The following is a 61,493-nucleotide window of genomic DNA, read 5'->3' as shown; positions in this document are numbered from 1 at the left end:
AAAACTGTTGCAGCTTTAAAAATCGCAGCATGTCAATTATATCTACAGAAACGCCGGTGGCTTTCCCATAGATATAATTGTAACAAAGTCCGCAAAGGAAAACTCTGTGAACTTTCTGTTCAAAGTGCTGCGGGAAGAACCGCAATGCGTTCACATCGCGGTAGTTCCTGCAGCACTTTAGCGGGGCCCTAGCCTTAAGAACACTATATTGCCACCGATAGTAGGAAGTGGCAGTGCCTAATGCATAATGATCTATAAACAGTACATTGTTACTCTATCCCTGACTGACCTGTGCACACATTCTAAATGAAAATGTATTGCACAGTTAGAACAAAACATCCAATGTTAAAATAAAATAGAAGTACCTTTGCAAATAATTTAGTTCACCCTGTATTCACTTTTAGCTACACAGGGGCGTATTCATCAATACAATTTTTACTGTGTTTGGGAGCCTTCACACGGAGTAAATGCTCCGCTCATTCTGTACGTATAACTCGTTCAGAGTGAGCAGCGTTAAAACAGATCCCATTGATTTTTACCCATTGCTTTCAATGTGATACGCGCGTATGCCGGCACCCATAGAAATCAAGGGGATCTGTTTTAACGCCGCTCACTCTGAACGAGTTTTACGTTCAGATTGAGCAGAGCATTTACTCCATGTGAAGGCTCCCTCAGGGTGCATTCACACTACGGATACGCTGACTGATTCTGAACATTAAAACACGGTCAGAATCAGCGCATATAAAGCTGTGACGTCCACTAATCTTGAACATGGGAGTCCATGTGTGCCCCATGTGTATGGACTCATGAGATGACAGATTCTAGAAAACCTCAAAATAGCAGCAAGCCTTTTAAGTAATAATCCAGTAAATTACTATTTAAAAAGCCGGCTGTCATTGATCTACATATACAGCAATCCTTACCATGACTACAGGAGTGATATTTTGTGAGCCACCCATAATTTCAAAGCAATTGCTGAGCAAAAACTGGAGCAAGTATAGAATCTGTCCAACAATTCATTTGAGCTGCCAGCGCTTGCAATTGCCCCCCCCCCCCTTCCATAGGCAGCATGCAATAGAAGTGAATGGATTTTCCTATACACTGCAATTTATTAGTGTTGCAGTGAATAGTATGAGCGATTAGACACCCTAGGGTCCAAGGTCCCTAGGGGGTCTGAAAATAAAAGTAAAGAAAAAGTTTTAAAAAGTATTTAAAAAACAAACAAACAAAAACGTTGAAATGATCCCACCTTCCCTATAGCACATATAAAAATAAACAAAAATAAACACACACTTTAGGGATCCCATCTCAAAAATGTCCAAACTATTAAAATATAAAAATATTCGTCCCATACAATGAACAGCGAAGTGGGGAAAAAAATCTAAGTGGCCAAATGGCTGTTTTTCAACTGATAAAAAGTAATAAAAAGTGATCAAACCATCAGACTTTCCCCAAAATGGTATCAATAAAAAGACGCCTAATCCAGCTACATACACATAAATATATAAAAAAAAAGTTACAGGTGTCACAATATAACAGCTTAATTTTTGTTTTGTTTTTTTAAAAAAAGGTATCAACACATTACAAATCCTACAAATATTATAAATGTGAAAGTTTCTGTGTTTGGATGCTTGTTCCTCATTCATACAAAAACAGCTGAACGGATTTGAATGAAATTTGGCACATAGTTTGTAACCTCGATTAACACACAGGCTACTTTTTATCCCGGTAAATGACATGGCTTCACGACTATTATGAATTTATGTTCACATACTATGTTACACTGCTTTTGCAGGAGCTTATCTCAGGTTCTGATAAAGCCAGGTCTGTTATCTCTCTATGTAAACACTCTGCTAACCCTCAGTCCATTCTGTACATACATTTGCATATTATCTGATCTGCTCCAGGCAACTTGCTGACACTCAATGGTAAAACACGTTTCATCCAAATTGTCAGTTTGCTACTTTTAAACATGCTGGAAAAAAAGAAAATCTAATTTGTTGCAAAATTCTAAAACGACGACGGCTATGAACATAGCCAGAAGTCAACAGAGTTCACCTCAAGCGGAGCTGACGGAGATCATCGGCACCAATAACATGCCCATTATATGGTGTCCCAGCTAGCTGCTGAGATGCCGGAAAAGTCACGGGCACAGCGCGAGGAACGAGTTCAGCGGCAGGCCAGCTTACCAGCTGCCGAAATGCCAGAGCAGGTAAATCATTGAAGGCAGCAATTTGCTGAATATAGGCGGATCATCACCGCCAACAACACGCAGATGAAGTCGCGGGCAGAGGCCTACTAATATTCTAAATGTGAAAGTTTGGATGTTTGTTATTCAATCACGCAAAAACGGAACCCCAATTAAAATATAGGCTACTTTTTATCCCGGTAAATGACGTCACTACATGACCATTAAACATGAATTTATACACACACTACGTTTGAGGACCTTTGATGACATCATCATAGGCCCTTCAGCCATCTCATAGGATCATGCTATGTGGTGGGTGGAGCTACATGTTAATTTGGGGGCGGAACTAAACAGGAGGGAGCCAGACAGTGTAAAAGCTGAAGAAAATGGAGTCTCATAGAAGCTCAGGAGAGTATAGAACATACAGGCTATATCTGGACAAGAGGAGTATATCGGCTGTAAAGTTTCAGTAAGTAGGACAGGGAATCTGTTGTTCTGCCTCGGATGGGGGAGGGGGGAGAAGTGTTGCACATTTCAGCAACATTCGTTCAGCAGTGTCTAACACAGAAGCAACTCACACACTCACATAACCAAACCCCTGTAATCAAAATTTCTGGATGCCGAAGCAGGTGGATCACCGCCAACCACATTTGGCTAAATATATGCGGCTCATCACCAACAACAACCCGCAGACGAAGTTGCGGGCAGAAGCTAGTACTATATAAATTTGGTATTGTCATGATTGTAGTGACCCGCAGAATACAGGTAACGTCATTTTTACCACATAGTAAAAGCCGTAAATATTAAACCCATAAACTGGTGCAAATGCATTTTTTTTTCCAATTCCACCTCAGATTTTATTTTCCATCTTCCCACTACATTGCACAGGATATTGAAAGGTGCCATTACAAAGTACAATTTGTTTTGCAAACAATAAGCCATAAACAATATGACAAACAATAAGCCAAAAAAAAATATACCGTATTTTTCGGACTATAAGACGCACCTAGGTTTTAGAGGAGGAAAATAGGGAAAAAAAATTTTGAAGCAAAAACTGGTAAAATATTTAATATATGGGAGTTGTAGTTTTGCAACAGCTGCAAGGCCACATTGACAGGTGACCCTGCAGCTGTACGGAGATGCATAGAGTGTTTTTTTTTGCGGGGCCAGAAGTACTTTTTAGTTTACCATTTTGGGGAATATCTATTTCTTAGATCACCTTTTATTGAAAAAAAAAACGGTGGTTTATGATATATGATTTTCTACTTTTATATATATATTCTAGGGACAAGAGGTGATTTAGAACTTTTATTTATTTCATATTTTTATTATATATTTTTAAAGCTTTTTTTTTTATTTTTTTTACTATTTTATCCCCCCCCGGGGCTTGAACCTGCGGTCACTTGATTGCAAGTCCCATAGACGGCAATACAACTGTATTGCCGTCTATGGGACATTCTGTCTATTAGTATTACGGCTGGTCATAGAGACCAGCCGCAATACTAATATATAGCAGTGACAGGCCTGGGAGCCTCATTAGGCTCCCGGCTGTCACCCGAACAGGTCGGCTCCTGCGATATCGTCGCGCAGGAGCCGGCCTGCAACTTTACAGGTACAGGGCCGGTGGAGACCGGCCCCGGGGGAGAAGGCCACCGATACTGACCCGGCATCCGCTGTACTAGAGAGGCGGATGCCGGGGAGGGATAGACGCCGGGGCCTGAGACATCGCTACGATCCTCTGCCCTGCATGAAGCCAGCGGCGGGGGCACGGAGGAGCCCCTGCCGCTGCTGGCTTCATGCAGGGCAGAGGAGCGCAGCGATGTCGCAGGCCCCGGCAACTGTAATGGCGTCTATCACTTGCCGGCTTCCGCCTCTCTATTACAGCGGATGCCAGGCGCCACATTCAGACTATAAGACGCACCCTTCTTTTCCCCCCAAATTTGGGGGAAAAAAAGTGCGTCTTATAGTCCGAAAAATACGGTAGTTCTTGGAATGGGGAGAGGGAAAAATGGAAAAATGAAAATTGGCATGAAAAAGTTAAACACTGTTGAGTGAATGTAATTTTAAAATCTGAACCCAACAATACCGCCAGCAATAAACCTTTAGATACCTTGGTCAAGTCTGTAATGGTCGCTGTTACTATGACAGCTGGGGGCCTACTGAAGGCTCCCAGGTTTGTCTTCTGAATACGCGCGTATCACATTGAAACCATTAGGGGGGGGAAGCAGCCCATTCATTTCAATGGGGAGCGCACGTATGCTGGCTCCCATTGAAATGAGTGGGATCTGCTTTGGACGCGCTGTTTCTGAACGTGTTTTACGTTCAGAATCAGCTCAGCATATACTTAGTGTGAATGCACCCTTATTGACTGAAATAACGCTTCTGTACAGTTTCTCTTGAGGACACATAGCACGCTTACTACACAAGACATTGTAAAAACTCATCTACTCCTGGTCTATTTTGTGAAAAATGAGCATAAGGCTGAGGCCACACATTACTGAACAGCAACTTTTTTTTTGCTGCAGATTTTGCTGGGTTTTTTGTTTGTTTGTTTGTTTTTTGAGCCAAAGCCAAGACTGGATTGAGAAGAAAGAAGTATAAGAAACTTTCTATATTTTTCCCATTCCTTTTGTAGCCATTGTTGGCTTTGGCTCAAAAAAAAAAAAAAAAACAGCAAAATTTGCAACAAAATAAGCTGCGTTTCCACAACATGGGGCCTCATTCTTGCAAGTGATTTTTTGCTGCTGTCCTAGAAATGAATATGTATTTTTTTTCTTTCATCCAAATATAATTCAATTGTGGTTATTAATATGACCATATGCAATACTTTATAATGTGTTAAACGTTAATGAAATGAATACTGAATCAAATTATAAAAGGTCCTTAAGATCAAAAAAGCTAAGGGTCAGTTCACACTAGCTTATGTGTTCCGTCTGGAAGGAGTCCGCATGAGGACCCCCCGAACTGAATACAAGCGCTGTGCAGTTAAAGCGCACCAATACGGCGCGAATCGCAATCGCGAAGGACGTATGGGTCGATCGCGGGATGCAGCCAGGCTGAGAATCATCTCTGGACACTGGCAGGCCGGGGCCTTGCACTCATTCGTAGTCAGGGTGCGGCGGCCCTGCCTGCAAGTGCCCAGAGATGACTCTCAGCCTGCGCTGTGAACAAGCACTCTGTGCTCCCCGCTCTAGGGATGAAGGGAGCCGGGGTGCTGCTTATTCACAGCGCAGGCTGAGAGTCATCTCCAGACACTTGCAGGCAGGGCCGCCGCCGCATCCCTGACTACGAACAAGTGCAAGGCCCTGCCTGCCAGTGTCTAGAGATGATTCTCAGCCTGCGCTGTGAACAAGCAGACACCGGAGAGCTGTCTCCTGCTCCGCCCCGCCCACAAGTGGGTAGTAGATCTTATCCCTTGGTCAGTTTATAAAGTAGCTCACATGCTGAAAAACTGTGAGCACCCCTGCCATAGACTATAATAGGGTCTGTGTGCTTGCCGTGAACTGCCTGCACGAATCAGCAAGCACCCGAACCCTGTTATAGTCTATGGGGTCCGTGCATTTTAACTGCACAGCACTTGTTTTCTGTCCAGGGGGGTTCCTCATGCGGACTCCTTCCGGACGGAACACATAAGCTAGTGTGAACCAGGCATTAGGCTATACAGTCCTATGAAAAAGTTTGGGCACCCCTATTAATCTTAATTTTTAGTTCTAAATATTTTGGTGTTTGCAACAGCCATTTCAGTTTGATATATCTAATAACTGATGGACACAGTAATATTTCAGGATTGAAATGAGGTTTATTGTACTAACAGAAAATGTGCAATATGCATTAAACCAAAATTTGACCGCTGCAAACATTCTGGCACCCTTATTTTATTGATTTGAATACTCCTAACTACTTTTTACTGACTTACTGAAGCACAAAATTGGTTTTGTAACCTCACTGAGCTTTGAACTTCATAGCCAGGTGTATCCAATCATGAGAAAAGGTATTTAAGGTGGCCAATAGCAAGTTGTTCTCCCATTTGAATCTCCTCTGAAGAGTGGCATCATGGGCTACTCAAAACAACTCTCAAATGATCTGAAAACAAAGATTGTTCAACATAGTTGTTCAGGGGAAGGATACAAAAAATTGTCTCAGAAATTTAACTCGTCGGTTTCCACTGTGAGGAACATAGTAAGGAAATGGAAGACCACAGGGACAGTTCTTGTTAAGCCCTGAAGTGGCAGGCCAAGAAAAATATCAGAAAGGCAGAGAAGAAGAATGGTGGTCAACAATACAGCGCACTTTGCACAAGGAGAAGCTGTATGGGAAAGTGACGAGAAAGAAGCCGTTTCTGCAAGCACGCCACAGTCGCCTGAGGTATGCAAAAGCACATTTGGACAAGCCAGCTTCATTTTGGAAGAAGGTCCTGTGGACTGATGAAACAAAGATTGAGTTGTTTGGTCATAGAAAAAGGCGTTATGCATGGCGTCCAAAAAAAACAGCATTGCAAGAAAAACACTTGCTACCCATTGTAAAATTTGGTGGAGGTTCCATCATGCTTTGGGGCTGTGTGGCCAATGCCGGCACCGGGAATCTTGTTAAAGTTGAGGGTCGCATGGATTCCACTCAGTATCAGCAGATTCTTGAGAATAATGTTTAAGAATCAGTGACGAAGTTGAAGTTACGCCGGGGATGGATATTTCAGCAAGACAATGATCTAAAACACCGCTCCAAATCGACTCAGGCATTCATGCAGAGGAACAATTACAATGTTCTGGAATGGCCATCCCAGTCCCCAGACCTGAATATCATTGAACATCTGTGGGATGATTTGAGAGCGGGCTGTCCATGCTCGGCGACCATCAAACTTAACTGAACTTGTATTGTTTTGTAAAGAGGAATGGTCCAAAATCCCTTCATCCAGGATCCAGGAACTGATTAAAAGCTACAGGAAGCGACTAGAGGCAAAAGGAGGATCTACTAAATATTAATGTCACTTTTCTGTTGAGGTGCCCATACTTTTGCACCGGTCAGATTTTGGTTTAATGCATATTGCACATTTTCTGTTAGTACAATAAACCTCATTTCAATCCTGAAATATTACTGTGTCCATCAGTTATTAGATATATAGAACTGAAATGGCAAACACCAAAATATTTCGAACTAAAAATGATTAAGATTAATAGGGGTGCCCAAACTTTTTCATAGGACTGTACGTCAGGATCTGGAAGCAGCATAACTCCATACTTAATGGATTTGGAATTTACATAAAACAAATTGCATATCGTAATAATATCTTAAAATAGAGGGGTTTTTTTTTTGGTCTATTCTTGGATCATGTTCACATGACAACATTTCCACTTGAAGAATCATGGATTTGACAATGATGTACGTCTTGCAAAGGGTTTCCTCCTACTTCTGCTCTCTTGCAAAGTCATCAGTGCTATGTAATTGCTTGTCTTGCCTTCTCCCCTGTTATTATCCAGGAGGTTGGCAGTCCTAATTCTGCTAAATAGATCTCAGTATAATATTAGGTCTCTTCAGCAGGCATAAATATAGTAACAGCTTAGAAAATGACAATTTCTTATACATTAAAGGCACATAAAGGCATTAGAGAGTCATTGAACCTGAATACTTAAAGCTTTATGTTCATCAAATCAACCAGTACCTTTTTCTGTGCTGATGAGGGATAAGAGACAGATGTTACAGATGGGTCCCTCTACCTTTTGAGGCAAAGGCCACAAGTGGCAAATCGCATTAAAAATGCTATGGAAATTTTTTTTTTTCCTACAGCGTTTCTCTTCTATTAAATATAGAAGTATAGATAAACTATAATGAAACCACACAAGTCTTTGCAAACGCAGTGTTTGTGCAGCTTCCCCCCCCCACCCCACAATGTATGGATAAGATTAAAGGGATTCAAATCTTATCCATCCCATTTTTCTACCTAATACATAGAAATAGCGTATTCTTCTCCTAACTTTAGACACCTTCTTCGTGCCGCCGTTCCGTAGATATCCCAGTTTTCTTCGGTATGTAAATTAGTTTTCTCACAGCACTGGGGGGGGGGGGGGGGGGGGGATGTCCCCAATGCTGCGAGAAAACTCTCCAGAACCGGCCTCTATCTTCTTGTGGCACGTCCTCTCCGTGACGTCTCCTTCAGTCGATTTCTTCTGGATTTAAAATTCACGCATGCGCAGTCAGCTCTGCTATCAGGCGCTTACATGAGCGTACACAAAAAAATTACCGCAGACATGACTGCGCATGTGTGAATTTTAAATTCAAAAGAAGCCGATGGAAGAAGATATCGCGGGGAAGTGTGCCAGAAGAAGATAGAGACCGAAGCTGGAGAGTTTTCTCTCAGCACTAGGGACGCCCCCAGTGCTGTTTGAGCGCTGGGGATAGTCTCCAGCACTGCAAGAAAAGTCATTTACATATCGAAGACAACCGGGATATCTACGGAACGGCAGCGCATAGAAGACTTCTAAAGGTAGGAGAATAGCCTTTAAGTCTATTCTTGCGTGTTAGGTAGAAAATATGAGACTCAAATGATTGAATCCCTTTAATGAAATCTCACTTTGGAGATAATGTAAAAATGCAGCATTTTTTCCTGCTGTGTTTCCCATGACATGAGTCTTAAACCAAATGAAGAATCTATTTGGCTAGCCTGAGATAAACTCTCTTTCAAAAACCTCATACTAGCCAAACCAGATACTCCATCGGAACGCAGAGGGTCTTATTTGCAAACAGCTGTTTTACAATTCTTGCTCTTTGTCAGCAGTAAGCATGTAATGTTTAAGTCTAAGGTCCCACATTGCCGAAACACAATTTTTTGTTACAAATTTTGCATTAGTTTGAGCCAAGATCAGAAGTGAATTGAGCAGAAGGTAAAGTCCTTCTTATAAATTTTCTATTCCTCTAGTAGCCATTTTTGGCTTTGGCTAAAAAACCACAGCAAAATCTGCAACAAATAAAGCTGCGTTGCTGCAACATGTGGCCTCAACATAGCTGTATGTGGTGTCATAGACACAGCTCAGGGGTGGATTCTGCTACTCACTGAAGACACACAGCTGGTGTATGAAGACTTATTTTCAAGCAACGCTTGGAAATTAAACTCTATTCCCCCTATGGAGCGCTGCTTTAAAAAAAAAAAAAAAAAAAAAAAACCTTCACACACCAGCTGTGTCTATAAGGCACCTCATACAGTTTAACAGTACATGGCTTTGCACTGACAAGAAGCAAGATGCTTAGACATCTGTTTGCAAATGGTTCCTCTTTCTTCTGGAGGAGTTTCTGGTTTGACTGATATGAGGTAGCTCTCCTCCAAAAGGGAAAAATTACAAATAAAGAGCTTAATTCTTTATGTTCCTACAAATGTAATAGTTATTCTAATATAACACAAGTAATATTTCCATTACTAAAATTTCATAGATTATGAAATAATATATATCTCATATATTACCCCAATTTAGTAGCCCCTAAAGAACAATATGGCTTTTATAATGGTTAATTAGAAAGAGCTGGAACTGCCAAACTTTTGAAAATCACTTACCCTGTTCCTGGACTCCGACAATTCTTTCATGGCTACTCAGAATAGCACCACTGATTTAGTAAGTGGTCATGTGGGATACAGAACAGCGGAAATTAGAAAGAAAAAGTTCCTGGGTCTCGATTATCATCAAATTTAATAAGCTCAGAACCAAAAAAAGAACAGAGAATATATATTTTTTTTAAAATCAGAATAAGAAACTAACATAGGCTATATTTGTATTAACCAAAATATCAAAAATTGAAAGAACAGGGCACTCACCATAGCGATTCTTAAAAAATACGAGTCTTTATTCCATTTCTTTGAAAATTTGTAAGCAAATCACAGGAAGGATGGTAGCATTATCAAAAACAAAGCAACGTCCGTTTCGTGCATGTTGCACTTCTTCAAGCTGGCTCCTAGCAACATGAAACGGAAACGAAACAGACGTTGCTTTGTTTTTTTGATAATGCTACCATCCTTCCTGTGATATGCTTACAAATGTTTAAAGAAATGGAATAAAGACTCGTATTTCTTAAGAATCGCTATGGTGAGTGCCCTGTTCTTTCAATTTTTGATATTTTGGACTTTTGCATGACTTGTCATTCTGCGCACCACCTGGTCTGCGTTAAGCAGTTTAATATTAGCGACTCGAGCTGGCTACATATCATTGCTTTGCCTTGTGTTTGGAGGTTAATAAGCCCTAAAGATATCCTGGCAATAGTGGTGCCGCCGGTGCTATGCGTCTCTTCTTCTATATTTTTGTATTAGCGTTTAGCTAAAATGTTGCATTTTTGTATGGAGCAATAAACCCACAATTTTTCCACAATTAACCAATTATTTTCTACGGAGAGTCATTATTCTTTCCATTTTTATATATTGGAACTCATCCTTCTCTTTCATACAACACCAGACGTACATTTCAGTTTTAAAATGCCCAATATACACTGCTCAAAAAAAAATAAAGGGAACATTGAAATAACACATCCTAGATGTGAATGAATGAAATATCCTCATTGAATACTTTGTTCTGTACAAAGCTGAATGTGATGACAACAAAGTCACAGAAAAATCATCAATGCAAATCAAATTTATTAACCAATTAAGGCCTGGATTTGGAGTCACCCCCAAAATTAAAGTGGACAAACACACTACAGGCTGATCCAACTTTGATGTCCTTAAAACATGTCACAATGAGGCTCAGTAGTGTGTGTGGCCTCCACGTGCCTGTATGACCTCCCTACAACGCATGGGCATGCTCCTGATGTGCCTATTAAATGTATTATATCTGACGGCTAGTAGAGCAAGTAATATCACTACGCAAATAACAATCACACCATCCACACACAAAACAATAAGCACGGGTGTAATATCTGGTTATGTTGGACTATTTTTTTTTTGTAGGCAACTTCTGCTTCAAAATATGCTGATGCTGCTCTGTGGCAGATCAATAACTAAAAAAGTACACAAATTAAGACTAGGTTCACATCTGCATTCAGTGATTCCATTTGGACTTTTCCCTCCTCATTTTTCAGGCAGAAACCCAGCAGACCCCATTATAGTCTGTGGGGTTTCACAGGTAGCTGCTATTTAAGCATATTTGGTTTCCATTTTTCGGGTCTCCAGGTAGACCTGAAGAACGGAAACCCCTTATGCAGGTGGGAACTTAGCACAAGTTAACAAGAGTTTTTTGTAAGGCAGGCAAAATTCTTCTTCAGGTTTTTGAAGCAGATTTTAAATTTGTTTGGAGTGGTATTTGAAGAGGTTTTTGGAAGCGTTTTTTTGTCTGGAACACAGGGTTCAATTTCCTAAAACCACTAATGTTTTTTTAAATGAGTTTGCAAAAACCGGGGCCCCATGTAGCGTAAATACTATAATTTTGCTGCGGCAAAAAACACAGTATTTTACAGTACTTGGTCCCACTGGTAGGACCTTAGCCTGAAAATTTCTTTTTATTGCCTCCCATTCATTTCTATGGGAGTTCTCAGGTGTAAATTGCCCTAAAGATGTGACAGATGGCTCTTCACCCCCATTTAAAATAAATGGCAGGGAGTCAGGCATTTTAGAGGATTATTTTAAAAGGTGGAATCCACCCCAAAAATCCGCCTGTGTAAAAAGAAAACAAAAAACGCAACTATGTAGGAACTTGCACTTATGAGGGTTATATGTGTAAGCCCTAACACTGAAGGTTAGGGTAAACTTTTGTACGACCAACTGTGTACTTGAAATAAGTGAACTGAATGAAACTGTACCAGCAGTAAATATAACCCTAACAAGTGTCATAAGCAGTCCGCCATACCAGTTACATTATTGAAAGAAAATAAAGCACAATAATAACAGAGCATTATTTGACTAGTGCTCATTCTGTCTCCTTTCCCTAGCAAACAGAAAGAAAAGTACACAGGCACCAATAAAACAGGTGGTGTAAGTTTTATTCTTGTACAAGTACGATTATATACAAATTAGTAACACATTACCACCTAATTCTTTTATTCACACTTCTGGTTTTATATTAAGTGGGCATACCAAACCATTAACTAGATTAAAAACAGATTTAAGAAAAGCTTAAAAACAAAGAAAATAGTAAAACACAAAAAAAAATTGAATGCTTAGTAGGTGGAAATGCACAGCTATAGATATGTCCCCAAAGAATCAGAGCTGGAGGTCACGTTACTTACCAGCATGATGAAGCTCCTCCATTGTATTTTATTTTTCTATTTTTGGTAAATGCCAAGACCCTAACATATCCCATTATGTATGTGTGAATATATGTATGTACACAGATACTCCCATAAGTATTTCATGTGCCCATATGCACAGACCACGTCCTAAATATTTACATACAATGCCATTTCCAGCAATAAACATGCCATCTCAGCTTTATGGATTCTATACCACTTCTCATTCCATTATACAGAATATCTGAACTAAATACTTCCAGTTCTTGTAATATAAATGAAATATATGGAATAACTACTTCACTTCTTTATGATAAGCAGGATGATGACCACAGTCCCTCTAACGTGTATTTTCTGCACACTGAAAGCTTAAAAACACATCTATATATAAAAAGATATACCTGACAGGGCTAGGTTGTGTAGTATTTGCCCTGCGTCATAAACAGCTTGTCAAGAAATTATATATTGACTTTCACAAATACACAGCTTAGCAGGAGAAACGATGTCAATGCTAAGTAGCCTGTCAAATAATAGGATTGCTATTGGGGGACGGTTTTTTTCCCAACCTATGTACACGACAGAGAATTCACAAAGACTACGCTGGCTGCAATCCCTTCTAAAGTGCCTTGTTACTATCTTGTTGGGGCTCTGTTATAATTTTCTGCATAGCTGATACCATTATGATGGAAAAAGCTCTTCAAGCTCCACATACAAAATGAGTCACAGTGCTACTGACTGTAGTTTATTCTGAGAGGTCCAAATGTAGCTAATAAACATTAGCAGGCACCCTACGACTCCGCAATGGCTAGGCTGAGGGAGTCTGAAAACACTCATCAGCTGGGACTTCTAGTCCACAGCCATTTATGTGCCGTAGGAATTTAACAAAAACGTATTTCTTTTATTTTTATCCATATTCTACTAGGCATGACTTTCTATATTTAGTCCTGAGCTCTTCTAAAAACATGGTTACATATGTTTTATCATGAATAAAATCAGGTCTTCTAGGTGTATGAACATGCAGTATTACAGGCTTTATGATGCAAATGAATGCGTACGCCATGTGCAGATTTGAAAAAAAAAAAAAAAAAAATCATGTAATCGTGTAGTGGATAATAAATGCTGAGACATTTCCATGTAAAAGTCTTCTAAAGTAATCCACTAAATCAGAAGGAATGAATGACGTTGGTCTAAATTATTTTAATGTCTTATTCTCTATATTTAAGATATAAAATACCACACTTAGAAGATGCAATATGGAAATATGACAGAAAGAAATGTTTAAAAACAGATCAGATGAGATGAGAGTGAATCTGCTGTGCAAAAGTCTGGCCACTAAGAACAAAACCCTTCCTTAAAATAAAGACTACACACAACAAAAGGGCAGGGTTATACTGTCGATAAATGGCTGACAAGGTCTTCACCAGACTCCTTTTAAGAATGGCAAATTGAGGTCGCCACTGCATACACATTCTCAAAATGAACGATCTTTGAACATCTCTCGGCACCTCGTTTTTGTTTTCCTGTGAAGAAATAAAGATACATTACCAATACAGTATAAATAAGCCTTTAACACATTCAGCAGCGTAAGGGTATGTTCACACTAGAGTTATTTGCAGGTGGAATCCACCTCAAAAAAATACCACCCAATTTTCCCACTCATTTCAATGGGAGTCACTATCAGAAAGTTTTCCTCTGGCGGATTTTCTGCTAGAGGTAAAGGAAACATGACCTATCTTCAGACAGATTCTAGCTTGAAAACCCAATTCAAAATGGATAGGATAAAGGGGATGGGGGGCATGCTTTGATTTTTGCAGCAGCAGTTTTTGCACCAAAATGAATGGTAGAGTTGGGAGTCTTTTTCATGCAAAATTTGGCTGCAAAAAAATTATCAATTTCCAGATATATGTTAAGACGTTTGGTACAATGAGGGCATCACCTTTATAGACCCTTGCACACAACTAAGTCCTTGGAAAATGATCCTTGTGTGGGCCGTATGTCCTGGACTGACTATGGTCGTGTTGCACAATAGTCACTGTATCATAGTTATGTTATGATGCAGCAAGCTCCTGAACAACCCAATCACTACAATAATGAACTGACATAACGCTATCAGTTCAATACTGTAGTGATTGGGCCGCTTGGGAGCAAGCTGCATGATAACTGACTATGATGTACTGACTCCTATGCATACAGCAGAGTTCAATCCAGGGCATACATCCCACACACGGACCGATTTACATAGACAGGACTTGGTCGTGTGCAAGAGCCCTTAATCGAACCAGAGAGCTATACTTTCATGCGCCCCATATCTCCATCCCTGCTATGACCAAAATGTACACTGCATGGCCCTACCAGTTGTAGCAGGGAGGTAGCCTCGTGGTTCAATGAGCAAAATGGCAAAGTCCTTGTTGCAACAAAAAACTCATTAGCAAAATAGGAAAAGAAAACAAACAATGCAGGTACTAATCGGGAAGCAGAATATAGTGTTCTGTACGGTAGAACTACGGTCATCTCACAGAGTTTATAGTTCAATAGGGACTGCTCTGGTAATAGACTCCCTTTAACATTGTAATTTTTCCTCAAACATTGTGCACTGTAGATCAGTGGTTTCAGCCTGTGGTTCCCCACCTACCGGAAATCCACAGCACTCTCTAGATTACAAATGGACAGTCTTCATGGCTAGAGTCAGTACTATGTGATATATAGGCTGTGTTATATTAGGGTGGGTTCACATCTGCACTCTGTCCTCCGTTTTGCAGGTTTCCGTTTCCTGCCCGAAATTGGACATGAGACTGAAACCTGCAGTCATTTTTCAAACCCATTAATTTGAATGGGTTTGGAAAGTGTCCGGCCGTGAGCGCCTGTGAGCGTTTTGTGCTCTCTGCGGCAAAACCAGGGTTTGTTTTTTTGTTTTGTTTTTTTACCAGACACAAAGTCAGACATTCAGGACTTTGTGTCCAGTTTAAAAAAAAAACAAAAAAAAACCAAACCAAAGCAAAACGGTTTTGCTGTGGAGAGCACAAAACGCTCACAGGCGCTCACGGCTGGACACTGTCAGGTTTGCGTCTTCTGTCGGCAGAAAACAGAAACCTGAAAACGGAGATTGGGCGCAGGTGTGAACCCGCCCTTACAGAGTTTTCCACACAGTTTTTAATAAAGCATAAATAAATAAATTATAATGAAAAGCTTGCCAAATGTGTGTGTACGGTAAAATGATAACTCAGAGTTCTGCAGCATGCCCAGGACATTATTGGTTTTATGCAGGTCTTTCAGATGTAGGAGTTCACGCTGTATAGTATACTATACAGATTCCTCTGTATAGTAAAGAAATATTGTGTTCTCTGACATCACTCAGTGCTCTACAGCTAATGGCTGAAGTTTTACTTCACAAACTTTCTCCTTTTCTCCTCTTCCTGGCGCCCTTAGTGGCTGCCTCGATACAGGGCTCCAAGCTGGGAGCAACCTTTATATTTCCTTTCTTTTCCTTTCTCACTCTTTTTCTCTGTATCTTCAAAAATCCTGTAACCAAGAAACTAGCACTATGAATTGGCAACTATAAATCGAATGGAAGACCGTGGAAGTTTTTTGTTCCTTTTGTTTCTATTGTAAAGCATGGACTCAAGACCTGGTTCAGCTGGTTTCCTGTATCTACACATGTGCCTATTACCATCCTCCCAGAGCTAGGACAGCATGTCTCACCATGCGGCATGGAAGAGAAACCTACATGGAAATGCGGACTTCTTCGTTCAAGGAGATGATTTTTGGCGTCTATTGCTGATGTGTGAGGATGCCTACAGCTGACTGGTATTTCTTTCTATTACTGTGTACACATGGGACTCTGCTACAGCCTGGAAACCTACCATCACCCACCTACCCAGGAGTTATGGAAGCTTGGCAAGAGAACAGCACCCTGTATACCTGGATGGCTTCAAACTTCTTTGGGGAAGTAGAACACAGTGGCAAGGAGGAGGAGGAGGGCTTGTGATGAGGGATATTTGGGGGCATTTTTTTGTGGTTAATGGACAATAGTGCTGATGCAAGATACCGAACTATCAGCTGTGAGCAGGAGATCTCACCACCTACCAAAGGAACTGCCACATGTTATCATGATAGCTGCATATGTCCCCCACCTCTGCAAAAATGTTTTTCTGCCTGTTATATCTACATGCTGTGACCCCTCCTCGTGTCCTCCAACCACATTCGGCTGTATTATTAACATCACTCCGCACAGAGAACTAAATGATCCTGCAGTGTGTCTGTTTCTTTCGTTTTAGTTGCTCTGATTCCTAGGATTTCTCTGCCATGAGCTTCTATGTGTTTCTCTCTTGTTATATACTACTGTACCATCTATGAAACTGTATCACTGAAATTTCCCCATTGTGGGACTATTAAAGGAATATCTTATCTTTATCTTATCTTTTCCAATATGCAAATAACTGGCTGTGGATGAACTCTGGATAGCACAGGAGTCATCCATCCATTTTAACATAATTAAAAAAAACAACAAGTAATGGACTTGAATAAGTGTATACGCGTTATCAGTACCTCGAATGACATTTCTGCGTTGGAGTTTGTAGGTCTCCTTGTCCTGACAAAGGCGGCGGATAAAGACACCCAATTGGTCCACATTGTCAATACGATCAGTAACTACCATCTGCTCATGAATTAAATAAGACTGAGGAAGGTAAGTTCCAGCCTGTACAGAAATAAAAAAAAAAAAAAAGATTAAGTTATTATTGACCCCCAAGTTAATGGAGCGCCAGTATGCTTACATGAACAATGCACATTAGTGACCCAACAGCCCCAAAGAAGTGAATGGGTACCTGTAAGAAATACCCAGACACCTTTAACAGCCGTAGGCCAAATTCTCATTCAGCTCTCCCCCCCCCCCCATAATATGTGGATTTATGTGTTTTCAGTATGGGAGCGGAGAGTATGCTGCTGCCAGATGCTTCTCTCTCCAGAGAACAAAAGGATCAGGCACTGACAATCAACATGTAAGGGCTCGTTCACATCTGCGGCCCAGTCTCTGTTTTGAAGGTTTCCGTTTCCTGCCAGAAACCTGCAGTCATTTTTAAAACCTGGAAAGTGTCCGGCCGTGAGTGTTTTGTGCTCTCCGCGGCGAAACATTTTTTTTTTTTTTATAACCGGACACAAAGTCAGACACACAGGACTTTGTGTCCGGTTAAAAATAAATTTAAAAAAACGATTTTGTGGTGGACAGCACAAAACGCTCACGGCCGGACATTGTCTGCCAAGATTCCATCTTCTGTCGGCAGAAGACGGAAACCAGGAAACGGAGATTGGGAACTAGTGTGATCCTCTTTTTTTTTTTTTTTAAATATATTTTGTTTACAAATGTTTTATATTTTTTCTTTTTTCTTCTTGGTGGTAAGCACATGCAAGGAAACAGAGGTAGCACATAAAGCAAATATTACCAGCATTTCAAGTATTATCACCTTAATGTTGATAAGAAGTTCCAAGAAATTCTTCGGTGGCATAACAACAGATGTGTTCAGAGGAATAACATAGCACTTGTTCAGGCTGAGATCAAGGTATGCAGTGAGTTTCTGAGGAGACAAAGAATTAATGATGGAAATAGGTATTAATATTAAACCATGTAATTTTATGCTCACTGGGGAATGGCCTTTTGCAGATTCATGTCATTCACATTAATGGTTGAACTGCCAGATCAAGAACAGCGCTATACAAACCTAGGGCGCTGTGGTAAGTAAGCAGTGAAGAGGCTGCAGCACTTATGCAGCTGTTCTTCAAATGAGAACTAATCTAAGAATTGGATGGAGCGGTAGCCACAAAGGCGGACCAGCAATCCATTCATATGAGTCACTTGGCAGCACTTGTGGAACCCCTTTCTCAAAATGACTGGGGGTCCCATTCATCAGACACTTCTGCTTATCCTGTGGATAGTGGATAAGTGTCTATAAAAGTGACAGCCTCTTTAAGAACCATCAATTATATTACTCAAATACAGAACGTACATAGCTGACTATGTAAAAACCTAAGCATAAAGTGCAGCATAAACCTTACCCTGTGAAAGTCATGAACAATGTCAGCAGGATCGCTGTCAGCAAACTCAGGGACAGGTACATTGATCAATTCAACTTCCTCTTCTTCCAAAATCTGAATTCTCTCCTTAAATGAGTGATAGCGGACACGAGAGTCTGCATAAGGCTCAGTGAGAGACATGTCATCCTCGGTGTACCTTATTCCACAAAAGTATACTCCACGCTACAAGAAAAGTAAGCAAAACATATTACTGGGTATATAAATCTGGAACATTAGATCCATTTCACATAGGCCTTTTAGCATACATTTGACCAATCTAACATATTATAAAGTAAAATAAGCAATACACCATGTTAGACATTTTTAAAAGCATCAAGAATGTTGTGGTTGTGTGTGGAAATATACACGCGCACACACACACGTCACTGTTGATAAGGTTTTGCGCCCCAGTGTATGGATCTGGGCTGTCACTGAACCCAGCATCATCTCTCAACAGACAGTCTCAAAACATGCCGTGGAATCCGCAACAAGGTAGGGCAGATTGCTTCTTTTTTTCGCTACCACCTAGCGGAAAAAAGAAGTGGGTGGCGCTCATTGAAGTCAATGGGGAGTCGGGTTTTGGTTTTTAAATGCTACGGTTTTAGAAATCACAGCATTTATTTTTTTCTTTTAATATAGATTGTGAGTCCCACATAGGGCTCACAATGTACATTTTTCCCTATCAGCATGTCTTTTTGGAATATGGGATGGAAATCCATGCAAACACGGGGAGAACATACAAACTCCTTGCAGATGGTTTTTTGTCCTTGGCGGGATTTGAACACCAGGACCCCAGCGCTGCAAGGCTGCAGTGCTAACCACTGAGCCACCGTGTGGTCCCGGGGAGTCGGGTTTTTGACCCGGATTTTGATGCAGATTCTGTGTCAAAATCCAGGCAAAATAACTAGTACTAAACCGTGCATTTCACTAACCCATATACTGAAGTGAAAGTAACGAACCGCAAACACAGACAGGTATAGGACCTGCTCCATATTTTATGGCTTTTCACTATGGCACATACACACAGCTGCAAAAACTACAGCTGTGTGCACAGGCCCATTGAAAAGCATGTATTCATATTTTGATCCACAAGTGTGAATCTGCAATTCCTGATCAGAAGCACAGTTGTGCAAAGGAGTCCTTGGTGTTCAGGAATATCTCTACAACTGGTTACACCTAGTTGTCAATTTATTCCTACAATTTCTGGTAGTGGAGAGATCTAAGAAATAATGATCCAAGATTGTTCCTTCACCAAGACTGCAAGTATTTAGTAAAGTATACAGGAGATGAGCTTCTTGTCAATAGCATGCCCTTGCCCATTACAATTTGGGATTGGTTCCCAGCCCTGGACAATATTTATTTAGGACCTTGGTTTTTTTATTATTAAAATAAAACAAAAGAGGAAAAAACACACTACTGTACTCTTCTACAGGATCCTGTTTATTTTTCGTACAGATCTAAATATGTGTTATAAGGAAACAGCTGCAAACAATAGGGAGGCAGGAGATAAATCAGGTAAAACAGAAACCACTTTACAAGAATAATGGTGTGCTAGAACAATGGTCTTTTCTAGGAAATACACACGATGAAACACTTTCCCAGAAAATAGAAAATCATTTTCTCTTTTGCTTCTGTGTGATATTTTCTAGCCACACAGGATAAGTCGTTCGTACATGATCTATGGGAGTTTGACACCTCCTGGACACCGTACAGGACAGCTCTATCAGCAGCCTCTACGACGATGCAGTTAGCCAGAATCATCACTATACAGTGAACAGGGTTGCAGATCCACATCTCCTTATTTGAGGTAACTACTGATACCTGTCCACTGCCACAGCATCTGGCATAGGAGGAGATCTAAAGGATGAGGCTCCCCAGAAAAAAAAAAAAAAAAAAAAAGCTGCCGAACTTTTTTAATTAGGCCTTATAATAGGCTGTACAACCAACACAGAGCTAAGAGGAGATCATTCCATACAGAGAGATGAAAGATTCTTAATTTGGGATATCCCTTCTACTAGTTTATTTATTTTATCTGTACCTACTGTCTCTGCAATGCCGCTACCTTGGAGCTTTTGTATTTGTATATTGTATTATCTATGCTGCTGTAACACACTGAACTTCCACATGGTGGGAATATTAAAAGATTAACTTATCTGTGGGAAAAACCGCAGCCGAAATGCATCGCAGTTTATCCCGCAGAGCTTTTCAGAGAAAGTCCATAGAGGTTTCGTCTGCAGACTTTTTGCTTCAGTTATATCTATAGGGAAATTGCCAGTGTTTCCATACATATAATGGACATGCTGGGATTTCCAAAAATTTCCAATGCGGGTATTTCTCTGCATTGTGTGGTTGGGATTTGCTACAATTTCAACTTTGCAGAGACAGTAAAACGCCGCAGTTTTTGCCACGACGTTTACACTATGTGGGGCTTCAGCCTAAGGCAGAAACGCATCACAGATTTTTCTGCAGTGTTTTTCAGCGTTTTCCTCTGCAAACTTTCTGCCTCTATTATACCTATACAGAAAACATCTGAGTTTCCGTGGGTATAATTTACATGGGTGACATGACTGTTTTTAAAATTGCAGCATTTCCGCTCAGATATTTTTGTGCAGTGTGTGGATGGGATTAGGCAAAATCCCATCCACTTTGCAGGTACTGAAATTCGCAGGGTTTTCTGCCGTGATCAAAATGCTGGGCATTTGCAACATGGGGCTCCTGGCCTAAAGTGAAAAAATAAAAAAGGTTCCAAAATCAACTTTGGTTTAGAAAAACACTTGTGGTTTTTTTGAAGTGGTTTCCACATCAGGTTTTGATCATGTTACAAAGAATTTAAAAAAAAAAAAAAAAAACACCTCTGTGTGAATAAACATTCAGTTAATTTTTTATTAACCACTTCTGGACCGCCCATAGACTATAAACGTTCGGGAAGTGGTTGCCTAGTTCTGACAGGACGTGCCAGTACGTCCAGTCAGAACACAGCAGCTGCACGGAGATCGTGCAGCTACTGAAGCTGGGAGCCAGCAGTAACTTCAGCCGGAGCTCCCAGAGAGATGGCAGGGAAGGTTTATTCCCTTCCCTGCCTTCTCGATCGAAGTGTATACAGCGCTCAATGAGCGCTGTATACATGGCTATGGGCGCTGCCACGCCCTCTGACCCGGTGGTCATGTTATCCGCCGGGAGCAGTGTCTTGCAAGAGCTGCTGGGTCCTACTGTGTATACAGCATACAGGAGGGTGTATTCCTCCTGCAACTGAGGCTAAATGTACCAGCCTCAGTTGCAGGGGAAATCAGCTTCCAATACAAAAAAAAGTGATCAGATGTTCCCAAAGGTCTCTTATCACCTTATAGGTACACAATCTGAAAAAATAAAAATAAAAAAATAAAAGTTTTTAAAAAATGTAAATAAAATAAAGAAAAAAAAATACGCTAATAAAACGCCGTTGTTAAAGGTTATAGCCCCACCCCTGACGACACCATACAAAATAAAAGTTACCGTAACGGAGAGGAAAAGCTATTTTATAAAGTTTTTCAGTGACACTTATTTTATAGTGTTATTAAATTAAAAAAAAAAAAAAAAAAAAAAAAATTGAAAACCAGATACAATTTCCCTCCTATTTTGTTTATATTTTCCCGGATATAAAAAAAATTAAAACACATTCGAAAATAAAAACAAAAATAAAGCCCTACGTGTCCCCGAAAAAAGACGCAAAAATTAGTTGACTGAGACATACGGGAAAAATGTTACAGCCCTCAAAACCGCACGTACAAAATAAACCTAAAATGTGTGTGGTCCCGGACAACAAATTGGCCCGGTACTAAAGTGGTTAAGTAGTTTTTAAAGCCAAAACTTGTTGTGGACCATAAAGGGCGAGACCCTATAGAGGACAGATGGTCAATATATTTGTGTTCACGCTTTAAAAACTGCATTAAATAGAACAAAATCAAAAAACCTTTTCCTTAACCCCTTCCCGCCGATGGCATTTTTTGATTTTCGTTTTTCACTCCCCTCCTTCTAAACCCCATAACTTTTTTATTTCTCCGCTCCCAGAGCCATATGAGGTCTTGATTTTTGCGGGACAAATTTTTCTTCATGATGCTACCATTAATTATTCTATATAATGTACTGGGAAGCAGGAAAAAAAATTCAGAATGGGTGGATTTGAAGAAAAAATGCATTTCTGCGACTTTCTTACGGGCTTTGGTTTTACGGCGTTCACTGTGCAGCCAAAATGACATGTCCCCTGTATTCTGTGTTTTGGTACGGTTCCAGGGATACCAAATTTATATGGTTTTATTTACATTTTGACCCCTAAAAGTCGACATATTCCGACGGCCGTAACTTTTTTATACGTAAGTGTACGGGGATGCATAGGGCGTTTTTTTTGCGGGGCCGGGTGTACTTTTTAGTTCTACCATTTTCGGGAAATGTTATTGCTTTGATCACTTTTTATTCAAATTTTTATCAGAATCAAAACAGTGAAAAAATGGCGGTTTGGCACTATTTTTCCCGCTACGGCGTTTACCGAACAGGAAAAATATTTTTATAGATTTGTAGAGCGGGTGATTTTGGACGTGGGGATACCTAACATGTATATGTTTCACAGTTTTTAACTACTTTTATATGTGTTCTAGGGAAAGGGCGGTGATTTGAACTTTTAATACTTTTTTTAAAAAAATTTTTTTGCATTTATTAGACCCCCCTAGGGGTGTTGAACCCCAGGGGGTCTGATCACTAATGCAATGCATTACAATGCTAAAAAAATCATCCTTTCTTTTGCAGGCTGCATAGCATGCTCCAGGAGCCGGCGATCCCGGGCAAAATGGCGGCGCCCATGCGCCGCCCGGAAAATGGCACCTCCGGCGCCTTTGACCGCGGCGCCGGAGGGGTTAATGCCTCTGATCGGTCCAGGGACCGATCGGAGGCATTAGAGCCGGTTGTCTACTGCTTAAAGCAGTAGACACCTGGCGGCTATGGCGGCCGCCCGGCTCCCGGGCGGTCGCCATAGTTACAGATCCGACATGCGCCATACTATTACGGCGCATGTCGGGAAGGGGTTAAAGGGGTTGTCCCATCACAAGGATCCTATCTATACTGCTTGTTAATGTGGACGTAAGACTTTTCCTAAATACATTGCTTCAGCAGAACTGCTTTGTCTGTCCACTATCTTACTTTATTCAATTCTTTGTGGCCACAGCCCTGACCTAGCTGCTCCTGAGTCAAGTGATGTATCTGCTGCTCTCAGGGGGGAGGGAGGAGGGGCTAAGTGCAGGGAGCGAGCCTGTATATCTAGCTATTCCTGTGTCTACACCATGTGACCTAGCTTCCTGTTAGCAGATAGGGGAGAGGAGCTGCTTTCATTTCTTCTGTTCTCCCAGTTATCAGGCTAGCTAATTCAGTTGTGTTCATTATGGCAGAGAAAGGCAATCTCTGTATGTAACACAGAATGGAGTTGCTGCTGCCTGTACTTCATAGTCCAATATGGGTGGGCGGAGCTACACACAAATTTGGGGGCGGAGCTAAACGGCAGGTTGCATGTGAAACCCCGCCCACCAAATGATGCAAGAAACCAGGAAGAAAGAAGATTTTACAGCAGTGAAGACTGCTGAGTATGTGATGTGGGAATACCCCTTTAACTCTGTGTCTGCCAAACTTGGGTATATTCAGCCTGTGAAATAGGGACAATACATTGAATGCATTTCTTGGACTGAACACGGTCTAGTGACTCTGTCTCACAGCATTATAGTCATAATTCAATATGAGGCAGCACTATCATGGAGAAACATTGACACACAGCAACAACTGACTAGGATGAACTGGGGCTTCAGACAGCATTCAGCCCGGGAAATACAGCCGATATATGATGCGTATTTCATAGACTGAATATGCCCATAGCAGGCGGCCACAGACGAAGAAGTGTGCTCTTACAGATCATTTACATACACATTAAAAGAATTTTTTTTTTTTCTTAGCAGCAAGATTGCACTCTCACACAAATTGGATATGTTCAATAATAGAGATGAGCGAGTACTATTCGAAGCTCCCGTTTCAAATAGCACGCACCCATAGGAATGAATGGACGCAGCCGGCATGCAGGGGGTTAAGCAGCCGGCCGCCGGCAAAGTCAGCGTGCCGGCCGCTTCCATTCATTCCTATGGCTGCATGCTATTCGAAACGGGAGTTTCGAATAGTACTCGCTCATCTCCATTCACTAAGTCATTAACCGACAGTTATCAGAAAGTTTTAGATTTCTTATCTAGAGAGGCACCTGGAGACCAGGATAGTCAAGTCTCAACATACCTCTTCAAGCTGGGTCACATGCTGTGCTGCAGCTGTAAGGTGCTGTGTGAAAGGGGACACATTCTAAGTTATTTGACAACACAGACACTAGTGAAAGAATTTGGAATAATTGTATTAAATGCTAAAATATAACCGACCAGTAACTCAAATGTTGTCTTTAGAGCACATTACCGTAGAAGAGTCATAGTGCTGTATTTTTTAATTATGTCATCTAATGACTTTTATTCCAATATATGGAATGTAATATAGAATAGATTTAATATAGTAATGTAATATAGAATAGATTTAATGTAGTAATGTAATACAGAATACAGATGGATAAGAATGAGCGATAAACAATGGAGAGATCATTCCTACTGGTTCCCTGGTTACTTGTAGGCTATCAACAGCACCCACATAAATATGCATGCTTTTAAAAAAAATAAAAATACATGACTGGAGCAGGCATGTTTTTTAATGGGGTATAGCATCTACCAAAAACCTTTGGAATCAGCTAATATTACAGGCAAATGAGGAGAATCCAGCAGGCCTGATCCTTCTTTCTATGAATGTCTCAGGGTACATTGCTGTGTTACAGCCTTTCCTTCTGAAATCTTCTTTAATGTGGAAGGTCAGCTTGAGAAACCCTGCACTACTGCTGAAGATCACAAAATGTACGCATGTATATCAACTCTGGAACACACTGGAAACAAATCTGTTCACTTCTCTCTATCATTGCTTGGTAGGAAATGTTATGGACACTTTGCAAAGAAAAACAAAAGAATTACCTGTGAAACAAAATATCTGTAAAGGTAAGCTCCACCCAACACAATGCCAGCCAGCATAAAGGCCAGTCCAAAGCACATGCACCAGCACCAGGCCCGCCGCTGTCCAAGTGGTACAACTTCTTCCACTTCCTGAAATACAAAAAGAAAGAGGTCACGTTTAAGGGATTAATAAAGTCACAGGAAATTCACCAAACATGTATACTCATAACAGTGTCCAATCACATGTTCAGGATTAAAGCCTCATGCACAAGACCGAGTGTGCAGTCTAGGGGGTTATGATACCCACACTGAAATCAATGTAGCACGGAAGGGGCTCGGATGTCCATCAAAATCAGAACCCCCTTGGGACTGTACGATTGATTGTGTGCAGTTGGCATATTTGTATTTGGGAGTTGTTTTAGCAGCAAGCTCAGGTATTTCTACAAGCACCAATGGATGAGACTGATGCAGAAATTTCTGCAATTTCTCCTTTGAGCAAATTGACCCTAAGGGTCAAATAGACCAGAACATTGCAGACATTTCTGGGATAGAAAATCTGTTCCATTCGTTGGAATGGCCAAGATTTCTACAAGACTCACTCAGATAAATGTCTCAGCTATAGAAATTTCTACAACAAATCTGTCATGTGTAAATATACCCTAATGCATGCTCTGACAATATCACTATAAGAAAGAAAGATAATACTTTTTATATCACTCTTACATAAATGTAAACATAAAAGCAGTCCTGAAATGTCTTTGTAGCAGTAAAGCGACCCTGGAGATTTACTACGAAGTGTCATTAAATCTGTACACGGTGTACAAAATAGATTTTTTTTGCCTCCTGAACCATGTACAACTAAACATATGTACGTATCTTAGTAAGTGCTGCATCAAACTCCATTTATCGGTTCATTATATGCAGAGGAAAAGGTGCAGCATTCAGAAATAGTCCATGACACATAGGGAGGAACGATATATGGCGGTCATTAAACTAGGGAGTGTCATCAAACAGGTCACATAGGCCCAGAGATCAACTGCACAAGTAAGGCGTGGTATAGAAATGAAAAGCAAATGCTCCCAGGAGCACAACGCGTTTGTAGCTTTCCACTTCTAACTTCCCCAGCGTGTTTTGTATTGGGAAATAAATTGTGGTGTAAGAGAGGGTTCACACACAGCAATTTTTTTTTCAGCAAAGGTTTTGTTACTCTTTTACGCTGGGCTCACACCAGCATTCGGCACTCCGTATTAGGTTTCTGTCTTCTGCCGGCAGAAGACGGAAACCTGTCATGCTGAGTCCGGCCGTGAGCGCCAGTGAGTGTTTTGAGCTCTCCGCAGCGAAACAGTTTTTTTTTTTTTTTGTTTTTTTTTAAAAACCGGACACAGTACTGCATGTTCGACACTGTGTCCAGTTAAAAAAAAAAAAAAAAAAATTTAGCCGCGGAGAGCATAAAACGCTCACCGGCGCTCACGGTCGAACACTTTTCAAACCCATTTAAATGAATAGGTTTGAAAAATGACTGCAGGTTTCCATCTCCTGTCCTGTTTTGTGCAGGAAACGGAAACCTGCAGAATAGAGTCCCGAGTGCAGATGTGAACGAACCCTTACATGAAGCTTATTGAGCCAAAGTTAGAAGTAGATTTGAAAGGAACGGAAGAAATAAAAGAAAGGCTGATTTTTCTGGGATCCACTCCTGATTTTGGCTAAAAAAAAATAAACAAATAAAATGATGCATAAAATCACCTATAGGACAGGGAGACACAGGTTGAATTGCAGCAGATATAAAAAGGACCTTTTACCACCTTCACCAAATCCAGTTCTTTGCATCTTTTAATAGGCGCTGTGCAATGGATTCTGGTAAAGTCCCCACCATTCCTGAGAAATCAATGCTGTTAGTTGTGGTGTCTGATATACTATTTAGGCTCTGTAGTGTCAGGAGGGCGGAGATTGGAGCTCTGACTCACACCCCCTGCCCGACACAGCTCTTCTGACATTACAGAGCTGAAATTAGGCTCTAAAACTAACTGATTGTTGCTTAGGAATGGTGAGCGGATAGAGAGAAAACTCCTGGATTAAGTGAAGCGGTGCCTATTAACAGATGCTAAGAACTGGAATTTGTTGAGGTAGTGAGAGGTCCTCTTTAAACAACCTTCATCCAAACACTAAGGAAGAAAAAACAAACAAAAAAAAGCTGCGCCAATAATTGCTGCTGTGTTGGTCGAGGTTTTCAATTGCAGCTAAAGGTCGAGGTAAAATGCAGCACATTGTGACTGGTTTTTGCTGCAGGCGGTTCCACTATACAGGAAGTCTGCTATAAGAATCAAGCAGTGGCTGCGTCCAATGGGTCCTTAGCCTTAAAGGGCTTATCCAAACAAGCATTTCTTTACATGCTGATCCCAACAGGACTGCAGTGCGTCTGATTTACTTCCTTCTTTGAGTCCTACAATTCATACTGAAAGACTACCAGCATCTTCCTCTTTCCCCTGCTCTTCCAGGCCTCCTCAACTTATAAGAAGTCTCTCTAGTATTGCAGAAACCTGGCCCTGCTGTTCTCACCAGTTCATTAGCAATTCCATAATGGCAACGGACTATTATTCTTACTCTGTGCAACCCCTTTTAGTTACATCAATAATGACAACCCAACATTAAAAGAAGTGGAACAGTTTCATGTTGTAATAGAAGAGAAAGAAACTACAAGCATTCTCACGTTGTGTGATTTGAGAGCGTAGTAAGATTGACAATAAGAACAGGCTCTACAGAAGAAGACAGGCCGTCGCTGGAGAGTTTCTAAGCAGTACTGGGAACGCCCACAGCGCTACCAGAAAACTCATTTACATAAAGAAGGACGGACATATTTCTAAGGAACGGCGGCACAGATCAGAATAAGAAAGGTAAAAGAAGAATAGCCTTTCTTAAAGATTTTCCTACATGTATTTACTGTAAAAAGGGTTGCTAATGATAGAATCCCTTTAATGCTTTAAAAAAACAAAAAAAAACAGGATCCGAATAGATCCTTACAGTTTACTAAATATTAGCAGTATATACAGTGTTGTCCATAAGAATTGGCACCCCTGCAATTCTGTCAGATAATACTCAGTTTCTTCCAGAAAATGATTGAAAGCACAAACTCTTTGGTATTAATATCTTCATTTATTTTGCTTGCAATGAAAAAAGTCAAATCATTGATCATTTTACACAAAACTCAAAAAATGGTCCGGACAAAAGTATTGGCACCCTCAGCCTAATACTTGGTAGCACAACCTTTAGACACAATAACTGTGAACAACCGCTTCCGGTAACCATCAATGAGTTTCTTACAATGCTCTGCTGGAATTTTAGGCCATTCTTCTTTGGCAAACTGCTCCAGGTCCCTGAGATGTGAAGGGGGCCTTCTCCAAACTGCCATCAAGAGATCTCTCCACAGGTGTTCTATGGGATTCAGGTCTGGACTCATTGCTGGCCACTTTACAAGTCTCCAGTGCTTTCTCTCAAACCATTTTCTAGTGCTTTTTGAAGTGTGTTTTGGGTCATCGTCCTGCTGGAAGACCCATGACCTCTGAGGGAGACCCAGCTTTCTCACACTGGGCCCTACATTATGCTGCACAATGTGTTGGTAGTCGTCAGACTTCATAATGCCATGCACACGGTCAAGCAGTCCAGTGCCAGAGGCAGCAAAGCAACCCCAAAACATCAGAGAACCTCCGCCATGTTTGACTGTAGCGACCGTGTTCTTTTCTTTAAAGGCCTCTTTTTTTTTTTTCCTGTAAACTCTATGTTGATGCCTTTTCCCAAAAAGCTCTACTTTTGTCTCATCTGAGCAGAGAACATTCTTCCAAAACGTATTTGGCTTTCTCAGGTAAGTTTTGGCAAACTCTAGCCTGGCTTTTTTATGTCTCTGGGTAAGAAGTGGGGTCTTCCTGGGTATCCTACCATACAGTCCCTTTTCCTTCAGACGCCGACGGATAGTACGGGTTGACACTGTTGTACCCTCGGACTGCAGGGCAGCTTGAACTTGTTTGGATGTTAGTCGAGGTTCTTTATCCAACATCCGCACAATCTTGCGTTGAAATCTCTTGTCAATTTTTCTTTTCCGTCCACATCTAGGGAGGTTAGCCACAGTGCCATGGGCTTTAAACTTCTTGATGACACTGCACACGGTAGACACAGGAACATTCAGGTCTTTGGAGATGGACTTGTAGCCTTGTAAGTAACAGGTGCTGTTAATTACACAAATTAGAGAAGCATCGCATGATTTTTCAAACAGTGCCAATACTTTTGTCCTCCCCCTTTTTATGTTTGCTGTGGAATTATATCCAATTTGGCTTTTTCACAATTCTTTTTGTGGTTTTCCATTGAAGACATTAATACCAAAGAATTTGTGATTGCAATCATTTTCTGGAAGAAAATGAGTATTATCTGACAGAATTGCAGGGGTGCCAATACTTTTGGCCAACACTGTACAAATGCAGAAGTTGCTCGGCATGGGGGTGAGGTGGGTGGATATTACAGTCATTATAAATAGCAGAAGCTTACTAAACACCTAGGACAGCGAGTCTTGGTTCACATCTGTGCCGAAAATCACTGGAGAGAAAAGTGCTGCATAGAGGACCTTTTTCTCCACTGTTTTCAGTATATATTAAAGAAAAAAAAAAAAAAAGAACGAAAACCATTGGACTGCATTATAGTCTATTGGGTCCGTGAATAACCCCTTTTTTTTTAGCGGTCTGACTCTCCATTGTTTGGGTCCCTGGTTCACCCGAACGACAGAGGCCCATGCGCAGATGTGAACCTAGCCTGATTTTTTTTTCCCTTAACTTTTATAGCGCCATCACATTAAGTAGCATTTTACAGACATTGTCAGTCACTGTTCCAACATTCCCTATCAGTATGTCTTTGGAGTGCCCGGAGAAAACTCACGCAAACACGGGAAAAACCTGCAAACTCCTTGTAGATGTTGTCCTTGGCAGGATTCAAATCCAGGACTCCAGCATTGCAAGGCTACAGTGCTAAACGCTGAGCCACCGTGCTGATTCTGGTATCATGCGATAGCTGAGACAGCAACCTTTAAAATTCCAGTGCTGGGCACTATTGCCACCGAAGCCCAATGTAGATGCTATAAATAATGGATCGCAACTGAATCAAATTGGAGTTTCCTTAATAAATTTGAGATCATTAAAATACATGACATTTATGTAAAACTGGCTTTGGAAGTTTTTAATAAACAGTAATGAGAAAAAAAAATTCTATAGGAAACTGAAAGACAAGCCCCATGGGTGCTGTACTTGCGGCCGTTCATTTAGGAGATTACTTAACCCTTGAGTTGTAAAATCTGGAACACTAAACCAGCGGGTCCTTATGGACTGAAGAGTCACTCAAATATTCCTACTTCAAGACTGTGTCTGGGTTTAAAAAAATAAATAAAATTATATATAAATGTCCCAGCCATGCAGCTAAAGGGTGTATGGTAAAGACCCACACCGGGGAGGTCAACTGGGTAATCAAGGCATGATAATAGTCTGTGTGTGAAGATTAGGAGGGTGGCACCACACTGACAGAGATGACCTGTCCAAACAATCTACACAGCAGGTACTGTGCCACCCATTGTTGTTGCCAAGGTGGGAGTCTGGTAGCCAGGCTCCTGTATAGTCAGGGAACAGTTTTCCTATGTTTAGTTAGTTCTCAGCCGAGAAGGGTTTTGTTTTGTTTATTTTGTGCCTTTGAAAAGGCAGTGTATGCACTACAAGTGAATAAAGCCTGAACCTGTGTGCAATGTGCAACCCAGTGTCTGTGTCCCAGTTTCTTGCACTGCTACAAGCATCTACCTGAGCGATTTCACACAATAAGTAAATATATTTACACTCACAAGGAGTCCAATGCTCTGATCAAACTGATCAGAACATCCTCAGTACACATGAGGACAACTCAAGGACCTTTATCCTAGGTAACGTAAATCATAATGTCATAAATAAAGGAATTACTAGCCTTTGAAAAAAAAAAAAAATTATTACAAAGAAAGTTACATTACAGAGCAAGAAATATAAAAAAATAAAAAAAAATAAAAAAATAAATACTCAGAACATTAGAAAATACCCAATAATTTGAAAACCCACTTGTCATTTCTGTCCACATAAATACAGGTGAAAGGAATATTGTCTGTGAAGGTTACTGAAGGTGCGCTGTGAAGAGAGGGAGGAGAAAAACAACATTTCAGAAGCCTCAGACAATGCTCTTCAAGCTTGGATGACCGGACAATGAGGCTGACATTTTTATTACAAATGTTGTGTTGAAAGCTCGGTACGCTTAGAAAAATAGAATGCAGAATAATAACCCACTAAAGAAAATAAAGTGAAACTGGAATGTGAAATAAGGAGTATACTATACCAAAATCTCCTTTACACCACTTATAGGCTGTTGTAGTGGCGGTTACTGGCAAAGTGAACATAGAAGCATTTTCACACACAAAAAAAATCCATTTAATCTGTATAAAATGAAGTGTATGATGCAGCTGAGGCATGACAATGTCTGCCCAAGCCACGTATTTGTACAGAAAAAAAGAAAGAAAAGAGAGAAAGAAGAGACATCGAGCGCCACTAAGTGTAGTATGTAGAATGATCAGTGGTCAATTGACAATTTTTTTTAGATAAGCCCTGATGGCCTCTCACCTTTTAGGGTTGTCATGGGTCACGACAACAGCACCATTCACATGTAATCGAGAAACTCCAGGTGAGTGGCTGAAAATCTCCTTGTGAACACCGGCGGAACGGGGAGAGGTAATGTAGAGGGAGAAACCAAGGGATCTACGCGCACAGGGTAGCAGTAAGACACACTCCAGTAATCTTTGGTCAGAATCCTTTTATTTAAGACAAAATAAGAACAAAGGCCATCGCAACGCAGGATAAGCCCAAAACGCTTTGTGCTGGCCACTGTTTTTAGTTTGTCTTAAATAAAAGGATTCTGACCAAAGATTACTGGAGTGTCGCACTACTACCCTATGAGCACAGATCCCTTGCTTTCTCCCTCTACATGAGCCACGTTTTTTCCAGACTTTTAATTTATTATGTGAGGAGGTACCTCTGGTTACGAACAGTTAAAAACAGGTGCTCTAGCAAATGCAGCTATGCCCTAGGTACACCCAACTCACCCCATCATGGTCAGTGGGATCTGATGGGCTCCACTGGTATCCGTTATCATATGTATCGCTCTTTAGTGTCTATTCAGATTGAATGCAGTAGACTACTGAAGCCTAACCTCAGAGGACTGTGTCTGGATATATATCATAACAGTCACCATACAATGACCTCTAGTTAAGAAACAAAACACCAATGAACAGCTGACAGAGTCTTGTGAAAGGGAATCTCTAAGAATATCAAATATTTTGTGAGGTTCAAAGCTTCTAAACATACAGTAGGGATAACTGCATATCTGATATCATGCACAACCCCATGTCACATCCCTCCATATACTGACTGTAGCATTGAAAGTCCAAGCACAGCACACAGTTCAGATGATGCAAGCGCAAGGTTTATTGAAACTCTAGTGTTACCGATGCAAACTCCAGCAGCGTTTCAGAGTAACATGTCGTTGTCAAGCTGGCCTGGTGGTTAGTATAAGTGCACTAAGGTTAGATTCACACTACTATTATAGTCTGCTGCAACAGACTTTACTGGTGATAGAATGACTAATGCAGGCGAAACCTCCTCCATCTGCCACTGTCGCCATTCACTCTAATGTATACATCATGACGAACATTTCTGCTATCAGGTTTGATTACTTTTCTAAGAAGAAGAAGAAGAAAAAAGAGCAACGGATTATATCAATGGTAATGTGACGTCTTCTTCTGGCATGCCTTCCTCTTCTTTCTTCTTCCATCGACGTCCTCATGTCTTGGCTCTTCCACGCCTTCATCTTCAATTCTTCCGGAATGAAGAAGTTCGCGAGCATACTGCACATGCGCAGTATGCTAGCGCAGTTCTAAGGGGTACTTAGAACTACAACAAAAATGGCGCCGTGCGTGCGCAGTAGCGCTCCGGAGGGATTGCTGCTGCGCACACGCGGGATTTGAACACAACCCGCTGAAAGAACAGAAGATCAAGGCGGGGAAGAGCCAGGACAGGAGGACGTTGCTGGAAGAAGAAAGAAGAGGTAAGTGTGCCAGAAGATGAAGTCGGACAGTGCACGACCGCCCAGCGTGCACACTAAGGTAGGATTAAGGTTTAAAACAACATTAGTGGTGCCTGAATAGCCTTCACGCATATGTGGGTCTCATACAGCATAATTTTGCTGATAGAGGCCCTTTAAAGAGTGATTCAGCATTTAGAGGTTTTAGACTGGTTCAGACCCTGGGCCAAGTGATCAGTACCAGCACCATGCGCCCAAGTCACTTCGTCCCTCCAGCCCCCATTGTACAGGTAACAAGTCAGAACAACACAGGGTCTGAGTGCCGGTTCCAATCACATGGCCTTGGATCGGAACCAGTCCAGACCCTAGGCACAGCAGCTAAAAGCCCCCTTCCCCAAGGAATTCAGTAAAGATAGACTGATTGGACAACCTCTTTAAAGAAGTGTTTCAGAAAATTAAGTTTATTAATTGTATAATGAAAAGTTTTGCCATTATGTGTTATAATTCATTATGGTTCTCATCATTTCAATTTGTCACCATTGTACAGGATACTTCACTGTAGAGAACATGCAGATTTGTTGTGGTCACAGATGGACATACGGACACCCTGCTTATTACAACACACAGCTTTGATGTGAGTCCCCAGCCATTGGTATAATGTAATAAGCCATGTCCCTGTGTGATCATCACAAACATGGCAAGTTTTTACTTTATAAAACTAGTGAATAAGGAATCCCATCCAATGATAAGGTGTGTAACGTTATATTATACAGCCAGTAACCTTCCAATTACCTCTATAAACGTCTCACTACACTTACCAGGAATCAGAACGGAAGACTAAACCTTTATCTAACAGGAAACAACACACAATGGCTAAAGTAAAGGGAAACACTTAACTGCAATCTGTACACAAAGAACTGGTCACCCTAAAATAGCTTATTATGCAGAAAAACACCAAGGCGCTGACTTCCTAAAAAACTGGTAAAACAGTGACTACCCGACGGCTGTTACCTACCTAAACCAGAACCTGGATTCAAAGAAAAAGCAAGAAGAGGAAAATTAAAATGGCAGCAATGTTGGATACTGCGCTGAAATGCCCTCTTTGCCCCATCTTACTGTTCAGTGGTTGCTCCTTGCGCCCTATTCCTGTACAAGCTATAAGCAGGACCGGTTAGCTTCACTGACATCCCAGCATGTGGCGCTGTTCTTCCTATAGTGTATGGGTTCCTAGATGGTTCCCACTAAGCATGGAACTGGTAAGTGGCATTAGTGGCTTCAGGAGTATGAACTGTGCAGAATGGCGGCCATCACAGCTAACACATCCTATAACTTGGCATTTCTTGTGGTAACGTGGTCAAAGAAATATGCCACTCAAACATGTAACTCTAACCTGTCTGCTTAGACGTGGATACAGGAGGTGGTGCCAAAACCTCCGAAGAGCAATAAATGGCAGCCCCTACCCTAAATGGCCCTGGGATAGTTTCACAGCAACTATTGTATTAATGTCCTGATTCTTGGCCATGGTCTGCATGGTCAGACTGCTCTGCAGTCAAGAAGAATTTTGAGCCTCGGACTTTCTACAAGATTCTGGAGTGTTTGTGGGAAATTCTAACCATTCATCCCAGATAGAATTTGTGAGGTCAGACACTAATGTTGGAAGAAAGAGCCTAGCTCCATTGTAGTTCACCCCAAAGGTGTTTGATGAGGTTGAGGTCAGGGCTCTGTGCAGACCAGTCAAGTTCTTCCACACAAAGCTCACCCCATCACCCCTTTATTGACCTTTGTGGATCATGGTAGTGCTGGAACAGAAAAAGGTCTCCAAACTGTTCCCACAAAATTTTCCAAACTGGTTTGATATACTGAAGTATTAATAATTCCCTCCCACTGGAATTAAAGAACCAAGGCCGACCCCTGAAAAACAACCCTATAGCATTATCGATCCCCCCACCTAACTTTACTTGCCTGACTGTATTGTGCCAACTGTAAAGTTCGCCTGGCATTTGCCAAACCCAGACTCATCCATCAGGCTGCCATATGGGGAAGCGTGCTTTGTCCCTCCACAAAACCAGTTACCAGAGATCAGTAGTGGCATGCCTTACACTGCTCGAGCCAGTGTTCTGCATTGGTTATGTAGGGCTGACGCTAGCTTCACACCCACATTTGGGTTTCTGTTTGTGGGTTCCGCTTGGGGACCCCCTGAACAGAAACCTAATCCGCTTAAAAAAAAAAAAAAAACAGCAGCAGAAACCTGCAGACCCCTGAGAAGGGCTTTTCTCTCCGCATTTCCAGTGGAGAGGGGAACGGAGTCCCCCAGCGGAGAGCAAGAACAGGTGTGAACCTAGCCTTACATGTAGATGCTCAGCCACAGAAACCCATGTTATGAAGCTCCTGGTACAGTTTTTGTGCGGACATTAATACCAAAAGAAGTTTAGAATTCTGCAGTCAATGAGTCAGAAAAGCGTTGGCGACTGCAGTTTTTTTTAAAACTCTGTATATTGAAAAAGAACAGTCAGATGAAGCAGTTCAAAATGGAAGCGAAAACCGTGCAGTATACTCTATACTATAAAGCATGGATATGTCAAACTTGTTTCACGTACCTGAGGGGTCAGTAGGCCAAAAATTACATAAAAACAAACAGTAGTGTGAGATAGATACAATTCCACAAGGTATGAATGAGCGCCATAATCCATTAATGAAGGTACGGAGCTATAAATGCGCAGTTGCCGAAATAATATGTGGCGTATAGGCTGTAAGGGAAGAGATACCACTGGGCCTACACATATTCAATCTTTTAAGACAGTTCTATACAAAAGAAAATTTTTATTTCATATCCATTGGCTAACACGGTACAAAAGATATTTTTCCTTAAAGAAAATTCTCTCATAGGATACAGTAATATTAAACCAGGCCCTGGTCAAGGCCATATATTTTCATTTAGGATACCAAAACCAGATGACCGGGTCACAGCGAAACGCTCTCTCTTTCAACCAAACCACCAAGAGAAAGGTTGTTGAGCCAGAAAGAATGTAAGGTTGGGTACGTTTATACCATATGCTAGAAGTAAGATGGGCAAAGGAGCTTTTAGGGCATCGAGGAGACGGAATTCTGTCCATTTTGTATAAGCGTAGAAGAGTCGGGTATGCTTGATGTGTGAAGAAGAGCTCAATGAGTCTCTTCTCAAATGCAGGACGACACATGACGATAGAACTCAAGAAGATCCTCGCAAGTTTCAGGCATCAATGCTGGAATAAGGGTTTTCCATTGCTCCACCGTCAAGAATGGGGTACACTGAGCTTTGGCTTTAATGATGTAGCAGTAAATTACAGAAGTAAGACCCCTAGGGCCCTGTGATCTAATAATGTCAATAAAAGTGCCAGTGAAAATAGCACAATTTAGCAGTCCAGATAATGGAGGTCCACGTTTGGGATGTTACAATAAGTAGCTAGGTGGATTTACGCAAGGTTCACACTGGCGTTCCGCATTCCTTTCCTCAGGTCCACTTGGGGACCCGAGATACAAAAGCCTAATCCGCTTAAAAAGCAGTTACGCATGGAAACCCGTGAACCCCATAAACTATGATGGGATCGGCCAGTTTTCTGCCCAAAAAATGCAAGAGAAAAGTCCTACTTGCAGGACAAGTGGATTCAGGGATGCAAGCCCCGAACGGAGAGCAGGTGCAGATGTGAACCTAGCCTTAGGGTGCTGAAGGAGAAGAGGGCTCAACCAGGTGACTAAGTATTTGAGATGTAGTACAAGAGCAAGTCTGAAAGGGCTGTACCTGCGAAATAACTGGGCTTTTGTAATTTTGCCAGCTCTAATTTGGATCTTAACCCTGCACAAACTCAAAAAGAGTACATGGAGTGGAAAAAAAGGTTGCAAAGATGTTGCATTGTGTAGAGGCAATGCTTAAACGATTACTTTAGGACACTCCCTTACTATATACCATGCCCCATATTTATATGCTACAGTTGGTGACATAGCTTTCTGCTAACGGCAGTGTGAGACAATCGCATGAATGCAAAATAAATAATTGACGTGAGCAAGTTCAGTTTCTACAAGTATAATAGAAACGCAATACAGAAAACAATCATTACTTTGACAAATGCTTACTAGGGCATATATCCTGATCTACAGAAGAATCCGTTCTCTATTAAAACTAAAGTGAAAGCAGAGAAGTTGTGGGTTAAAGGGAAACTGAAGCCAAATGACTAAAAATCTGCTGGGGTATGCCAAATTTCTTTTGAAGCCAAGTGCAAATGAGAACACAAACAAGTACTGCCAGGAACTTCTTTCTAGTATCAAATGGACACATATCTTAGAAAACAATCTTGTGACCTAAAAACAAGCAAAAAGAGGAATGCTGTAGCAGCAGCTCTGCTAAAAGTGGAGTCTGGTTTAGAAAAACAAAAAAATATATATATTACTTCTATTGAATTCTGAGTAATTACATAGACTGCAGCGTGCAGGAAACCAGAATGTCCAAGTGTTACATTGACAGACTAGAAATTTCAACATTTCTCCTTTATTTATGCAGCAGATGGATGTAATGGCTACCAGTGCGTTCATCCAACGATTAGAGCAGCTTTGGGTTCTGTCATCTCCTAACAAATAAGGAATGTCCAAAGGGAATACCCCTTTAACCAATAAGAGATGGCCCCTAGAGGGTTATACAGGGTGTCTGGAAAGTAAGTACACAAAATGAAAGGGTGGACTTTAGCCGGTATATGAAGCGTTTATTTATTACTGAACATGTGACCGGACATGCACCGTTGTGGCGCTGCAGGTAGACCGAGATGTCTGCTTCCTATCCCTAACTGTGCCATGTGAAAGGAGAAATGAAGAAGATTTTTTCTTGTGGGGACATGTGAAGTCCATTGTGTACACAACACCTGTGCCAACCCATGAAGAGCTCTTGAACGGCATCCAGGCTGTGGTCGTCGCGGTGAGGGCCATGCCAGGAGTCTAAACGGGTGCTTCAATCCATCTCCCGGCGTTGCACTGCTTGCATCGAGGCAGGCGGCCAGCACTTCAAGCAATTCTTGCAAATAAGTAACAGTGATTAAACTGATTTTCCATTAAAGCGCTTTCTCTTCTCCTTTCACATGGCGCAGCGAGGGATAGGAAAGCGACATCTTGGTTTAGTGGCAGCGCCACAACGGTGCATTTCCGGTCACATGTTCAGTAATAAAAAACGCTTCATATACCGGCCTAAAGTCCACCCTTTCATTTTGTGTACTTACTTTCAAGACAAGGGCACTATGTGCCGTACATGGCGCTCAATCACGGCCGGTGGCTCGCAAGCGATCATGTGCATGCGCCCTTATTCCTTTCTAACTGAAGATACAGAGTCGCCTTCTCAGGCATCAGAACTTTATGTATGAGTCAAACAACACAGACTGTACCACAAAAGCTATCCACAGAGAGACAAAATCTGCTTTCACTAGCTACTGTTGATAGAAAACAGCTCATATCACAAACCCAATGGAGCAGATCACAGTGTAGTCTCCCAAACAGTTGTTTTTTGGTCTCTCGGGTTATTTGGGAGAATTTGTAAAGAAAAGAATAATCCCCCCCTCCCCCTCAGCAGCAGTGACAGGCAGCTAAAGGATTGTACTATGTGATGATGTGCAGGACATCATGGGATTGATAGAAAACTAAAGAGAAATATAGAAGTCAAGATGGTGTCTGATCAGGAATGAGGAGAAGCTGGATTGTAGAGCTATGAGGGCAATGTACAGGAAGGAAGCCTGGACAAGCAGATGACAGGAGCAGGGATGGGGAAAAGGTTTTTTTTTGCCCGGAGTGCCTTACCAGCATTTTAATACAGATAGCCTACATTTAGGCCTCATACACGAGTGTGAACCCCATTTGGGGCAAATCTTGCAGTGGAATGTAGTCAGATAATACTCAGATAGAACGAGGTACATAGCACCCCAAAACAGTCAGGAATTGCTTATGAAGGAAATGTTTAAGGTGGTAAAATATCTTCTGAGCACCACAACCTGGATCTGCTTACTCAAAAATTACCATAAGTGCATCACAAGACCAGTCTGAACAATGACATATCTAACGTACCAATAAGAGAGGTGTCTAACTTAATGCAAATAAGCTGCGGAATTTCAGCACACAACAAGCAATGGAGAATCACATCCTGCGCCAAGCACCAGTAAAGGAAGTGAAATACCTAGATGTGTCTTCACTCACCGAGGAGCAGACAAGAAACATGCAAGATTACACAGGCGCAATAATGACACATGGCACATGAATGCGCGGGCCTGCTCAGCAACACAACGGCTTCATGACTAATCCTAAAACCACTACTTGCACTACTAGTTTTTTTTTCCACTTGATGAAATCTCATGTATCACACTAACAATCTTATCACAGAAACATGAATATACATAAGACATCCACTAACTGTCCTAGTCATCACTGCAGAATCAGATTAATGAGCTAAGATTGACTGTGAGTTATCTACATACATATGGTACTACTTCTGAATACTGTTAGCGCTACTCACACGGGGATAGAGGGGGCGGATTTTGGCGCGGAATCCAAGTCATAATCTGCTCCCTCACAATGGTGGTCTATGGAGACCGCTATCAAGCTGACCTTTCTTCAGGCGGATTCTGCGGTTCAGCCCATTCATTTTGGGCCTACTCCGGAGCGGGAAGCCACGGCAGGTGTATTTTGGTCCTGATTTTGACGCGGGTTTCCACGTCAAAATCAGGACCAAAATACGCTAATCCATGCCCATGTGAACTAGGCCTTAGGAATACAGACAATTTTTCTATAAATATTGAATACCTGGGACTTGTCAGAAACCCAGCCATGATTTCCTTATTGTGCCTGGGTTATCAGGCAAGGGCTCAGATAACCCAAAAAAAGTAACTGGTTTTCTTACGAGTTCAAGACACGGAGAGTTCCTGCATTCATGGATGTATACACTGGGAATCGATCAATCCAAGAGACTGTCACTATTAAGATGGTTAGAAAAAGGTTTTAATTATTTATGTTTGCAAAAATGTTTTACTTTTAATTGTCCAGAAATCTATATATGGTTTTACTTACATGAGAGTACCCTTTAAAATTATAAATCAATTCCGTTGAAATTAGCGCAAATAGACAGCGAGGAACTTGTGGAACTAGTGTTCGGGCTTTTGTTCTTCAGGTCTGCTTGGGGCAACAAAAAAAAACAGAAACCCTATACACTTAAAGAGAAGTTACCCGCAGACCCCATAGACCATAATGGGGTCCGCCAGGTTTCTGTCCAAAATTGGCAGTGAGAAGTCCAGTTCGCCGCCTTTTCTCGCCACATATTTTAAGCGGAATGGGGGATGGAATCCCCGAACGGAAATGGAGCACCAGTGTGACTGCGGCCCAAGACCGTAATAAACTATTTTTATTTTTGTAAATGCTGAAGATAAGCAAGTGTGGCACAAATAACAAGGTACAATTCACTTACAAAAGATTTCCATCAATCTTCACAACAAAAAAGAGGCGATAAACTAGACCAGATCCAACCAGCCTTGCACAGTAGCTGAGCTGTCATTCATCACTGCGGATGTGTCACATGCCACACTAAAATGACATACTGGCGGAACAACTAGTATAATGCCCGTATTGGTAAATATGCCACAGTGTGTCGAAATGGAGTTAGGAAATATGGCAATTTTGGAGCACTGTGCTCGATATATTCCAGCAGATGCAAGCCTCTCAGAAAATATGATACGTTTTACTGGAAACGTATATAAGGCTTCGTTCACATATGTATTATTTCCATTCTTCTTCTATGGCAGAGCAGAGCACCGAAAATAACATCCATTTCATGGCCTGTCATTTTTCTTTTTACCAGACAAAACAGCGCGACAGGCTTGATGGCTTCAACACAGATGTGAAAACAGCCCGTCACATTCCGTTTATGACACGCTCCAAATTTATGAAGCAGACTCAATGCTTTTAGAGCCCAAAAAAAAAAAAAAAAAAAAAAAAAAAGTCATCCTGTAGGAAGATTAGACTAGACATACCCAAGTCACTACCGTTCACTATGTGACGCTGTAAGCACTCACTGCACCTTGTCCCCCCCTCATGTTCACATGGGCGACAGGGGCCGGCAGACTAGACCATTATATTAGTAAATCCAGCCCTTATAATACAAGCAACTACCTGAGAACACAGGAGAGAAGGCAGAGAACTCAAGGGACGGGTGGTGGGTCTGATTTCATAACATGGGGTCAGAACCCACCATGAACTACTAAGTATGATGCCAAAAAAAACCATTGGAAGCAAGTGTTCACAAATTCCCTGGAAGACTCGTAAGCCTTGCTCACATCTGTGCTTGGGTTTCCGGAAACCCAATCCGCTTAAAAAGCTTACAGGACTTTTCTCTCTACATTTTTAAAGCAGAATGGGGAACGGAATCCCTGAGCGCTCGCCGAGCACAGATGTGAGCCTAGCCTAAGGCTTTATTCACACAATCGTTTGGTGTTTCAAGTGCCAAACATCCATACAAAACTGTAACATATTGCTTTTAGGACATACTCACATGAAAGGCTCTGGATGTATTCACAAGTCCATTTTTCTTTAACCATTAAAACAGATAAATATAGGACATGTCAGGTTTTTTTTTTTTTTTTTTTTTTTTTTTTTTTTTTTAAGAAAGCCTGCATGCACATGTGAATACACCCATAGACTTTCATGTGTCTTCTGAGCATGCAGAAAAATCTGGTAGCTGGCAAGAGTATAGAAAACTTATGACAATTTATTAAAGTTGTTGCCATTCCAGTAACTTTTGGACCATTTAGGCTAGTTCCACACTACAGATGTCAGAATGACTGATACAAAAGGAACATGTTATGTCACCAGTGACTAGGTGCAAAATAAAAACGGAAGACCACTTTTAACAAAAAATGTACTTAAATACAGCAGTGTGGAGTCCTGCAGCAAAGAAGCATTGCGAGAAGAACCGCAGCAGCAACACATTGCGGTTCGTCCCGCAGATCTTTAGACAATTGTTTCAATTATACCTATGTGGTAATCCCCGGCGTTTCCGTAGGTATGACTGACATGCTGTGATTTCCAAAACCGCAGCGGTTTTGGAAACTGCGGGGTGTCCACAGCATGATTGTACCACAAACTGGGCGTGGGATTCACGAGAACCCCATACACTTTGCTCTGACTGCAAATGCTGCAATTTTTCCTACGATGGCAAATCGCAGCATTTACACCATGCGGGGCCCCCGGGCTTAAAGTAGATTTGTACACGTCTCACTGAATAGTGGCCTTGTATGTACAGAAAAGTGTAAGAGAATGTGAATGTGAATAAGACTACTCTTCATTTTCTAGTGCCGCTTTCCGGCCATTGGCGACCCGCAACAAGAGAACGGTGCAGGGCATTGAGTTGTGACTTTATCCCGCTGATTAGGCCCACATGAATACATTATTTTCAGCATCCTGAGGGAATCTCTGCCTTCTATTGAAAATAATGGGAGGCAAAATCTGGGTGCAATTCGCCCCCAAATCAGCAAATTCCTATGTGTGAACAGCCCCTTACACACTTGTATATTTTATTCAGAAGTGGAAACTTTACAGAGACAAACTAGAGTCAACCATGTTTTGTCTTGCAAATATTCATGCAAAACACTGCCCACTGCCTTGTAAGGCTACATTCGCACCTTCTCTAAGAAAAACTAAACAGAAGACATTCCCTTACACGATAGAAAGAGAAAACTTACTATTTGTATCCATCCTCATTCACTTAGTAGCAGAAAGAAGGTCTAGTCTGTCTGGTTTCCATTTTCTTACACGGAAAATAAAAAAATGTAATTAACAAATTTAATTTAATTAAATAAGAAAAGCCACAGAACCACCATGTTTCATCTGTAAAAGGCTGTCCTTGCGTAGACTGTATTTCCTGGACACACCATAGCCGTGTGAGGGGAGCTCACTATACCAAACTCCTGATCCGCTACATAACTACCGTACTGACAGATTTAGATTCCCAACTGACTATAGTGCACTAAGGCCTGGTTCCCATCTGTGTTCAGTATTCTGTGCAGGGAGTCCGCTTAGGGACCCCAGATTGGAATACTGAACACATTAAAAAGCAGTGAGCAATGAAAGCACATGGACCCCATAGACTATAATGGGGTCTGTGTGTTTTCCCTGCGCTGTCTGCACTAATCTTGTGGAGAGGAAAGTAGTTCTTGAAGTATTTTTTTCTCTGCATGACTCATGCGGAAAACACACAGACCCCTTTATAGTCTATGGGGTCCGTGTGCTTTCATTGCTCACCGCTTTTTAACGCGTTCAGTATTCCAATCGGGGGTCCCTAAACGAAATACCAAACGCAGATGTGAACCAGGCCTATGTTTCATTCACAACCATGGTCAGTCCCAAAAATATGGCCGACAAGCACTGATACACGGTTATGTGAACTGCCCTTATTTTAACTCTGCAGTGAATTAGTAACCACTGGAAAGTCTTCTTTTTGCATCCAATAATTGAAACTTTTTTTTTTATCAGTTGTCTCATATCCACCATACAACATATCCGACTGATCACAGCGTGTGCACATGTACTGTTTTATCCATTTATTTCTATAGGATTTCCTAAAACAGCTGAGTAAGGGTGACCAGTTGGTTCTCAAGTCCCATAGAAGTGACTGGAGACAGTGGCACCTGAGGCACCAGACGACAGGTAAGTGTGCTTACCATAGGTGGGATCCATAGCAATAACACATTTCTAATAAAGCCTGTGGAAAAGCACCCTATAGGAGGGTTAGTTCAAACAGAGTTTTTTGGCAGGGAATTTTGACATGGAATCCACCTCTAAATCAGCCTGCCAAAATGGCTCCCATTGCCTTCAATGGGAGCCACTTACTTCTCTTTTCCGCTAGCCAGCAGTGAAAAAAAAGAAGTGAGATGACCTATCTTACCGCGGATTCCGCCGCAGCGTGAGACTCTCCCGATTAGATCCATTAGTTCGGGCCTAATCCAGTGTGGGATGCTACGCCGGGATGCTGGTGTACTGCATCGGCATTCCGTTGCGGCTAGGTGCGCGGTATGTTCACTCGTGGAATCCATTTTCCACTGTGTGAACATACCCTTAGGCTGAAGGCATGTAACACAGACTTGGTAGGTTAGCCGCCAGCAGACTCACCAGGGACTGACCCTCTGCAATATATATCCTTTGCCTTAGGGCTAGTTCACACGTGGGCAAAGGGGAGGTTTTTGACAGCGGAATTCGCTTCAAAAACCTCTCCTTTAACATGGTGGTCTATGTAGACCACTAGCTTTTTTTTTCCTCCTAGCGTTTTCCGCCTGAAGAAGCGACATGACCTTTCTTCAGGCGGAAAACGCCTGAAGAATTGCATAGAAGTGAATGGGAGGCGAAAACCGCGCGGTAAAAAACCGCGCGGTTTTTTTGCACACAAAACCGCGCGTTTTTTTGCAAAAAACCGCGCGGTTTTCGCCTGCAGTTTCTATAGCACATATAGGAAAAAAAAACCCTAGCGAAAACCGCTAGCGAAAACCGCGTCAAAAACCGCGTGGAATGCAAAAAACAGCGTCAAAAAAACTCCTCGAGGTTTTTTACCTCGCACAAATAAGCTAGGCGGTTTTCACGTGTGAACTGACCCTTAAAAAGGTTGTCCAATCCAAAATTGATTTTTTTTTTCCCCATACTACTAACCCATCTACAGCATAGGTCATCCGCACAGATTAAACTAAATTCACACTAGCCTTGGTTGCCCATTGTTCTGGACAGTTGAAAGACCAGAAGAACGGATAAATGGACTGGTAAAATAGCGGTGATATATGAAGCTCAATGCACCCCATTAACTATTAAACTGAAGCCAGTGGATTAAGACGACATTGTGACAGAGTCTCTGGTGCAAGTGTGAACATATACGTAGCTGGTGGGGCAACTATAACAGTGGGCAGCGAGCATGTGCAGGCTATTCAAGTTACAGGAGGGCGCTGCAGTTTTCTGGAATCGCACCCACCTTTTACTTGAATCGGAGAGGCTGCACGCGCTCCCAATTCACTGAACCAGTTTCCAGTGCTTGTGGTTGCCGGGACAGCTGGTCCATGCTGGGTCCGAATGTTGGACCCCCCCCCCCCCAGATCACACACTGATGACCTATGGAATAGGTGGACATGTCATCCTAATACCTGCAGCCCTCCATGTATGTGGCTCTGAGGATACAGCTCGGGATACATGTAGAAAGGCTGATCTGTAACTGGTAAAGCCATACATAATGTGACAGACTGACTTCATATGTTCCTAGCATGTGACAGTCCTACGAACACTGCTACAGGCAGCCATATTGATACATGTCACATGTACGTGTCCAGTGTCCGACCTGCCACGGCTCCATGGACACACATACATGTGGTGTGGACACATTACACACAGCCCCGGCTCCTGCTGCTCCCTGTCAGCCATTTTCTAGAGCTTATCTCAGCACGACTGCTGCTGTCTGATAGTCACAAGCGGCTGCCTCCATTTTACTGCACACACCGCCTCTCTCTGAATCCTGTCTGCTCTATACGACCCCTATATACATATACCAGTCTGACAGGAAGACACTTATAGATGGCATTACACACGCGCTATGTCCTGGCACCCGAGCAGGTCCCCGGTAGTCATGAAACACGTCACAGACACCCGGCAATGGACACCTTGTGTATAGTCACGGTAGTCGGGGCCGCTCACACACCAAAGATCAGCTGTACAATGACAATGCACCTCCACCTGCGTGCACCAGGAAGCCATGGGCCTCAGTAATGGCCGGCGAGCAGCCACCATTACCTGTCCCTACACATCACCAATATCAGCGGCCATGACACCGCAGGATGAGGCGACACCCCCCGGCCAGGACATGTCAGGCTCCGTCTGCTCTCACCTTGCTCTCCGGGATGATCAGCACCTCGCTGTTCTCATCCTCCTTCTTGGCGTCTTTCTGCGCCAGGGATGAATTAAAGGCTAGCTTCACCATGTTTTCTGAGGGCCGCACCGGGCAGTGGCGGCTGCGGGTGTTCCGGATCGGGTGAGAGGCGCTCGGGTGTTCTCTTTGTTGTCAGCACAAGACTGCGAGTCTCCGCGGAGAGGAGGAGGAGGAGGCAGCTGCGGAGAGGCTGGGCCCGGGCGTGACGCACCACAACAATAATAACAAGCGCTGCCAGCAGCAGTGTGCTCTGCTCACCGACAGGACGCCCACCATGTACTCTCCTCACTCAGGACAAAGCTGTGCTCTGGAGACCCCACATACAGAACACGTGACTACAGCCCCCTCACAGTGTCACCTGCAGCTTGTGCTGTGGTAACACTTCAGTACTCACAAGGTGGCTACAAGCTTGATGGTTACAAAGCTCTAGGCTGAGGCACCTACGCTATGATGGGTATGGGGCACACTTATTATTATTTAATGCTAGTTTTCTGGCATAAAAAATCTGCAGGTTTTAGGTATGTGAATTTTGTCATAAATTGTCGCAGTTGGAGTTTTTGCGCCACCCATGCCTTTTTCCAAAAAAAGGGGCACGACACTTGCATGCTTGGGGAGGAGACAGCACCAAATATACAAATAATGGCCCCGATTTATTATGCCTAAATGTGAGGAGAAGTGAACCCCAACCACGTGCTGGCATACATTTCCAGTCAGGCGCACAGTCCGGGGGAGGGTGCTCCCCATTTATAAGGAGGCATGTGCCTTGTTATATGTGAGGTGCTCAGTCTACGGACTATGGGGCTATGAAGACTGACAGTAACCAGTGTGCCCCAGTAATATGAGTGTGTGGGGCGGACCAAAACAGTCACGACAGGGTCACAAAGGGTATGTTTTTTGCAGGCGGATTTTGACGCAGAATCTGCCTCATCTGCTCAAAATCCCCCTGCAAAAATTACTCCCATTCAATGGAAGTCCCTTGCCCTATCACCACAGATTCTTCAGCTGAATCAGCCGTGCCATCTGCAGCTCTGCTCTCTCCTGAATAGTCACATTCATTTGGGCCTAATCAGGAGCTGGATGCTGGACGTAGAAGTCACACAGCAGAAAAAGTTTCCACCATGTGAACAAGCCAAAAATATGCAGAAAATTGTTTATTTAGAAAAAAAAACAAAAAACAAGAAAATAAATAAACCTTGACTTCAGGCACAAAATAAATAAAACAAAACACAGCCTTAACTTCAGGCAAAAACAAAATAAATACCTGCTCGTCTGAGTGCTAACTAAACAGTAGGTGGATCTAACTATACGTGTGGCTTACTTCCAGCCACACCAACAAAACAGAAGCAATATTGTCTCACTGGACTCAAGGTTACAGTACAGAACCATAAACCTCCTTTCACCTCATGGAACTGCCATGAGCTGCAGGCTCTGCAGTCTTTTATGGGTCAGTAATGAGCCCAGGATCTACACCTGGGCTGGGGCCTACTCCAGAACCGCCCTGGACCACACATACGTTAGAAACCTGATGCTGATATATATATATGTATATAATTTTTTTAAAGGTATTATCGAGCCCACTAGGGGCTCAATCACTGGTATTGTCCAAAGCAAAAAATATGCATTGCAGTGTATTATAACTATGAACAGAACTGTCTAGGCAACCTATTATATCCTACCTGTGACAAGACCTAATAGGTGTAATAAGATGGAGACCATTAGACTATGTCAGCCTCTAGCTGACATAGCAGCCCATTGCCCACATTCTCATTGCTGATGGGCAATGGGGGTTTATAGCATCTTCTCAATAGTTTCATCTTTGTTTTACATCCCGAACAAATAGCAACTGTGTGTATGAGCCCATAGAAAATAACTTGCTATATATTAGCTGCAATTGCAGAACTGTAATTGTGGATAATAGGCAGAAAATAATTACGGTCATGTATATGAGTCCAAAGATAAAGAAAGATCACGGGGGTTCTTATTGGGTTGCTAGTCCAGCAACATCATTGCTACAGCCCTGAGACAAGGAAATAGCCTGAAGAGAAGAGGTAAAGTGCCAGTTTGCAGGTGAATTTGAGTTTTGCTAGAGCCTCACAGCCTGGAAAGACAGGGGTCCCTGGGACTTACTGTTTAACAACTCCCATATTTATTAGAGGCGGGAGTAGTACAGTTATATCAGAGAGGAGATATTAGGTACTTGACTTTACACCTATCCCCTTGCTGTTGTGAAAAACATTACCAACTTCTACAGTTGAATTCCCCCACCACTACTGCCCCCATATGGAAGTTGAATTGGTGGCCATTATCTCCACCATGTTGTTAAACTGCAACTTCTGCCTCCTGAGTGATTCCTGTTTTTACCATCAAGTGCCCTTCTGATCACCATCACCTGAAGTAGAGGACTCCTCACAACAGCAAAATGTACTAGGGGAACTACCATGACCATTAGGTACAATGCAGGCCCCCTCTGCGCTGCACCAACTTGGAAGGAGGGTTTGAGGAGTTGGTTGAGTGCTCCTGGCCACTGTTGACATCTACTGCTACACTCATCCTCCAATGATTTGTATTCAGCAGAGATATCAGAGTGCTTGTTCAGCTGTCTCTGGGTGTCCCTATTTAAATGTATGGAGCATAATAGACTGGCTGACCACTCTTTTCAAAAATGGGGTGCAAAACACCCCAGCAGTGGGAAACCCACAATCAACAAGTTACCCTCTATCCTGTGGATATGAGGTAACTTGCTGTGGCTGGACAACCCCTTTTTTAAAGAGGCTCTATCAGCAAAATCATGCTGATAGAGCCCCATATATGCGTGAATAGCCTTTAAAAAGGCTATTCAGGCACTGTAAATGTTATATTAAACTATCCCCCAATTTTAAAATAAAACCCTAAAAAAGAATATGATCTACTTACGCATCGTGCACGATGGGCGGGCATTCAGGGTGTGCCGTCTTCTTCATCCACGCCTCCTCTTCCTCTGATGTCCTCGGGTCCCGTCTTCCTCCGGCGCTCGCGAACTGACATTGATAAAAAAAAATGGCCTGGGCGCATTCGCAGTAGCCGTAGTAGAAGCCGCATGCTACTGCGCATGCGCCCAGGCCATTTTTTTTATATTAGTGTCAGTTCGCGAGCGTCGGAGGAGGACGGGTCCCGAGGACATCGGAGGAAGAGGAGGTGTGGATGAAGAAGAGGGCGCACCCTGAATGCCCGCCCAGCGTGCACGATGCATAAGTAGATCATATTCTTTTTTAGGGTTTTATTTTAAAACGGGGGGGGGGGGGGGGGTAGTTAGTTCACACGTGGGCAAAGGGGAGTTTTTTGACAGCGGATTTCACTTCAAAATCAGCCCCTTTACAATGGAGCCCTATGTGAACAGCTATCTTTTTTTTTCCGCTAGCTTTTTTTTTTCCACTAACTTTTTTGTTCTGCTAGTTATTTTTCAGCTAGCAGAAAAAAAGAAGCGACATGACCTTTCTTCAGGCGTTTTCCGCCTGAAGAAAGCAATAGAAGTGAATGGGAGGCAAAAACCGCGCGGAAAAAAAACGCTAGTGGTTTTTTCAGCCCATTCACTCATATGGGAGGGGAAAACAGCCTGGCTTTTTTTGGAAGCGGTTTTTACAAAAAAAAGCTCCAAAAAAAGCTTGGCAATGTCAAAAAAAAGCTTCCTAATTAGGAAGCGGTTTTTTTCAGGACCAAAATAAGCCAGGAGGTTTTTACGTGTGAACTAGCCCTTTTACAGTGCCTGAATAGCCTTTTTAAAGGCTATGCACGTATATGTGGGGCTCTATCAGCATGATTTTGCTGATAGAGCCCCTTTGCTGATAGAGCCCCTTTAATGGAGCCCTATGTGAACAGCTAGCTTTTTTTTTCCGCTAGCTTTTTTTTTCTGCTAGTTATTTTTCAGCTAGCAGAAAAAAGAAGTGACATGACCTTTCTTCAGGCGTTTTCCGCCTGAAGAAAGCAACAGAAGTGAATGAGAGGCAAAAACCGCGTGGTTTTTTTCCTCGCGTTTTTTTGCAAAAATAAGCGACGCGTTTTTTTGCAAAAAACCACGCGGAAAAAAAACGCTAGCGGTTTTTTCAGCCCATTCACTTTATGGAAGGGGAAAACAGCATGGCTTTTTTTGGAAGCGGTTTTTACAAAAAAAAGCTCCAAAAAAAGTTTGGCAATGTCAAAAAAAAGCTTCCTAATTAGGAAGCGTTTTTTTTCAGGACCAAAATAAGCCAGGAGGTTTTTACGTGTGAACTAGCAGGGGCTGATTTTGAAGCGAAATCTGCTGTCAAAAAACTCCCCTTTGCCCACGTGTGAACTAGCCCTAAGGGGTTAAAGAACAGTGCAATTTACTCCAATTACTTATGTCTTTATATTACACGTTTTCCATTTCTGTTTCCACTCCGCAGTACATTTCAGTTGCACACTATAGTAAACCTTGCTTGTCTTAAACCAAACCAGGTGGCTATGTTGTGCCTGTGAAATGCAAATATGAGCAGACACATCCATATACAGACTGTATGCCTCTGGATTATTTGCATTCATTTGGCTACAGTGATTGCATTTTATATCCCTGTCCCTTTGTCTAGTGCAATACTACAATCCAAATAGTTTTTATTATATACTTTAAATATTTGAAACAGGTCTCCCTAATCTCTCAGTAAACGCAGGGAAGACCTCCCAGACTATGAGAAGAAGTCTTTTACTTCCACATTGTCGGGGGCTATGCTGTCGCTGGTCAGGACTCTGAGCACTGTCTTGATGGCACCCACCACATATACCTAGACTGCTGGCTCCCCATCCTGCCCTGGGTAAGAAAAGGAAATGTGGCCAGCTCTAATATTAGGAGCTCTCTTACTGTCAATTTTATAACGAACTGTTACAGATATGAAAGCAGTGGCGTAAGTACTGCCGTAGCAGATGCCAAGGGGTACGCATCGTTAGGGGGCCCGGTAGGCCCCCGCTGCTTTTTTTTTTTTTAAGTAGACCGCTACTTGCTGGAGTAACCAAGAAGGTAACGGGCTCTGTTTACTTACTGATTCACTTTCCTGCTCACTGCTACCTCCACTCTGCCTTCAGACCTCCAGGGGGCCCCCTGCATCCTATATCACGTTGCTGGGGCCCCCTGGAGGGAAGAAGAGGAAGCGGAGGCAGACGTGAGTAGGAGTGGGGTTTGATAAGTAAGACTGCGGACTAGTGGCAAGAGTATATATTGGGTGAACCCCAACAAATACTACTATTATTATACCCTGGGATCTCTTCAAACCTAGAGTATATTGATGGGGCCAGACGGTGGCTCAGTGGTTATCACTGCAGCCATGCAGTGCTGGAGCCCTGGTGTTTAAATCCCGCCAAGGGCAAAAAAACCATCTGCAAGGAGTTTGTATGTTCTCCCCGTGTTTGCATGGATTTCTATCCCATATTCCAAGACATACTGATAGAGAAAAATGTAGATTGTGAGCTCTATGTGGGGTTCACAATCTACATTTAAAAAACAAAAAAAAAAAACCCTAGAGTATATTGGTCGGAGGCCCAGGGCAAGTGGTTTTCATGTTTGTCACTTCCCCTGTAACTCCAATCATTGTATTCTGGGGTCTGAAAACACCCCAAAGTATAATACCAGTTGGAGGGCGGTGTACCCTAAAAATTGTGGGTCCTGCTGAACTCAAAATTTTTGCAATATTTGCAACAGACACTGTTGGGGCCACTATGGGACATTATACTGTGTGCAGGGCCCACTATGTGACATTATACTGTGTGCAGGAGCCATTATGGGACATTATACTATGTGGAGGGGCCACAAAGGGATATTATACTGTCTGGAGGCCACTGTGACATTATAGTCTGTGTAAATGGGGGATTATACTGTGTGGGGGACAGGAAAGGGGACGCTATGCCGTGGGGAGGCCCCAAGTCAAAAGTTTGCTATCGGGACCAGTCTTCGCTAGTTATACCCCTAATTGGAAAGACTTAGCTTGAACAAAGCAACTGCTGAGTTGTTTTATGACTGAGAGTATATTTAACAGTATGATCAGTGGGATCTGTAGTCTGTCGTGGTGTTGAGTTCTAAAGCTACTCTTAGTGTTGGTGCCTAGGGCCCACCCTGTAAGATTCTTTCTGGGGGCCCACTATACAGCTATACCGGGGGTTTTTTTATTTGAAGGAAATATTATTTTAGACTGTTCTTATCCAGGACAGGAAGCTACATTTGTCCATGCGCAGTGTAAATGAACAAAATCATCTAGACAACTGAGGTGCGAAGCGGCTGTAAAAAACCATCCAATTCTCCTGGTCATCTTGCACCCAAGGAGTACCAGTTTTCACAGATTCCTCCATACATTTCAATATATTGAGGGATGTATGAAAATGGGCAAAAATAGGACATGATCTTGATTTTGATATAATGAAAAAAACTTTCTGAATAGCCCCCAATTTAATTTAAAGAGGACTTTTCATCAGTTGGGGCACATGCGGTTTTATATACCGCTAGAAAGCCGACAGTGCGCTGAATTCACGATCTGTGCCCTGGGTAAAGAGCTATCGGTACCGGTACCGTAGCTCTTCACCGTCAGAAGGGCGTTCCTGACAGTCAGTCAGGGACGCCGTTCTTCACAGCAGTGCCTTTAGCGCTGTACTGTGATCGCGAGGAGGAACACCCCCCCCTCCCCTCCTGATAGTGCTCGTCTATGGACAAGTATTGTGAGGAGAGGGAGGAGGTCCTCTTTAATGCTGCTTCTGTATGATGTTAAAAATGCATTGCATCAACATTACTGCCTGTGGAACTATTAGGGTATGTTCACACAGAGATTTCTGACGCGGAATCATCCTCGCTTCTTTTTTCCGCTAGCTAGTACCAAAAAAAAGAAGCGATATGCCCTATCTTGCCATGGATTCCGCAGCTCGAGACACGCTCCAGTGAGGGCACATTCATTTGGGCCTATACAGAAGTGTAATGCCACGACAGAATGACGATGCTGCATCAGCATTCTGTTGCTGCGAACGGCGCGGAATGTTCACACGGCGGTAAAGGATTCTCGCACCTGTTCCTCCGTGTGAACATATCCTTAGGGATATGGATGCAGTGGCGTAAGTACTGTTGCAGCAGCCATTGCGGTTGCCACAAGACATGCTACCTTAGGTAGAGTTCACACACGGGCCACAACCAGTGGTGTAACTACCACCATAGCAGCCATAGTGACTACTACAGGGCCCGGGACCATAGGGGACCAGGTGGGCATCTGCTGCTTTGCTTTTTTTTTTTCTAAATAGGCCATTACCTACTGGGATATTCCCAGCAGGTAAAGGGCCCTGTCAGTGGCGTAACTAGGAATGGCAGGGCCCCGTAGCGAACTTTTGACATGCCCCCCCCCCCCCGACACTAAAGATCTCGACCGAGTCCCTCCTACGCATTCCTGCGCGCTCTATTATGTTCCATAGTGGTCCCTGCACACAGTATTATACCCAATAGTGGCCCCTGCACACAGTATTATGTCCCATAGTGGCCCCTGCACACAGTATTATGTCCCATAGTGGCCCCTACACACAGTATTATGTCCCATAGTGGCCCCTGCACACAGTATTATGTCCCATAGTGGCCCCTGCACACAGTATTATGTCCCATAGTGGCCCCTGCACACAGTATTATGTCCCATAGTGGCCCCTGCACACAGTATTATGTCCCATAGTGGCCCCTGCACACAGTATTATGTCCCATAGTGGCCCCTACACACAGTATTATGTCCCATAGTGGCCCCTGCACACAGTATTATGTCCCATAGTGGCCCCTGCACACAGTATTATGTCCCATAGTGGCCCCTGCACACAGTATTATGTCCCATAGTGGCCCCTGCACACAGTATTATGTCCCATAGTGGCCCCTGCACACAGTATTATGTCCCATAGTGGCCCCTGCACACAGTATTATGTCCCTTAGTGGCCCCTACAGGACTAAATACTGTCACGTCACCGCTGACCGCTATACCAGGACAAATTGTGGATAAAAAATCTGGTCATGTGCATTACAATTTAGTAACTCCATGTGCCTCATATTAATAGCAGTTAACCCCATCATCTCCCTCACATTAAGCCTTGTGTACCTCACATAAGAGTTACTGATATGTGAGAGACATGGAGGTAATAATAAAGTATCTTCATTATTAGTACCCCCATATGTCTTACATATCAGTAACTCTTATGGTGAGGCACACAGGGGTTAATGTGAGGGAGATGATGGGGTTAACTGCTATTAATATGAGGCACATGGAGTTACTAAAACACAAGTAATCACCCCATATGCCTGACATTAATAAGTAACCCCAGTACGTACCTGTGTAGCTTTAGTTTCATTTTCCTTCTTCCTTTCTTCTGGTGTGCAGGACGGCAGGAGCTCGGCAGGGATAAGCCCCGCCTCCTCCTCTCATTGGTGGGCAGAGGACAGCAGAGAAAGGGAGGGGGGAGAGAGGGGGAACGTCCTGCAGCGCTGACAGGAGCCAGAGCTGCAGCTCCTGTGTCTCAGCCGTCGCTGCAGCTTCGGGGCCCCCTGTTGGTGGAAAGTATTCCACCAACAGGGGGCCCCGATCATTATACTCGGGGGTCCGAAAAGACCTCCCAGAATAATGATAGCAGCGGTAGCAGCTGTCACCGGGCCCCTAATGTCCCGGGCCCTGTGGCAGCTGCTACCGCTGCTATGGTGGTAGTTACGCCACTGGGCCCTGTTTACTTAAATGAAGTCTATCATTAGAAAATAACCTTTTGAAGTAAAGGCATGTTGGAATAGCCTTTAAAAAAGCTATTCTACTCATATCCATTCTCTTCTGCTCCCCGCCATTTCTGAAAAAATCTGGTTCTTGTGATATGCAAATTAAGCTCAGGGAGCACAGGAAGCTCTGAACATACCTGTGTCATGACATCTTGTCGCCGCTTAGTTAATTCTCTTCACTCCCCCTTGCATCTTCTCCTGATCTTCTGCCATGCGTACGCCATTATGCGAGGGTCTGTTGCACACTCATGTAAAAGACCACCGCAAAATGGCAGATGGAGCATGCGCAGTGGGCTCTTCCCAAACTCACTGTGCATGCACAGGATTTCAACCGTGTATAGCGCAACATCGGATGCCTACGCAAGGCAGGAGATCAGGAGAAGATGCAGGGGTGAAGAGAATGAACAGGGGTGGTGAGAGGCTCCGGTTGGACTCCCTGCTGTCTTTGGGCCTTTGGGCATCTGTGATATCATTATAGGAGAGTTGGGCTGGAGCCCAGGAAAGGTGAGTAACACTAGTTATTATGTTTGTCACCTCCCCTGGGCCTCCGATCATTATACTCTAGGGTCTGAAAAGCCTTTCATTGTGTGCAGGGGCCATTATGTGATATTATACTGTGTTAAAGGTCCGCTATGGAACATTTTACTGTGTGCAGGGGCCACTATGTAGCATATTTTGTGGAGGAGTCACTGTGGGACATTATACTGTGTGGAAGGACTGCTATGGGGCATTATACTGTGGAGGGTTGGTTATGGGACATAATTCTGTGTGGAGGGGCCGCTAATGGGGTTTTATACTATGTGCAGGAGCCACTATGGGACATTATATTGTGTGGAGGGGCAACTGTGGGACATTACACTGTGTGGAGGGGTCATTATGGGATATTATACTGTGTGGAGGGGTTTCTATGGGACATTATACTGTGTGGAGGGGTCATTATGGGATATTATACTGTGTGGAGGGGCTTCTATGGAACATTATACTGTGTGGAGGGGTCATTATGGGATATTATACTGTGTGGAGGGGTCATTATGGGACATTATACTGTGTGGAGGGTTCATTATGGGATATTATACTGTGTGGAGGGGTCATTATGGGACATTATACTGTGTGGAGGGGTCATTATGGGATATTATACTGTGTGGAGGGGTCATTATGGGATATTTATACTGTGTGGAGGGGTTTCTATGGGACATTATACTGTGTGGAGGGGTCATTATGGGATGATATACTGTGTGGAGGGGTTTCTATGGGACATTATACTGTGTGGAGGGGTCATTATGGGATATTATACTGTGTGGATGGGTTTCTATGGGACATTATACTGTGTGGAGGGGTCATTATGGGGTATTATACTGTGTGGAGGGGTTTCTATGGGACATTATACTGTGTGGAGGGGTCATTATGGGATATTACACTGTGTGGAGGGGTTTCTATGGGACATTATACTGTGTGGAGGGGTCATTATGGGATATTACACTGTGTGGAGGGGTTTCTATGGGACATTATACTGTGTGGAGGGGTCATTATGGGATATTACACTGTGTGGAGGGGTTTCTATGGGACATTATACTGTGTGGAGGGGTCATTATGGGGTATTATACTGTGTGGAGGGGTTTCTATGGGACATTATACTGTGTGGAGGCCACTTTGTGAAATTATAGTGTGTACACAGGGCATTATGCCATTTTCTATGGGGCCCAGTCTTACATTAGTTACGCCTCTGGCCACAGCAATTGATTTTTGCTGCACAGTTAAGAACAATTTTACCTGAAAAGTTGCACAGGTGAATTTAATAACCGCACCTATTTGTGATACAATTGTAAGTCACTGCATTTTTCAGGTCCATTAAAGGCCTAGGGTGACTGCTTCATGTCATCTCCTCCAAAGTGAGAAACCCATCTAGGCCAGTTTGCTGGCAGTAAAATCTGGAATATGACATGGATACCAAAGAAAACCTTGATATTGCCGTACATTCCGTGCAGTACCTAAAACCTGGAGACTTGCCAACATCTAGTCTTCACTCGTCATGCCTGAGTTATCCCTGTATCTATCTGTCATTGCTGCAGCTGGTCCTTTGCCACTTCTTACTACAGCCTGCAGATGGCTTTTTTGAGCATGATTAGTGACAATGCAGCACAATACTTCTAAATTTGTCTTTCTGTCTCATTACATTAGTATGACTGTATCCATAGCATATTCACTGATGCTGCGAGGCTTATGTTAATCCAGTAGCGGTTGGGTTTTGCTGTAGTCAGCTATATGCCAAGCTGTGTTTTCCTGAGATGACTATATGCTTGTTGTCTTCTAAAACCTTGTTTTCCATGAGTTAATCCTTGCATGATTGAAATGTTTGTAGGAATATAGTGTATCTCATATAGGATTACGGTGTTACTGTATTTTGAATGCTTCATTGAGTAACACTAACGCTAAAGGGAGGCATCAGCACCAGGGGTGTAACTACTGGGGTGGCAGCGGTAGCTACCACTGCGTTTTGTTTTTGTTTTTTTTGTTTTTTTGTTTTTGTTTCTTTGGGTTTTTTTTTTTATAATAGTCCGTTACCTGCTGTAATAACTCCAGCAGGTATTGGGCCCTATTTACTTAGCGATCCTGGCTCCTGCTCATAGACGCCTGCGCTTCTTCTTCTGCGGAGGCGGCTGTGAGCAGGATCTGGGATCTGTAAGTGAGACCCCAGAAACACTATCATTATACTCGGGGGTCTTTTCAGGGGCCAGTATGGGGCATCATACTGTGTGCAGGAATGCGGGGGGGGGGGGGGGAGTCGGTCAGGATCTTTGGGGGAGAACCCCATGTCTATTGCCCCAGCACTATTGCCTTGTAGCACTGGGTTCGAATCCCCCTGAGAACAACATATGCAAGGCGTTATATTTTTGCTTGGGCTTCCTTAGGGTACCCTGATATCCTCCCACACTCATACTGATATAATTTATATTGTGAGCCCTTCTTGGGACATTGTTGACAATATCTGTAAAACAATGTGGAATAAGTTGTTGCTATATTAGTAAGCAAAATAAATACATTAGATCATGGTTGAGGATGATTGGGCGAGGGTGATGATTAGACAAGTAGGGCCTAATGGGTTGCCATAACTGTCTCACATATAGGGCTGGTGACAGAGAAAACAGTTTACATCTCTGAAACCACCTAGATGCTTAGGTCAGAGTCAATAGTGATACTGGAGACGGCAGCGGATATGTTTCTGCAGCACACACCCGCTTCCCCCAAGCTGTGCTAAGGCATCCTAGGGCATTTTGACACATGTAGTTTTTTTTCTTTTTTACAACTTGTTTGAAAAATGCATGGCTTTGTGGGTAAAGGGCATGGTGTGAAGGATATCGCTTTGCCAAGCTGCTTGGCCTACCTGCGATCACCCCTTTTACCATCCACTCAACCCAGGTGGGTCAGTGCTAGCTGCTTAACCCCTTCCATACAACAGACACCATGCACTAATGCTCACAGTCGGTGCCCACACCGATTGTGGGCATTAACCCTTCTGGCGCCTCGGTCAAACCCAACTGAGGCGCCATTTTCCCAGCGGCGCAAAGGCGTCACAATTTTACTGGTAATCACCGGCACCTGGAGCAAGCTCCAAGGTCAACGTCACGTTGGCATGACAGCCGGGAGACTTGTAAAGGCTCCCCGGCCTGTCTGCAGTGATTTTCTTTTGCAGGTTGCTCTATAGGTGGTGGGTGGGTGGGTTATTTGAGGTATATTAGTCCTTGGTATCTCATCTTCCCCTCATTTGGTGGCAGCTGGACACGTATTGGACGGCGATCTCCACAGTGGCCTCCTCCTCTCCCAGTAGGATGTAGAGTTTCCTCTTCTCGTCTGCAGATATGAAGTCTGGGATGTGGGCAGAGAGTCTTTGGAAGTAGACAGCCCTCACAGCTGAGTATTTGGTGCAGTGTAGCAGGAAATAGGCCTCATCTTCTAGGGCCCCCTGGTCACAGGGCTGGCACAGTCTGTTCTCCCCTGGCTTGTACATCTGCCTGTGTCGCCCTGTCTCATACATGAAAAATACAATTAAAAAACATAAAAATAAATAAAATAAAAATTATAAATACTAATAAATAAGATATACTAATACTAGTATTTATTATTTTTTATTTTATTTATTTTTATGTTTTTTAATTGTATTTTTCATGTATTTCACTTATTTTTAGTATATATTTTTTTTATTATATGAATTATTATGTATCACTTATCATTATCACTGTGTTTATTATTGAGGTATATACAGTATTGTATTGTATGTATTAAAAATTATGTATCACCTGTACCACACACAGGTTAAATGCCAAAATTGTGCCAAAATTCTGGTCCAAGTAAACCAAGTAATACAGCAAGTTGTATAAACTTAGACTAGGCAACCTAAAACTGCATCAGATTTATCATCCGGTATCAGCCACTGTGATAATTTTTCAGACTAAGTATATACTGACAAACTATTAGTAAAAACAAAACAAAAAAAATCTTATACTCTCCTTACCCCAATCCTCCGATGACTGAAGCAGAAGACATCTCATGTAGTTGCACTCTCATGCAGGTCTGGCTTTGGCGCCAATGACGGTTTGCAGTGACACCATCTGCTGTGTCGGGATGTCCTGCCCATCACTGTAATTTTTCTATGACAGAGAAAGGACTTACAGCTTCAACTGTATCTGCGTGCTATGTAGTTGTGAGTAAAGCTCTCCTGGGTAGTATGCTTTGTGCCCGGATCCGGGGTCCCTCACAACATAGGGCTCGGTGTAGGTGCACCATTTGCCCTATGGTTAAAGTAGCACTGCCACAGGTATCAGAAATATTGCAGTGTGCCTAGAGGCCACAGGTGACAGTCTTGGCAACAGAAGCACTGATTCACAAGGGAAAACACAGTTTGATACGGGTTACTTTAATCTATCTATCCGATGGGCTGGGTTCATATTCTGGGTTCTCTTGACTCCCTTTAACAATATGATAGTAAAACAATAGCTGAGATGCAAAAAGGAAAACTGTAATGATTCTTCAGGTCACTAAGGCCAAAACTGGGAGAGTCCCCAAGGAGTTAAACTTTTCTGGGCTACAAAATAAAATAATCTACTTTGTTTTTCTGGTTCTGCAAGGAGACTTACTTTGGATGCAGCTGGCAAGTTTGTTGACAGTACATATCAGAATCTAAAACCTAAACACATTTGCTTCAATGGTTTGTCAAACTAAACAAGCTTAGCGTAGGCTGCATACATATCACTTGCACAATATATCCCATATGTCAGCAGTTTCTTAGGTTACTCTTACTAACTTAGAGGACATACCATGAAATGAAAAGCAATTATATGCACAGTGTTTAGAGGATAAATTTATCCTCATTTCCCACACAATTCTGGGGAGAGTAACTATGACTACAGATGACCGTTTCAGAACTTACACTTTATTTCCTTTATAGCCTCTTTTCTGTATTTACCTTCAGGGACACAAAGTTTTCGAGAGAAAGACCTATTGTGGTCATGGTAGATGTTAGAATGGAGTGGGTAAAATAAGGTGCTTCCTGGTCTGCTGTGGATTCAGTAGGTAGCGCCGATGGATGCATAGAATCCTCCAAAACCAATCAGTATTAAATCAACTAATTTAATGCTTAGGGTCCATTCACTCAGAGTAAATGTGCGCATATTTTGGCAGAATACACGTGTAAAAATAAGACTTACATTGACTTCAATGACATTTTTTACACGTGTAAAAAATGTCATTGAAGTCAATGGGAGTCTTATTTTTACACGTGTATTCTTAAGGCCCCGTTCCCACAGAGTAACACGCTGCTCATTTAGACACGTATACACGTGTCAGAACGAGGCACTTCAAAACAGATCCCATTGACTTTAATGGGTGCCGGTCTTACGCGCGCTACAGATTGAAACCAATAGGTTATAAAGCCTCCCATTGATTTCAATGTGTAGCACGTGTAAGCTGGCACCCATTGAAGTCAATGGGATCTGTTTTGAAGCTCCTCACTCTGACACGTGTATACGTGTCTAAATGAGCGGTGCGTTAATCCGTGGGAACGGGGCCTTATATGTGTGTTGTGCCAAAATAAGCGCATGTTTACTCTGTGTGAATGGACCCTAAGAATACTAGGGATTAGGCTGGTTGCAGACAACTGTGGCCTTACAGCCAGCCATGAATTAAAGG

The 61,493-nt window shown here is 42.5% G+C and overlaps 1 protein-coding gene across 1 annotated transcript; it reads right to left on the bottom strand.

Moving 5' to 3' along the window:
* Positions 1–12,406: 12,406 nt before the first annotated feature.
* ITM2B (integral membrane protein 2B) lies at positions 12,407–46,748 on the bottom strand. The gene is made up of 6 exons (XM_075265535.1): positions 46,520–46,748; positions 25,516–25,644; positions 18,434–18,634; positions 17,845–17,955; positions 16,931–17,081; positions 12,407–13,905 (listed from the first exon to the last, which is right to left on the bottom strand). Exons 1-6 carry the CDS (start codon positions 46,610–46,612, stop codon positions 13,817–13,819), a joined length of 774 nt encoding a protein of 257 aa, XP_075121636.1. The 5' UTR covers positions 46,613–46,748; the 3' UTR covers positions 12,407–13,816.
* Between the last annotated feature and the right edge of the window lie 14,745 nt (positions 46,749–61,493).

Source organism: Leptodactylus fuscus, chromosome 2 (assembly GCF_031893055.1).
Source record: "Leptodactylus fuscus isolate aLepFus1 chromosome 2, aLepFus1.hap2, whole genome shotgun sequence".
Taxonomy (NCBI): Eukaryota; Metazoa; Chordata; class Amphibia; order Anura; family Leptodactylidae; genus Leptodactylus; species Leptodactylus fuscus.
The sequence above is the reverse complement of the archived record's forward strand: the minus strand, read 5'-3'. Positions and strand labels throughout refer to the sequence as shown.

Excerpts from the sequence above, each read along its gene's own strand:
- ITM2B (XM_075265535.1), bottom strand. The coding sequence starts at position 46,612 with ATGGTGAAGCTAGCCTTTAATTCATCCCTGGCGCAGAAAGACGCCAAG. Across the intron at positions 25,645-46,519 it reads TGATCATCCCGGAGAGCAAG|GAAGTGGAAGAAGTTGTACC; the intron begins GTGAGAGCAGAC and ends TTTGTATTTCAG. Across the intron at positions 18,635-25,515 it reads ACAGATATTTTGTTTCACAG|CGTGGAGTATACTTTTGTGG; the intron begins GTAATTCTTTTG and ends CTTTTCTTGTAG.